General features: G+C 35.8%; 2 protein-coding genes, 1 long non-coding RNA gene, 2 other non-coding genes and 1 pseudogene across 6 annotated transcripts; 4 read left to right on the top strand and 2 right to left on the bottom strand.

Annotated features, from left to right (window-relative positions):
* Nucleotides 1–7,630: 7,630 nt before the first annotated feature.
* On the bottom strand, nucleotides 7,631–15,809 carry LOC132030063 (ATP-dependent Clp protease proteolytic subunit 4, chloroplastic). Its single transcript, XM_059419532.1, is given in 4 exon segments — nucleotides 7,631–7,982; nucleotides 12,211–12,706; nucleotides 15,315–15,645; nucleotides 15,648–15,809. Coding segments are annotated over 3 exon segments (906 nt in total). The 5' UTR covers nucleotides 15,739–15,809; the 3' UTR covers nucleotides 7,631–7,982; nucleotides 12,211–12,222.
* Nucleotides 15,810–36,074: 20,265 nt separating this feature from the next.
* On the top strand, nucleotides 36,075–36,244 carry LOC132032286 (small nucleolar RNA snoR143). Its single transcript, XR_009408426.1, has one exon. It is a non-coding gene; the product is annotated as a small nucleolar RNA snoR143 (small nucleolar RNA).
* A 276-nt stretch (nucleotides 36,245–36,520) lies between these two features.
* Nucleotides 36,521–36,612, top strand: LOC132032226 (small nucleolar RNA SNORD96 family). The gene has a single exon (XR_009408374.1). It is a non-coding gene; the product is annotated as a small nucleolar RNA SNORD96 family (small nucleolar RNA).
* A 2,001-nt stretch (nucleotides 36,613–38,613) lies between these two features.
* LOC132030060 (uncharacterized) lies at nucleotides 38,614–41,272 on the bottom strand. Its single transcript, XR_009407984.1, has 3 exons — nucleotides 41,053–41,272; nucleotides 38,874–38,997; nucleotides 38,614–38,753 (listed from the first exon to the last, which is right to left on the bottom strand). It is a non-coding gene; the product is annotated as an uncharacterized LOC132030060 (long non-coding RNA).
* Nucleotides 41,273–44,782: 3,510 nt separating this feature from the next.
* On the top strand, nucleotides 44,783–48,895 carry LOC132030059 (small ribosomal subunit protein uS11m-like). Of its 2 annotated transcripts, XM_059419531.1 has the most exons (3): nucleotides 44,783–44,893; nucleotides 46,251–46,358; nucleotides 47,923–48,895. In XM_059419531.1, the coding sequence occupies exons 2-3, from the start codon at nucleotides 46,256–46,258 to the stop codon at nucleotides 48,519–48,521; spliced, it is 702 nt and encodes a 233-aa protein (XP_059275514.1). In that variant the 5' UTR covers nucleotides 44,783–44,893; nucleotides 46,251–46,255; the 3' UTR covers nucleotides 48,522–48,895. The 2 variants fall into 2 exon arrangements, with proteins under 2 accessions (XP_059275514.1, XP_059275513.1); XM_059419530.1 differs by lacking the exon at nucleotides 44,783–44,893 and having other exon boundaries at nucleotides 46,215–46,358.
* A 17,490-nt stretch (nucleotides 48,896–66,385) lies between these two features.
* Nucleotides 66,386–72,089, top strand: part of LOC132030058 (anamorsin homolog) — a 7,050-nt pseudogene continuing 1,346 nt past the window's right edge.

Genomic DNA, 72,089 nt, shown 5'->3' with positions numbered 1-72,089 from the left:
TAAGGGTTTGATTTCAACTTGATATTCAGGTCTTCATGCATATACATGAAGACCAAACAAAGATACACATCATCCACCTACATAATAAATTTTTTTCACACTATCATTGTACTTTAATTTTGTTATAACATATTAACTGTCTCATTTCAGTTCACTAAGGGCATGATCTTAGATAGGAAGTTACGAAGGACATGCATCAGGGTAGTAGGCTAGTAGGTAGTTGTGCATGTCACGCTTCGTATTACTCTTGCAGTTTCTTGTCCTTGTACCTCGATTGACATCTGATTTTGTGTAAGTTACGTTATTTTTTTCTTTCTCCAGACTGCTTTGTCATGCTTTATTTAGTATTTTTTCATGCTTCATGACTGTTGCTATTTCTTTTTCTAGTCTAATGTGGTTGTTTTTTTTTTAGCCGAGGGTTTTTCGGAAACATCCTCTCCACCTCCATGGTAGGGGTAAAGTTTGTATACACTCTACCCTCCCCAGATCCCACTTTGCGGGATTACACTGGGTATGTTGTTGTAGATTAACTGTCTTATTTTCAGGATACTAATTACACTTATTATGAATATTTATTTGACGTTCAATATAAAAATTTTGGTACACTACCAGTGTATATGTGCCTAAATTTAAGATGAAATTATGGGGGAAGACGGTCAAGAGACTGAGTGTGAACAATAATTGTTCCAATACATTTCCATGGAAAAAAAAAAAAAAGGAAGATTAAAATGAATAGATTTATGGGGTTCAGTTATCGGAGGACGCATTGAATGATGGAAGACATGAAAATGACTCGTTGGATCTTCCCATCAAACACTACTGGCGGAGGGGATCTAGGATTTAAATTTTAGGGGTTTAGCATTTTAAATTTTTAACACTAAATCATTATATTTCTAAAGTTATGCGTTTATATCTACTATTTATTGTAATTTTAGTAATTTTTTACACATAAATTTATACCCCTGCATCGAAAGTTTGGGGTTCAATTGAACCCCAAGTTATAATGCTCCATCCGCCTCTAGTGCTCCATCCGCCTCTGAGTCTACTGGCTGTTTCATTTCTTAACTTCAAATTAGTTGAACTGTTTTGAACGTTCAATTTTACATCCAGGAATTAAATTTTATGGGTTCAAGCTTAAGACTTTTAGTTTTGAATCCATTATATATGTAAAGTTATGGGTTCATATTCGTAATATTGATTTAAATTTTAATAACTTCTTACACATTAATTTATGCACCGCGTCTAAAGTTAGGGTTCAATTGAATCCCGACTCACAAGTCACAATGATACGCCACTGTCCTCAACACCAGAGGCAGAGTCATGAATTCGGGATTTTAATCTTTTTAAGTTATTGACTTCTAAATTAATAATTTATACATATTAAATGAATTTGCTAAGTTAAATATTGAGTTTAAAGTGTTTGAACCAAAACTGCTGGATCTGCCGAACCCACTTTTTACACTCTAGGTCTGAGCCTCTGACCCCTGCTCAAGTAGGAAAGGAGCATAAGATACTTGCTTATGTTCGGCCGAACCCAGTAACTTTGGTTCAAATCTTGTATTTGTCTTAAAAAATTCATTGAATAAGTATAAATTGTTACTTTCGAACCCAGTAACTTAAACGAATTAGCATCCTGGACCCACAAGCTTCAAATCCTGGCTCCGCCTCTGCTGCCCAACACCCAACTGATTCATTTTCCTACTTAGCTCTATGATTTAACATAATGTGCCAAAATGTAGTTTAAAATGCTTATAATATCACTGTGATATAACTAATTACTGTAGTGTTTGACTAATTTAGTCTAGGTGGAATGGTTTCTAGATACGGCCTTTTCTTACTCTACACTTTTGGAATATTTTTGAAGTGCTTCATAGATGCATAATTGCATACCAATGAAAATTGTGAAAGAGGAAGAAAGGTTTCGTACGTGTCGAAATATTTCCACCATAGATTATTGGTCAAGTCTAATGATCAGTTGTACGCAATTTATTTTTTTAAACTTTTACATGATCCGATATCCATTGTGCATAATTTATTTAAACTGAAATTTAAATAAATTTTACGCTAATCAAGTCACATACCAAAAAAAAAAAAAAAAGGGTAGTGTAGCCTTTCCCTGTAAGGTTCAATCTGGCAACCTACAAAATATGATAAATAACTTGTTATTCGAACTGATTGGTGCATAGATTTATTTCTTTCCCTCGAACTGATTCATAGACATGAAATAGTAGAGCTGCTTGCAAGGTCAAGAGAGATTTTAAGTTACCCCGATCAGTAAAATAATTATGAGCATCTATTTCATCAAAATCGATAATATCCAAAACAAGAAATAAGTAAATTCACATTCTTACTTTCGTGGTCGATGTTCGACCAAAATTTACTTTTTATCTTCTAGCACTCCTTATTGAAAAAGTAAAGTTGATAATAAAATTGTATTATGCCGCTGATTGAATTGAAAAAATTATTCACCTAATCCAACTTCTGAGGAGTATTTATTAAATTTGATGAAATGTCCGTTGAAATGAAATAATAGAATAAATAAATGAGAAGAAACATAAATGTTGTGCCACTTGACAATTCTCATCAGCAATTCATAATGAGAACTACAATAACTGTTTATTAGTATACCTAAATTATTCTTTTACTTAACTCATGATTAAGACATACTCCAAAAAAATATTTATCATTAACTCATTATAATATCGACAATAGAGATATAAAACCCTTGACAAGCAATTTGTCCTTTAAGAAAGAAGAAATAAATAAAAGATGTTTGACTGGACGTCATATGTATGGCTTTTGGAGGAATAAAATTTAGTCCGTGAAATTTCCTCTGATTAATTGTTGGAGGAAAACTCCAAGAGTGCACTTTTGATCTGTTGTTAAAATAATAAGTAGTTGGATTTCAAAATCATTATGTAAGACTCCATTTTTTTTATTGACTATATAACGTTATACAACGTCATCATAAAAAGCGCTTCAAATATTCCCACAACAAGAAGAATATGCCGAATCACTTGCGTAGTGCTTTAATAGATTATAGTTCTTTAATTTTCTATGGAGAAGAAAAAACTGGAAAAAAATGCTTCTATCATCAGTCCTAATATTTTGAGTCAAAAGTTAATTGAATATACATTTGAAGATCGATCAACCGGCAAAAAAGAATTGTTTAGTGTTCCCTGTGGAGTATCTTTTGGAAGGCCGGCAAGCTATTTTCAGTTGGGGTGGTGGGAGTTGTGACTCTTTCAACAGTGACATCTCTTTCACTATTTGCTTCTTAAAAAGAATTTTACGTATCGTGTAAAACTATGTGGACCTCTTAAGTTTTACCATCTAAAGTTGTGCTCGGGTGATTGAAATTCTCTCTCTTTAAATTAGTGTCTTGAATTCAAGGCCTGGAATGAAAAACCTTTCATTAAGATTCGTTTTATCCTAGTTGGCATACATGTTTGAATGTGGAATTAGTCGAGCCGATAGCGGCAATACCTGACACAATGTTGAGTTAGCCGTTAGTGGCGCAATGCCAAATTAGTTGAGCCAATAGGTTTGATTGTGAGGAAAATCAGGTGCGCTTGTATTGATGTATCAAAGTTATTATACAAGTGTGCTCCCTAATTGAAGACCGATTACAATAGAAGAATATTTACAATCTCTTTACTGTCTATCACAGTGAAAGCGGGAGGTTGTTACGCAATGCACGCAAACCTTTAGTTGACGGACGTGAAGGATACGAATGTTTCTAAATATGTTTAGTGCGTTGGATATTGAATAATTTAACGGAGAAGCGGCGAGTGTCGGAGGTCTGCGTCGGTAAAATGGAGGAGAAAGTCTTTAGCTTTAGTGTTGAGTCTAATGTAAAAGATTGCACCCTGTTTTTGTGTAAACTAGTTCTCTCTCGACTCGACAATAAATAAAGAGAGAGAAAAACCATGGAACTGCTGCTTGGCCGACAACGATTTCTTCAAGAACGGAACATGATGGGGATGCGCGGGTCCTTAGTTGAACAAACGCTAAGAAACCATGAATGGGCCAAGCCATAGGTCTCGATATTCCTGACTGTTGAAAATGATTCTTTTTATGACGAACGAATAAGATTCACATCGAGGGGGACGTGGAACCAATCGCATTATAGTCAACCAAATTGTGATCATTTAGAGCATTAGGCAAGTATTTAAGTTGAAAGGTTGTTTGGGTTTGAAAATCCCGCGTTGGCCTTCTGTAGTAACCATGGGGGGCCGTGGCGATGACCGCCACACTTTGTCCCATTGTTTTAACAATAAAATTCATGGAGATAGAAAATGCAAGGTATATGGGGAAATGCCATGGTCCAAGAATTCATAGGACGTTGGGGAGGGACAATTTGGAGAAGGAAATTGAGTTTCATCTAGTGAGATGATGATTTTGTTGGTGGACAAATCATAACACTTATATCATGACCCAAAAAACACACGGGGTGGATGCTTGCTTGTAACTTATGAATAGTCGTAGATGGGAAAAGTGGATAGCATAGACACCCAAACCCGGAATGAGAATAGGAGGGGGTTCGTTGATAGAGAACTTGGGTTGGTGATTTATGCCTAAGGACTTTAGTGGGAAGTATATTGAGGAGGTAGGTGGCCGTTTGGAGAGCATGATGCCAAAAAGTGGGGGGACGGAGGAGTGGACGAGAAACACATGTTGTTAATGGATTTAATTTTTCGTTCGTTTGCCATTTTGAGGGGATGTATGAGCAAGAAAAGAAAATTTATACCATTGGAGGCGCAAAAGATTGAAATTGCCCGTTTGCGAATTCCGCCCGTCACATTGAATGTTTTTAATGTCTCTTTCGAATTGAGTCCGTATTAATGCCTTAAAAGATAGAAAGATAGAATACACTTGGGACTTGTTAGAGATAGGAAAAGTCCAAAGAAAATTACTATAATCATCAAGAAAGAAAACATAATAGCGGTGCCCATTAGAACTTAAAACGAGGAGATGTCCATAAATCGCTATGAATAATGTCAAACGGCATAGTAGTAAACGACAACGAATCGAGAAAATGGCAATTTAACATGTTTCCCCAAAGGACAAGAGGTGCGAAAAGAAGTACGGGCCCTATTACATTCAATTAAGGCATTACTACGAAGAGAACTAAGGATAGCTTTTCCGGATGGCGGGCGGGGAATGCCACAAGCTGGGTGATGCGGCAAGGAAGGTGGATGGTGGAGTGGAGCAAAGTTGGCATTGAGAGGATACAATTCCCCGGTGCTCTCACATCTCGTTAGGCGGCTCTCGAAAACCCGAGGATCAAACTCGGCGAAACATTATTAGAGTGAATTTACGTACGGAAACAAGGTTTTTGATGAGTTTTGGAGCATGCTTAAACATTTCGGAGACGTAATTGAGCATTAGGTGGGGGAAGGGATGTATGACCATAGCCTCGAATTGGAATAGTGCTACCATTACCAACAATGATTCCAACACTATTTCAAATTAAAATAAGACGTGAGATACTATAAAATGTATCGCCCGTGTCCGTAGCACGGTGTCATCCGGTTGAGCTTGGTCGGAGTGTAACAATGACAACTTCTGTCCGGTGAAAACAAAGTGTTATAGCCACGATTATTTTGGGGTTTGGAGAGGAAATTATCAAAGAGCCGCGGGGTTGGAATATATGACAAAAACGTTGATCGGACCGGCGTTATTTGAGAGAATTGCTCGAGCCGAAGTCGGCCATTTTTGTGGTGGTGAATTCGGTTTCAAGGTACGCGCCGTAGTGTTTGTTATCTTGGAAAAGTTGAGCAACTCATTAGCCTTCTCGGCAACATTCGCCAAGGTAAGAATATCACGGTGGCGTATATCCATGAAGGACCACAGCGTTTAAACGGAAGGTTAGCGCCCTTTGTTGCGTACGCGGTGTTCGGTGTCGGTGGGTGGTATGATGTGCTCGAGTACGGAGTGAACGCGGGCTAGGACACAATAGGGTTATTGATTTCCATGTCTAGTGATTGGGATTAAGGATTTCACATTCGTGACGGTTAAATGCATGGAAAGCCTAGGGTTAGGGTTGAAAGAGAAAGAGAGGTGGACGGCTAGGGTTTGGGAAGGAAACCTAGTCGATACCATGTTGAAATTTAGCTTGTATTGATGTATCAAAGTTATTATATACAAAGTAGGTATCCCTAATTAGAATGATACTAGCCTAAATTAACGATTACAATACGAAGAGAATATTTACAATATTTATACTATTACATATATGATATTGAACAATTTAACGGAGAAAGGAAAAAAGAGAAAAGCATTAGCTTTAGTGTTGAGTCTAACTAAAAGATTGTCCTGTTTTTGTGTACTTACTAGTTCTCTCTGAGTCGGGCATAACTGCTCTTAGTTGAACAGAAAACCCCAAAATGACTAGGAAACAGAAAGCATCGTTTGACAATGTAGATATTAATTCATCCACACTTTGTCCCATTTTTTTCTAACAATAAAATTCATGGAACCTTTTCACAAAGTATCATTTGACCCAACACAGGAAGCGTGTTGACTGAGTAGCTTCTCCCCATGAGTTATCTTTACACTTCAATGACAACTTCTGGACAGATGAAAACAAAGTCATATTTTAAGCAAGAATCTATAAAATGTAAGGTTAACAACATGGGGTGTAGTCACTAGTGGGGTTTGGGGGATACATGGTTAACCCTACCGTATTTGAGGTAGAGAAGTTGTTTAGATGTTTAAGAATCTATGAAATGTATGGTTGATACTAGAAAATGATTGGTGAGTGGTGGGGAATATGTATGCATGCCTGGTGATCAGATCCATTGAAATTTAGCAGTTTCAGTACACCTTACAACTACTACTACGCCTAAACTCCATCATGTTGGCCGGCTATATCAATTTTCACTATTCATGTCACCCCATTTAAGCTACTCTAAATTCCATAGGATTAATTTCACCAATAAACACTAAACTTACTCGTTGTAACACTAAAGACACAATATTATTTCGTGCAACACTGTAGTCACTAGCTATTTGTAACACAAAAGTAATGAAACTAGTTTTTGTAACAATAAAGTCGCTAAACTATATGTTAATTGTCCAAAAAACACAAATATGTTAAAATTTGGCGCCAAAAAATGACATGGCATCATTTTTTTTCATTGTATACTTGCCAAGTGAGAAATGAAAATACGGGGGTGGGAGCTATGGGGGCCTGGGCGAGGATAGGATGTGTTTTAAGGGTAGGTAGAAGACAACCACTGTGACGATGTCCTTGTTTTCCTTTCTTCCAATGGGAAAGGGTAGGTAGAAGACAACCACTGTGACGATGTCCTTGTTTTCCTTTCTTCCAATGGGAAAGTCTTTTTCCTTATTTTTATGGAACTTCTTTTTCTAAGAAAATGTTATCCAAAATTTTTGACCAACCAAACATGAAAAAATTAGAAATTATTTTTCCTCCATATACCAAACACACCCTTAGCGACAATTCGAAAACTGTTGAATGAAAATTCAAGTCTAGACATTACTCTTTGCACTCTCATCCTAGTGCAGGAGAAGGAAGAAGATAACAATTTGTCTCAAGATCTTCTGCCAGAATCAAACAGCTAACATTTTCATAAAAGAAATTGCAGCATGATGGGCACAGAGATGAGAAAATGAGAAATACATTAAATGCTGTGACAATAGTATTAAACCCTCCACCACCAGTCCACCACCATCCGCTCTCAATAAAAATAACAAAAAAAGGAGAATAGGAAAGATAGAAACCTATGAAAAAAAACTAGTTACTAAGTAGAAAGTAAAGTGTATAAAAATGCCAACGATGGCTTTAATATCAAATTCAGTACAATTCATTCCAGTTATAGCTGCAAATCCAGAGTTTCCTCAAATGATTCTGCGCTGTAACTCCTAGAAAATTCTACAACAAACAATGCCCAAGATAATGAGGATAATGCTGCACGTTCAGGTATGCACTATTTCTAAGCCAAGTGCTACTGTACCTGATAAAAGACATGCATCAGCTAAAACGGAGGCAGTCTGCAGTAATTAAGCAAATCATAAATCACATTTGTATCGGGAAGTAATAACTCAGGAAACTCATTTCAACAAAGAAGCAGATTGCCAATTCACAAAATGGAACTTTTTGTTATCAATCCTTAAATAATCAGATGAAGTCAAGTATCATTTTGATCACAGATACATATGACACAAACAATTTTTGTTTTGATTGGTAAAAACTGTGGAACTAATTATGTCCGCAGCAATATAAGGTGCAACTCCAGTTCCACAATTGATCCTATCCACAAAGTAGCCCCTTCACTTCCCAAATCCCGTCATTCTTTCTAAGTAAGTCCAACATCCCATCCTATAGAGATCCAATCACGTAAACCCATTTAAAACGAAGTTTAACCCAAAAAGATTTTGTGGATTAAATGATCGATCTCAACCGTATCCAACAATACTATAGGTCAGTCAAATGGCTAACAATGTTAATGAGACTGGGGCCTCAATAATGGAGTGTTGCTGATATTAGAAGTTATAGTATTTCAATTCGCTTTAACTGCGGCGGAAAAGATTTTTTTTAGTTCCGTTGATCAAAAGAGAAAACATCATGTATGCTTAATCATGATCAGAGATGGGACTCAGGGACTGAGCATGCAGAGGTCAGTTGTTAAAGGGATTGAGCAAGCAGAAGAAGAACAACGCTTCAACTCTGGGGCCGGCTATATGGGTTCTTCCTGACCTTGTTCCTTCATTTAAATTCAGCTCAGGCTAATATTATACATATAAAAAACAACAAAAACAGCATACCCATTGTAATTCCACAAGTGGATTCTGGAAAGGATAGAATGTATGCAGATCTTAACCCTACCTTTGTGGGGTAGAGAAGTTGTTTCGGATAAACCATTGGCTCAAAAGAAAAGTTTTCGAAGTAAATACAAATAAAAAGAATAAAACACAAATTACTGGAAGTTCTCTATATTTCCTTCTAGCATAAAAGTTTCCAATAGCGCAAAAAACACTCCAAGCATATGACCAGGGCTGTCAAAATGGTTAAAAAGAAAAAGTAACCATCCAATCCAACTCATTACCCATTAAATATGGGTCGGATTACTGACCATTTAAAAATGGATCAAAATGAATATTATCCATATTATCCACTAAAAAGTGGATATCCATGTGGATTAGTCGATACTATGGATATCCATATTATCAATACCCATTTGTCTTGTCTACTTGTTATTTTTGATGAGTTTCTTGCTTTTTGGGAGTCTAAGCTTCTTTTAACTTTTTAGCTTGTGTTCACCTCACTGTTCCAGAAATAATGGATAATATGGATAATCATATTATCCGTCGGTTAACTCATTGTTTATCTGTGTTAAAAATTGGCGGGTCAAACATTTTATCCATTTTTGTTTCATTCATGTTCAACCCGCCCATATCCGATCCGACTCGCCTGTTTGCCACTCCTACATATGATCTCGCGTACATGTACTAACATGACAAACATATTTCTGTCTAATTTGTATCGCCGATATATATCTTTTGTTTCCATTGTGCTCTATATGTGCACGGATTTCAAGAGATGTGTAAGAATTTAGAGAAAACCTCCTTACTTGACTAACATCAATCCTTTTTTTCTTTTTTCTTTTTTATTGTTCTCTCCTCTTTTTTTTTTTTTTTTTTGGAAGTTTCAAGTATCTTGGGTCTATTATACAGGAAAATGGGGATATCGACGATGATGTTTCACATCGTATTGGTGCAGGGTGGATGAAATGGAGGCTCGCTCCGAGTCTTTGTGTGACAAGAAAGTGCCACCAAAACTTAAAGGCAAGTTCTACAAAGTGGTGGTTAGACCGACTTTTTATTGTACGGGGCGGAGTGTTGGCCCGTCAAGAACTCTCACGTTCAGAAGATGAAAGTCGCGGAAATGCGAATGCTGCGATGGATGTGTGGGCACACTAGGAGGCATAGAATTAAGAATGAAGATATCCGGGATAAGGTAGGAGTGGCATCGGTGGAGAACGAGATGCGGGAAGCGAGGCTGAGATGGTTTGGGCATGTGAAGAGGAGAGACACAGATGCTCCAGTGCGAAAGTGTGAGAGGTTGGCTTTGGGCGGTTTCAGGAGAGGTAGAGGGAGGCCGAAGAAGTATTGGGGAGAGGTGATTAGACAGGACATGGCGCAGTTTCAGCTTACCGAGGACATGACCTTAGATAGGAGGTTGTGGAGGACTCGGATTAGGATAGAAGGCTAGGTTGCTTATCCTTTCATCCTAGTAGTTGTAGTTTTGCTCATTTGTTTATTGCCATTTGATTTCTGCTTATATTTGTTGGGCCTTGTACTTCGATTATCGTATATACCTATGGTAGCTAATGCTCCTTTCTTTCCAGACTGTTCTATCATGACTTTCTCGCTTTTGTTATTCCTCGTTTTCATATTGTTTTTGATATGCTTGTCCCTATCCGACTTTTTGTCTTGTTTTCTCTCTTCGAACCGAGTCTTGGGAAACAGCCTCCCTACCTTTCAAGGTGGGGGTAAGGTCTGCGTACACTCTACCCTCCCCAGACCCCACATTATACTGGGCATGTTGTTGTTGTTTGTTGTATTGTTCTCTCCTTTTTTGACTTTCTCATTTCCTTTCTGGCTTTCTCTATTTTTGGTCTTCCATGGGGACCCATTCTCACAGACACAACTGCTTATGAAATAAAAGTTCAAGGCATACTGTAAACAACATCTTCTTGATCCTTGCAAGAGTCCAAGATTAACTTCTACCTGCAGCATCAGATTCAATAAAAAATATCTCCAGAATTACAGAGGCATGGAAACATCTACACTTCTGTAGAACTTTTTTGAACAACTACAGATATCCATTAGATGTTCATCTAATAGACATGTAAGTTGTAACACATACCATCAGAGTTAAAATTCAACTCAGCCCCTAGCTGATAAACTTGAACCATATTTTGCAATTTTTCCACTTTTTTTATTTTATTTTATTTTTTACAACCGTGGTGTCCGGGCCAGCTCTCGGGCACCTCGACTAATTCCACAGGATACCTGTCACCTCCCACCCGCAACAGGTACCAGATAACTCTGTCTAACAAGGCCAGAACAGATGGGAAGAAATCACCTAGTGTTTTGTCTCTGCTGGGAATTGAACTTGAGACCTTATGCTGGGAATTGAACTTGAGACCTCATGGTTCTCAACCCACTTCATTGACCACTAGGCTACACCCTTTGGTGCATTTTGCAATTTTTCCACATGTAACTGAATATCTTGTAAAAGGCATAGATCTTTGGTATTCCTTAGTCATTTTAGATTGAAAAGGAACAAGTAAAAGATCAGCCTAGCTACATATACTAAAAGTAGGTTCTCCAAACGAGTTCCACCTAGAGTTTAATGTCCCTCTTTCTTTCCTTCGAAATTTAATCCGACTTCCCTGAGTCAACCGAAGAACAGCAACTTTACACAATAATATTTATTTACCATCTAGTTCAAATCTATACTTGGTAAATGGTGATGCAAGAATTACCCTTTTTTTGAAAAATTACCTAATTTTGGCGATTGTAAAATGTTTTCTTTTCTAAAATATTTCTTTTTCTCTTTGATAAAGTAATTTTATTTCATTAAAAAGGATGAAAAAATACAATATAGTAGAGTAGATCACTGCATAGAGTTTGTAGTGTTGGCTCCTCTATTTTTTTATTTGCGTTTTATTTGTTAATTCTAACATTAATACTACTACGCCTCAATTCCAAGCACGTTGGGGTTGGATATATGAACCCTCACTGACCATACAATTCCATTTAAGCTCGTCTTAGACCCATATTACTAATTTTAGCATTCATAAATAAACTTCCTATTATAAGAATGAGCAAGTGAGCAACCTTAACCAATCTGCTACACGTCAACAGAAAATGCCTAAAATTCACTCTATCTTTAGTGCATTTTACTGCAAGAACAGACGTTCATAAAGCAAATTATTAAAGCTAGTTACCTGTATACATAAACATAAATACTCCTTTATCATTAAAGGAAAAAAACATTAAGACTCCTAACAAGAACCATACTCAATCCAATCATTTCTTTAATGTAACCTGACTCAAACATAAAGACACTCTGCTCTCTGGAGTTGATTGCAAGGTAGCTAGTTGCCCATATTTTTTTAATCCACTCATAAGCTAGCAATGTCATGGAACATAGACAGAAAACAAAGAAGGTACCTGTTGCACCAGCTAATATATTTCATCATCAGGGATTTCTGGGTTCAAAAATTTCTTAGGATCCTGGATCATTTCTTGATAATTCAATGTAGATTTAACCCTTTCAGGAACGGGCATAAGTGGAATGATGCTATCTCTATCAATAACACCGTCAATTAGCCCATATTCGACAGCTTCAATAGGGGACATGTAACGATCTCTATCAATATCTTTCATAACTTGTTCATGTGATCGTCCAGTGCAATTGGAAATAATTTTGGTAACATTGTCCTTGTTATGCATTATTTCTCGGGCTTGAATTTCCACATCGATTGCCTGACCGCTTGCACCTCCAAGTGGTTGATGTATCATAATTCGAGTATTAGGCATTGCATAGCGCTTTCCTTTGGTACCACCACCAAGGATTATTGAAGCGGTGGAAGCTGAAATGCCAAGTGCAACTGTGGATACATCGGCCCTCACCAACTGCACAACGTCAAAGATAGCCATTGTTGCGCTGGTAAACAGAAAGAAGTACATCAGAAGAGAGAAAAGGTAAAAGTATTGCTACAGAAGATTCCACATTTTTTATTAACAAAATGACATGAATGCATGGAGACAAGATAAGATAAACATGTGAATGCTGACAGAACTGAAGTTTTCAAATTGAAAAACTAAATTTTGATGCATGGGCCTCGCATGTTCACTCAGCCTTCAGCACGGATGTATCAAAAAGTTGGGCCTGACTCTGAAATCTTTACAATATACAGTGAGTGGAAACCAATTCTATGCAATTACAAATAAAGTTCAATTCGCAGTTATTAACTCAAATGAACAGATCAAATCCAAGAGAGGACAAAGAAATTTAACATGATATGGGGGGACTGGGAGAGCATAGAAACATGATATAGAGGCTATTACACTCAATATTTAAAGATAAGTGCAAAAGGAACAAAAAATGAGGCACTAGATCATCAGTTTTTGACAAAATTAAAGTAAAAAGAAGACAAGTGCAGCCTAGTGGTCAATGAAGTGGGCATGAGGTTTCAGGTTCAACTCCTAGAAGAGACAAAAAAACACGAGGTGATTTCTTCCCATCTGTCCAAGCCATAGTGGACAGAGTTACCTGGTACCTATTATGGTGGAGGTAGCAAGTACCTCGTGGTAGTTAATTAGAAAAGCGTAAATTTTTTACATCAATGATAAGTAGGTTAAAAGAACTGTTTTAAAGAATCAAAACAAGGGAGGTATCGTAAACACACTTCATCAAAAGTAGTATCGTAAACACAAGGGAGATTAGTGTTTTTTTATAAGCCAAAAGGGAGGTTAGTGTTACGAACCAAAACTTGAGAGAGAGGCCTATGAAATTACCCCATCCAACCCCCAATAAGTTCCTTACATGCACCTACATTCATAACAGTTGTTCTTAATTTCCCATATGTCTGAATAATTAATTGTTGTTTCTGCCTTAGGTTGGGTAGTTGAACCATTTTGTCTAAAGTTAAGAACCATTTTGGGAAATTAAGAACTATTAGAAGTCGATAGTAATGCTTGCCATTTAAAAAAACTATTAGAAGTCAATAACATAGAGGAAAAGATTTTTTTGATGACTTTAAGAAAGCAAAAGCAAGCCAACAGGGATCTCCTTTAATAAGGTAAAGATATAAGGGGAGGCAGCAAATATTGAGGCTACTGCATGATTCTCTAGAATAACATTTTTATCAAGTGTAGGCTCTCTACTCTCTAGAACAACATTGGTGCACTTTCAATGAACTCTAGTATCTCGTCAACTATAATTCATGATATCTAGTCAGCTAAATCAGCAAATAATATTTTGTTTTTTCAAAAATAATACCAAGTATTTAATTAAGGCTTAGTCGTGTTAATACACTTACATTACGTCGGATTTTGCTAGGTTTATTTTTAGTTAGGTTAGAGATTTGTAAGTGTAGGATAACTGTGAGACTCGGAGAACATCTGATTTTAGATAATCCCTAATTTTATTGTAATAAAATGAAATGTTCCTAAAATAAAGCGAAATGGATATAGAGGATTCATATATTCAACCTCAACTAGTTTGATACTGAGACATAATAATTGTTGTTGTAGTTCAAGTTTGGGATTATTTCTTTCTTTCTGATCACATTGTGATATTCATATACTTGAAGATGGAAAACAAATACGACATACATGTTCAATTTTGTAAACCTGTATCCAAACTGAATTTAATATTTTAATATTATAATGGCTGCAAACACCTCTACCTCAGGGGGGGGCAGCAAATATTGAGGCGACTGCATGGTTCTCTAGAGTAACATTTTTATATTATCAAAAAACACCTCTAAGATGGAGACACATCGTCTTTCCTCCGAAATGATCATGCAAGCTACAGAACTGTTTCATACATACGGTCTCTATAATATCAGACATTATATAAAGTGGTACATAAATTTTACTGTCATAAGATGAATCTTCAACAGCATATTCAATTAAGACATATTAAAAAAAAAAAAAAAAAAAAGTAGATTGCACCTTCAGGATGCTCACACGCTGCTCATCATCTTCATCAATCACTTATAATTTAAATGTCCAACACGAAGTTTAAACACTCTTTTTCTCTCTTTCCTCCTTTCCATTACATCTTCCACTGAAGGGACAGTGGGACACGACTGTATAGACCAAATCCTAAGAAAATTTGAAAATCAAGCAAGAAAAAACCTTTTTTATTTTATTCTTCACGTCAAGGATTACGTCCGGGATCATGAGAATTTTCAAAATTACATCTGCTGTCAAAAGGAATGCCTATTCAGACAACAACTAATACTACTACAACACTACACCTCAATCCCAAACTAACTATATGAGTCATCCATATACATTCCAGTCCATAGGGCTCATTTCATTCCGGTACCCAATAATTCAGACAAAGGCGTCACACAATACAACTAAAGCTAAGCTTCTCAATTTCACATATAAATTCTAACATAAAAAAAAAAAAATCATAATCCTATGTTCATCTAATCAAAAAAAAAATTGAAAGATTTTAAACAAAGAAACACTACCCAGGATAGTCAATACTAAAAATTACAGAGAATGGGGGCAAATACTGATAATTATAAAGATACCTGAGGGAGCCGCCAGGGCAATTAATAAAGAGCCTAATATCTTTCTTCGAATCCATAGCATCAAGCAACAACAACTGACTAATAATAGAATCAGCAATAAAATCATCAATATTATTACCCAAGAATACTATCCTCTCCCTAAACAACAGCCCCATTGCATCAGCTTCAGCACCCCGCATAGCCGTAGTGGGGGTCTGAGGAGAAGACGCAAGTAACAAAGACAACTTCTCATCATCCTCAAGGGTTTTTGAAGTGGGTTGTTGTTGTTGGTGAGAAGTAGTGAGTGAGGATTTGAGAGATGAAAAGGGGGTTTTGCGAGATGGGTATGGGAAAAAGTGGGTGAGAGTTTGGGAATTGAAGTATGGCGGAGATTGAAGGAAGGGTAATTAGGAGATAGAGAAGTAGAAAGAGTGAGGGAGTCCATTGCTAGAGAAGGAAAATTGGGGTAAGGGGATGAGGAAAGGGAAGTTGCTTTTCAACTGAGTGTGAGCAGAAAAAGAACTGTTTATTATTTCGGGTCGGATAAGGGTTTCGCAACCCAAAAAAAAAAAAAATCAACAAAAAGAAAGAAAATACAATTTTTTGCACAGATTGGCCTTCATACGGACTGGTCTTTAATTTTTTGCCGAATTGCTGATCTTAAGTTGTGTAATGACTAATTCGCTTGGCAGGTGGCATATAGAAATTTTATTTTGTCCGGCATAAGTTTTGTAGAAATGAAGTTATGCCGGATTATTTAATATGTACAGAAGTATACCGGACAAGGCATAATTTCTAGATAACTTTGCCCGACAAGGCAAAGTTTCATTGCGACATTAGGTCATATATCAGAGTTTCTTTTTTTGTTTTTTCAATGTCAAGGATATTTTCGATCATTTTTTTGTTACTTAAAGTATCACGGGGCAAAAATTAAAAACCAACGATATGAGAGGCAAAAATTAAAGACCACCCCAATATAGGGGCATTCGGGCAAATTGTCCAAGAAACTATCATAGAAATAAAGAATGAAATGTTATTTATAGGGTTACATTGAGTAGGATTAAAGAGAGTCATACACATGATATTAACCCTTGAGGAGGTGGGGAAGATATATGTGGGTGGAGAGATCAATAAAGAGGTAGTGAAGGTGTGAATATTACTACACATAACCATAGGAGTTATGAACATTCATAATTAACTAATATAAATATCTATAACATGGAAATTATTGTTTGAAAAAAAATTTAATTTCTCTTGTAAACAATCAATCATTTCATGAGATGAAATCAATTTGACTTGCATTTTTCTCTCGTTCTTCAAATTTTTAAATATAAAACTTGTTCTAACCATATTTTCAAGGTTGATAGATATTTTTAACAACAACAACATTTTTACCTACTACCATTAAATCCCGCGGTTTAATAAATTGTCATTGGATTTAATAAGTGAAAGTAACTTTTAAAAAACTTGTACTTTTGTGTCGTGGGTGGGGGTGGTCCTGTAATTTTATGACATGATTCTTAGTTTAATTATATGTACTAGTGAATTATAAAGAAAATCAAAATATGGCTAAACAACTATTGTTAAATTTTTTTAATTGAAAAGATCAATCATCGATCAATTTGACATCTTCAACTAATACAAAAAAACCATATTTTCAAGGTTTATACCATAAAGACAAGTTGATCAAACTAGTATGAAAATGGAACTAACAAAAGTGAAAAAAAAAAAAAAGTTCAAATAAAGACAAGTATGAAAATGAAACTAACAAAAGCGAAAAAAAATCATGATAAAGCAGTCCGAAAAGAAGGCAGTATCTACCACAGATAAATAAGATAATCGAAGTACAAAAAATAACAGATAATAGTAAGAATCAAAAGACTTTTCAAGGTTGATACCAAATAAGAAAATATCAACTCGACAAATTCAATATCAAACAAAATGACCCTCCTTAATTTTGACCCTCCCATCTCGTATGTCACAAGAATCATATGCCGCTGGTGTGGCAAAACTGCACCATTCAGTCTTAATTTTTTCGTTAGGTATTTCTAGTAAATATTTTAAGTTAAAAATTTGTTTCACACTTTTACAAATTTAATTTTGAAAAAAAAAATGATCACACATTCTCATTACCTTACATTTTAAAAATCTCCTTTTTCATTTTTTATTATTTTTCATGACTATCTTCCCTTCTTTTTCATATGTTTTTCCCTTATTGTTTTCCATCTTAATAATTTTTGCTCATGTAATCCTACTCTTATTTGTATTCATCCCATCATTTTTTTTTTTCGGTCCTCCCGGGGTGAAATGATTTTGTATTCAGAGAATAGATGTGCTTGTTGTGGTTCTGTCTTGATTTGCATTGTCTTAAAAAGATCAATCTTAAGTTGTATGTCTATGTGGTCTTTCCTTTTTATTTTGTCATGCCAGAGGGGTTCAAAGCGACCTTATGATTAAGATCTAGGCTAAGTCAATCGGAATTGCTTACTTATGTCAATGTCAACTAGGTGTTTAGTTGGGATTTAATTTAAAAGATAGTGCTAAGATAACCTTAACCACAGTGGCATTAGTGGTTGTCACTGGAGCATAAGAATGAGGTAATGACCAGTGGAGCCCAAGATCCCTTTTACTGAGAGAAGGATTCAGGCTAAGGCTTGGGGAGGTGATGACCTCACTCTATCCTATTTCCTTTTCAGGACCCCGAGGCTCCTTCTTTGTCACGATCCAAATCATGGATTATGCGGGCCATGACCGGTGGGACACACTTAATTTGATACAACACGCGGAATAACAATATGTTAGGTTTAAATATTTTAACCATATCTATGGGAGTTATATCTAAAGGATTGTGGCGATTAGAGTGATAATTGGGGGATCAATTGATTGCATTGGGGTTATATCGAATCAAAGAATTCAAGCGGAAGCAGTTCTTAAATTTGGGAATCGGTTGAGAGAAATTTATATGGAAAATATGAAAAATTAGGCCTATGAGCTAAGTTAAAGGAAGTTGACAAAGTGAACGATGATATCGGCACAAAGCTTCTTGTGGAGTGTAGAGAGTTATTTTCGATTGATGTTCGGAGTCTAACCGTTTCGAGCATTCGTCAAAGGCATTTGGGTGAGCTATTTGAGATCAGTCTCTCCTTAGATTTATGTTGATTCGAATGTATCCGTTTGAGTCTATTATCTACTTCCAATTGTAAACTCTTAGAAGCTCTTGTCCAGTCTGACCGAGGTTTTGGGAATTTATTATAATGAAAGTACCGCTAAACATAGTCGGAATACAAGGGAAAGCTACATATTTAAGACGAATATAAAAACGAATAAAATAAGAAGGTCCTTCAAAGTAGCTCACCCTAAATGACCGAAAGATGTCACCCTCGTGTATCAGCCACGAGGCGTAGAATTGGGTCGTGACATTCTTTCTCCTGAACTCTATTTCCATGACCATGGGACACACAAAAGTCCCAGTTGGGTTAGGAAATCTTAACCATATCTAGGAAAATCCTATTGAAACACTATCTTTGTTTAAATGGGATGTGTTAGGATATAGGGTCAAAATATACTAGTGCGGGGTAGAATTTAACTATATATTGGTAATCAAGCATTAGATTGAGGTTGATTCAAATAATGATGTTTATGGAGTCATGAGTGTCAATGTCAAGCTATAAACCACTTGAGAGAGCCTTTTAAGACATTTCAAAGAGTGGATTGGGAAGAGCCAAGTCTTTTGTACCTCTTCAAATAAGGAGTGTCAAGTAAGTCATGGGGTGTGTGCTTGCATATAAGTGCATTTGATTTGTATAAACCCGTCATTAGATCAAAGGGAGAGGGTGCGTTTGGTCGTTTTTGTTGAACAAGTCGATAAGGGCAAAAATGGATACGTAATAATTGATTTTCTCTTAACTTGGATTTGATGAAATGAAACCTGGATGGTCAAATTATTATTTCTAAAAGTAAACACTGAAACCCTTGTAACATGTTGATTTGTTTTGAACTCTTCTGTGTCCTCCTCTATCTGTAGAGTCTGTTTTCCATTCTCTGTCTCATACAGTTCTTGCTTAGTGGAGTGAATTGGTTTAAGGTTTGAGGGATTACTCTGTTTCTTTTTCTTGAAAACTGTAAAAGTTTGATGCTCTTTGTCATTACTTTGCTTGTCCAAATTGGTGTGAAATCTTGAGTACTCTGGGTTGCTTGACATTTCGCTTAGGCTTTGAGTAGTTGATAGGTTCAGCTTGAATTATGATATCTGTGTTTTCTTCTTTTTCCTGAACTGATGTATGTTGCACCTTCTCTACTTCTATGCCTTTGATTGAGCCTTTAACTGTCACTTTGGTGTTGCTTTTTCTTTTTGTTTTGTGCTCAGTCTATCAACTGAGTACACATCTTTACTTGCATTGGATTACTCTGTCTAGAATCATGAATAATTTTATGCCTGATAAGAATCCTTGTAGTTTGTCCAAATTAGTTGATTTACTATTGGAGACTGTAGTAAGCTTAAATAAATCATTTGCATCATGTTAGTATAATTAGTTTGAACTAAGCAGCAACCTTAGCCTAGGTTTGGATATTGCTTTAATGACAAAAGAATCAGATAGCACACTTGGAACATGAACTTGGGGTTTATGTCTGAGACCTAAGATTAGATATACATGAAATATGTAGTGTTTGGTAAAGAAGAGGGGGCTGTATACATATGGTATACACCTAATATACACACGTACATCTTAGTTTATCAGGTGTATAGTGGAATAAAATTGGCATTAAAAACCAAGTACAAGGGAGATAGAATTTATTAGACTTGAAATTTATTCCAACTTGGACTTAGCATCAATCTGGGCCTGGCCCATTTCATTTTGTATAAGAATTGGTCCATGCTTACACTTAATTAAATATGGCCCTTCTGGGCCCAATTTTGAAACTGTACGAGTACATATATTGTTTCATTTTATGAATGTACATATATGTGTATATATATGTTTGGTAAGTGCAGTAAATATTTGATAACCGGGTTTCTCCTTTTGTTTCCTCCGCTTCACTGCATTGGCCATTTGGGCCAGGTCAAACCAGCCCAACAGACCAATTCTTTCAAATTTACGATCAAGTCCAAACGAAGAAAGGAAGCTATATCGGAGAAAACGCGCTGAAGGCCCAATCATGGGTGAAAATGGCCAACTAGGGGTTTGGTACGCCCCTAGCCTAACTCTTCTTTTTATTTTTTATTAAAATATGTATTGTATTCATTGTACTTGTAAAAACTTGTATTATAGTGGAATCCTTATGTTATGAACTAGACATCTTAGGATAACGGTGCTTATGCCGTTTAGATGACTTTAGGTCCCCAAGTGATTTTTCAAAACCCGTCGAAACACAACGATTTTCAAATGCAATTAAAATGGTTAAGCTAACGATTTTATGCAAAGTTCGGATAAGAAATGGCAACGATTTTGCAAACCCAGATTTAGTGTAAGGATTTCGAAGCCTAAATGAACAACAAAATAAAACAGTTTTGATACAAGTTCAAAATGGATACAAAAGGTTTCAAAAACCATAAACATTAGATCATTTCTTTAAGATCAGATCAGTTTTACAACAATGTATTTTAGGAAATAAAACCAGTTTTGGATAGAAAACAAAGTGGATCGATTTTGGGCAAGCTCAAGCCAAAATCGATATTTTGGGCCTAAGCCCAACTGAGCTCTTTTACCAGAAAACAAAGGGAAGAAAGAATGACTTTGGGCCAAAAGCCCACTTATTTAAAAATAAAACCGCGTACAATTTTTTGCCACTTTGGCATACTTTCTTCTTAAGTGAAATGTTATGGGCCCAAGCCCAGAAATCAAGACCATTTTACCAAACATAAAAGTTTATAAACAAGCATTAAAACATATCTTTTTTTTTTAGGACTGGATTTATTCAAATAAAATTACGCGCGTTTTTAATACGAGGTTTAAGATAAGATGTTCTAAAACATACTATAAGTTGACCCGAAACAAAGTGTGGATTAAACATGAATAAAAGAGGATATACACTTACTTATATATAACAAAAAAACTAAATATTCTGTATATTTTTCTTTACAAATAAAATATACTATCCTTATACGTAAAAAGAGTTTGTTCTTATCCGGATATTATAAATCCGAACCTAAAGTACCCACATAAGGGGAATATATTCAAATTTTGCCAAAAAACCAAATGATATGCAATAAATGACAAAATTTTAATGCGGAAATTAAACACTTAATAAGCAGTTCATGTAAACAACCACATATTGGAAATTCGAAAGTCAACCATATAGTACGGATTCTTAACACTAGGGTGTCTAACATCTTCCCTAGGGGATCATCAGAATCCTAACCTAGAACTCTGGATTACGAAAGATTTTTCACGGTATTTGAATAAACCCTTCAACCCGGTTTTCCTAATTTTCTAAGAATTAGGTGACGACTCTTTTTCAAAATAAAGTCCGAAAGAGCACCAACAAACTCGTAGTAGCTTTTATGCACCCGCGTAAAAGTGAACCGTAACACTAGAAATTGTCAAATCAAGAATTTGAATGAAGTAAATATACCTTCTTTGTCATCAGTAGGGGCAACAACTTTAAAGAATAGAAACACAAATAGGAAAATTGCAAACCCTAAAATTGTATGCTTTGCCATTATCCTCCAACTTAATACAAGTATTTGGTTAATTTCGCTTCAACAACAAGAGAGATTATCATCAGTAAAATCATCCAATTCAACAACAAAACACCCGTGAAAGAATCCGAAGCAAAACTACATAACAATAGTCATCTTTCATAATCAAGACTAATTATAATCAAGAAACTAAGGTATGATAATGATTCTTTTGCATGGTACGAATTATTATCACAAATTCAAAATTTCATTCTTCAACAAGAAATCAAAAAACAAAATTAAAGCAGAAATTAGACTTTTGTTAGTAGAACGCAGAACATAATTAAGGAGATACGCATACCGAGAAAGATAATAGTTGAGAGAAAGAGAAATGGAGGGGTCGATTGAGTAATAGTGGAAGTATCGATGAACAAGTGAAAATATTTTTGAGTCCAATATAGTAAAGGGATTAGTTAGTTCGTTATAATACAAATACGATGTTACACCTCGTAGCTCCGTATGTTAAAGAATTGCCGTATGTTAGTCATTCTAGTCTTAGACTTGGATTACCCTTGAGGTTATACGACACTAAGCATGCTCATGTTATGTATGTGAAGGGTTAAGTTTATGCTTAGTAAGTATTGGAAGGATTAGAGGTTAAAACGAATCAAAGAGAGCAGGTTATCGGAAGGACACTTTGACGATCCATTTGACGGACCGTAGGATGTTTGACAGCCCATCAAATGGTGGAGCCTCCACCTGAAATGGTCACAGAGAGGTCAATTTTTTGGGCATATTTGACGGTCCATTTGACGGACCGCAGGATGTTTGACGGTCCGTCAAAGTTGCCGGCGGGATTTTAAGTGAAGCTTTATATATTTGTTTTTCCCCATTTGGATCCATTATTTCCCCATTTCAGACCCTAGTGCTCTCCAAAACCTTCTCCCCAAGTTTATGTACTAATACATGCCAAACCCAAGAGGATCAAGAGATTTAAGTGCTAGAAAGCTTACTAGGGTTTGTGAAGCTCAAGAATTCCTTTAGTGTTGAAGTTGGAGGTTTTACTCTAGTGGAGTAATTTGATCCAAGGCTTGTTATTTTGTGATTAAGGTAAGTTTTTACATCTATTGCATGTAGTTAAGGTTGTTTGATTGTTATACAACTTGGTTGAAAAAGGAAAAATGAAAGGAGAGTTCAAATATGAGTTTGAGGATATTTTGAGCTATAATTAACTTGAGTTATAATTTTTGGCATATTATGAATATAATCTTGTTATGAGTGGTAACAATGATGATTAGGAAGTGTTGTATATAAGTGTATATGGAGTTGTGTTGAAATTATTATTATGGGTCGATTATGAAAAGGAGTTTTGGGGTTGAATGGAGCATAACTTGAATAAACTCACTTAATTATGATATTGTTGATAATGTTATTGTTGATTGGGAGTTGCTTTGGAATTTGGTAGACGTATATGGAATAGGGAAAATGCTAACCAATTTTCGCTAGCTCACAAATTATACTAGTTTGAACTTAAGAAGTGTCTTTGAGACCTAATCTTGGTATGAATCCTCTTGAATGTAGATTTTTTGGGCTTTGAAGGAGAACGTTAAGTAGTTAAGAAGATGAAAAGGTATGTAAGGCAAACCCTTCTTTCTAAAGGCATGATTTCCTTATTGTGAATCCATTTAAGATATCTGAAATGTCATATTCCTAGAAACGCTAGAAGTTCATGATTCTCAAAGTTCTCATGATTTTGTTGATCTTGTTCATCGTCGTTGACCTCGTCTTATGACAGTTGATCCTCTAAGTAAAGATATAGTGATGATGATGATGATGATGTCATTTTTATGTGTGTATACTCACACACACACACACACACACACACACACATATATATATATATATATATATATATATATATATATATATATATAGCTATTTTGAGACACCGAGCTTGTCTGGCCGGGTACGATAACTATTGCGCGTACACCACCGGCTTGATTGGGTATGGAGAGGCTTGTTATGGCGGGTATGGATAACAGAACCTATATGGTCGGGTATGGTATCATTGTATGTATATGTATATGTATAGAAGGTTTTCTTTAGAGAAAAAGTTAAGTAAGTATGATGTTATATCCCGTATTTTTGTACATTGGGATATTTTAAGCTAATCGCGACAAGTTAAGGACAAGACTATTTTGGGATATTTTAAGTTAATGCACAAGTTGCTTATAAATTTTATTTGGTATAGAAATATTAATGGAGATTAGAGATTAATTAACCATGATTATATTATTAAGTGGGATTAAAGTTTAATTATTCACTAATTAAGTCACAAATGGCCGTGTGGGCCCCACCCATGGCTTGGCTAAATTTGATTGGCTCAAGCCATGAGTGGGACATGTGTCCAACACATAGGCATGATATATAAGGAAAATTGATGACAAAGCAATTCATTTCATCACCTTCACAACATTAGAAACCTAAGAGATAGAGAGACCCTAATGGCGGCCGAGATTGAGTTTGTGAAAAGTTGATCAAAAAAATATTTTCTCCAATAAATTAACTCTTTAGAAGATGTGTAATAACATGGAATTGATTTTAGGGCAACAAGAACAAGTATAAATTCAAGGCACGAGTTGGAACCAAGTTGAGAAGCCAAGTGTTAAAGGTAAGGTTCAAATCTTGTTGGCATGTATTATGGATGGTTTGTGCGTGTTGTAGTGTGTAGAAATGAATGAAATTTATGGAACCATATGTGTTGGTGTTAGTGTGAATTTGTTTTGTGTAAGAATGATGAACTAAATTTACTTAGTGTTTTTGGTTGTTGTTGTTGTGGATTCTATGATGAAAATGAAGGTTTAGTGGTTCAATTTGGAGTTGTAATTATTTGTGGGCTATTGTAGAAGCTAATATGATGTTAATATAGTTTCTTGCATTTGTATGAATGATGTTGTTAACGTGTGGTTGTTGGTATAGTTCATGAATTTGGAAGAGAGGAATGTGTTGTTGTTGTTCTTGTTGAGTTGAGAAGATTGCGGGTTGTATTGTATGTTGGTTGGGCTGTTTTGAATGTTGTGCGACGAGTAGGAGTGTCAATTTTACGGATCTCTCAAAGGGGTTAACCTAAACACGAGCAACCCACTCTGATACCAATTAATAGAATTGACTCCTAAATAGACACAAGGAGGGGGGCCGGGGGGGGGGGTGGTGAATTGGGTCTGTGACAATTTTCGCCTAATTTAAAACTTTTACTGAATTTTCTGATTTTAAGGAACAGACAAAGACACAACCCCTTAAGTGTGTTCCTTACTTATCCAGACATAAACAACAAAGAAAATATTGCGCAAGAGATATATACGTGGAAAACCATCCAGGCTCGAATGAATTAAAAAGCACGACCTACACCCCTATAGGATTTCAACTTAACTTCAATAAAACACCGAGCAAAGGTGGATTACCCCTGCAATCCAAAGGACCTATCCCTAAGCCCTTTATAATAATCCTAAACTGTTGCTAACCTTTCAAGCTACCTTTAGCTTGAAAACAAAAATAACAAATTTAAAAAGTTTTTAAACCTCAACAAATGCTTCTAAGAAAGTTGATAAGAGATTACAAATCAAACCTATGACATTCACTGTAGTTGACACACAAAAGAGAATCAATTACGACCTATGAGCAGACTACTCAAACGTACATAGCCACTCACCCAACTCTATTTCGTATTTGGAGCTTTTTTGCTTGGAATTCATAGAAACTTTGGTCTTCGAAATATTTGTAAATGCTTGTCCTCTCCGGAAACGTTCTTGTTTGAATGGTCTGGGTTAGCACTTGAACGTATGATCATTGGTGTTGTGTGTGTGTTGATTTGAATGTAAAGGAAATATATATACGTTAGAATACATTTGAATATAATCGTAGTTCTTGACATCTTAATATAGGTTATATATATATATATATAAATATACTATCCCTTCTTTCTTTTGGCATATCCTAGATGTAAGTATGATACGATTGAGCTTCGGGGTAACTCTATTCATAAGTTCCGAGCATGTTTATGATTCTTATTCACCTCTTGATGTTAGAACTCTCATGATAGTCGAGCTATTGCCCTCGAGTCTTTTGTATGATTGGATAGTAAACGATGCACAAAGGTTCTTATTCTTAAAGGATTCTATAATGAATAATGTTCTTAACTTTCATAGGTTGTCTCGTATTGGTTTGATACATGTCTATGATCCCTGAGGCTTTATTTTGATATAGTTCATAATGATGTTCAAAGAGTACTTAATATGGCTATCATCCTGATACTCGAGCGTTGGTTAGTCTACTTATCTATTGAGTCTCAAAAGATGATTTATATATATAGTTACTCACCACCGTTCGTGCATCATTATTACATTCTTCACCGGTCCCTCACTATACGTATATATATATATATTATGGTGTTATGTTATAGTGTTATGGTGTTACGTCTGTTAGCGGTGCTAGAAACGCGAGCTATCTTTGTGATACGGAGTTATCTTCGTGATACGGAGTTATCGTGAGGAGTATCTTGTGTTATGGCGCCAAAGGCGGCGACCATGTTCACCGAGTCCATAACGGGCCTGACATGATATATGATATTAACATGCATGATTTGTGTTACGGTATGGTTATTGTACTTGTTTTTCGTATTCTTATTTTCGGTTATAATCAAGTTTCGTATTTCATGCTTTATATACCTCGCACATATTTCTCGTACCACCCCTTTCTTCGGGCCGTTTCATGCGGGCAGTACGTACGTTCGTTTTGGTGATCCTTGACTTAGGATATCTATTCTGCTATCTTGGAGTGCTCCCTTGTTCCTCGAGCCTATATTTTTGGTACGTATCCTTTTGTTGTATATATATGTGGAGGCCCCGTCCCGTCATTCATGGTCATTCTTCAGGTACGTAGACATACGTGTGGGTTTGTATATAGTTCTTGGTCGATTCCCGTACGTACGACTTGTGTTTTGGGGCGTTCCCATTCATAGTGGTGACCTTGTCCGCTTGCGTATATATATGTGTTTTGGGATGTTGTGTGTGGTGGCGACCTTGTCGGCTTGCGTAGATATATATATATATATATATATATATATATGTTTGGAGTTCGTGTATTATGATAGCCTTCTTATATATCGATGTTATCCGTTAAAATAACTTCGGAAGTTGTCGTGATACGTATATATATCTGTGGTTTTGAGACGACGTCATGCCTTTCTATATATAAGTTCTTTAGTATGTTAATTGAGGTGATTATAGTTAACGGGTGTATATGAGTGCGAGTCCATCTACGGGGTTGGGTCGTGACATATGAGGAGCGTTTCAAGAGGTATAAATGGTCCTTATCTTATATTATCCTTCATGTTTTTATTATGTTACTACTTACGCCTTACATACTCGGTACATTATCCGTACTGACGTCCTTTTGTTTGTCGACGCTGCGTTCATGCCCGCAGGTAGACAGGGAGACAGACTCGACCCTTAGGCTGTTTCATCAGAGAGCTAGAAGGCTCCGTTTATTTCCGTAGTGGTACTATTCTTTTGTGTACATAGGGGCATGGCGAGGTCCTGTCCTGTCTTTATGATATTCCATCATTTTGATATGTGTAAAGGCTCATAGACAGTTGTGTATAGCTAGATATTCCTCACCCTTATCGGCTCATATTTTGTACATCATTTTGATAGCCTTGCCGGCTTGTGTATATATATGGGCATAGTTAGTGATGTTTGTATAAAGGCACCTACTTCCGATGAAAATCATGTTATTTGGCACCTGGTAATTATGAGTTAGCTATGTGGCTCACCTAGATGTGATTATGAGGACATGTTAAGAGGTGCTCATTAGGTTAACTCGGGGGTGCCGTCATGGCTCTACGGTTGGGTCGTGACATCGACCCCCCCCCCCCCCCCCCAAAAAAAAAAAAAAACAAGGAGCGCGGGAGTAGTATTTTCTATTTTTCTTTTCTCTTTTTCTATTGGTGTATAAAAATGTTCTACACTACCGCGATGTAACTTAACCAATTCTGTCATACGTATTATGTTTTTATAAAATTTAAAAATATGTAACTCATATGCGTTGTAAGAATTTATTTGTAGTATAAAAATATCTTTACATAACTAGCATATAAAAGAAGAAATTAGTTTGTATGACTAAGTGTAATTTGAATTTTTTTTAAAAAAAATCACTCTAATCATTTTCATGTGCTTTTGAAGTAATCTTTTATACTTGCTTACGACTTTAACAGAGGAAAGTGACCCAATAAAGATCTCTTGTGTTTTATTTACAGATCTTTTGTGTTATTTTTTAATTATTTTCCGTGAGAAGTGTCATAGAACTAAAATAGCATTTGTGATATTATCAAACCAAATCTTTCATTTCATTTATCGATTTCCTGTGAAAATGATCATGAAACTAAAAAATTATTTTTAAATATACATAAATCGATCTCTCTCGCCCATAGTAAGCGCAAGTTAATAACTTGGAAGAGATGATAAATACCTTTATTATACCTCTTAAAGTTGTCCACATATTCCACTTAGACACCTCAACTTAGGCTTGTTTCGATTGAATACTTACACTCACTAAAATTAGTACCTATTAAACACTTTTTTGATAATCAACAAAAAATATAAAATGTGTGTGATACACTCGCGGTGATGTGACAAAATGACTAATTAAAAGGCGACATGTGGAATTGGGGTCCCAAAATAATTATTAAAAAAAAAAATTTTAAACCTAAACCCTAAACAGTTGTTGCCGCGGCCATCTCAATTCATCTTCATCCACTAACCATTCGCAATTTTAAACCTAAACAATTTAACTCCTCACGTTTTCTTCCTTTTTTCTGGTTTTTAGATCTGTTTTGGCTTTAGGCTTAGAATTTGATACTAATTTTCGGTAGAAGAGAAGGAGTGAGGAGAGAGAGGTATGGTGGTGGTGGCAGATCCATTATTTCTGGTGAAATGAAGGTTGTGGTTGAAGGCTAAGGAGAAAGAACGACAGTGACGATGGTAGATTTGGAAGAAAACAATGAATGGCTCAAGAAAAGGAAAAACAAAAATACGGTCGGCGGTGGCGACGACATTGGCGGTAAAGTAATAACATGAAGAAGCAGAAGAAGAGATTAAAAAAAAAAAAAAGGAAAAATAGGCTAAATAATGTTTTCACACCTATCTTGTGTGCAATACACACATTTTGCCACATCAGCAAAAAGTGTTTAATAGATCTAATTTTTAGTGAGTGTAAGTGTTCAATCGGAACAAGCCTAAGTTGAGGTGTCTAAGTAGAATATGTGAACAACTTTAAGGGGCTACGCATGACTTAAGCCTATCAAGTTTGACTAGATAGATAATGTTATACTCCTTCCGGATAAAAAAATAATGTCCACTAAAGCTATTTGCACACCCATTAAGAAAATACTAACTTGTAAAGAAAAATAGGTAATTCAACTAAACTGCCTCTAATTAAATAAGTATTGGGATTTGATCACATAACACTTAATAGGGGCAAATTTGAAAAAATAAGGTTAATTCTTTCTTGATTTGATAAGTGGACACTCTTTTTGACTAAAAAAAAAAAAGAGGCTAATTGGACACTTTTTTTTATTCGAAGAGAGAAACTTCTTTATCAGTATATCTCATACTCATTCATCCTCTTTCCTACTCACCCACTCCCTTTTCATTTTTTTTTCCCTTTTTGATGTAAGGAGTAAAATTTTGGGAAAATGACATAGGGTAACTACTTAATACTCTTTATTACAAAATATATAGGTAGTTTTCCTTATTTACAAAACTTAAAGATTAATTACAAAACTTGACGAATTTGGGCTCACTACGTTTTTGGGCCTCTATCTTCGCGTATCGGTTTGGGCCTCTATCTATGCCTTTTCCGCTCAAAATTATTGCAGGCCCTTTCTTTCTCCCTTCTTTCTCGTCTTCATGATCATGTGATTTCCCTTTTACCATTCCATCTCCTCTTTTTCATTCGATTTTCACCATATCTAACGTTCCAATGAGTACCCGCAGAAACCCTAGATTTGGGGTATCAAGCCCAAAAATAGGGCCGATTCCAAACTTCGACTTACTCACTCAGACCCCCCCGGAGAAGAAAGGAAGAAACAATCCTGGTAATGTTAGTCCTATAGTAGTTGAAATCAAATCAACTCCCCAAAAAAATACCAAAATGAAGGGGAAAGAGACGTCAACTAGTAAGTCTAAAAATGTCACTGGTGACTCTGATTTCGAAGAAGAAAGTGAGCATCCTAAAGCAAAAGAAAAGTAAGGTTGCGATTGGTGAAATATCAAAGAAGAAGAAAGTCCAGCAAGCCCAAAGATCAAATCAAGCACATAATAATTACTAAAATAACAATTCCCAACTATATTCCGAAATTGTCAAATCAAGAATTTGAATGAAGTAAATATACCTTTTTGGTCATCAATAGGAGCAATAGCTTTCAAGAATAGAAACATAAATAGGAAAATTGCAAACCCTAAAATTGTATGCTTTGCCATTATCCTCCAACTTAATACATGTATTTGGTTAATCTCGCTTTAATACCAAGAGAGATTATCATCTGTAAAATCATCCAATTCAACAGAAAAACACCCGTGAAAGAAACCGAAGCAACACTACATAACAATAGTCATCTTTCATAATCAAGACTAACTATAATCAAGAAACTAAGGTATAATAATGATTCTTTTGCATGGTACGAATTATTATCACAAATTCAAAAATTTCATTCTTCAACAAGAAATCAAAAAACAAAATTAAAGTAGAAATCAGACTTTTGTTAGTAGAACGCAGAACATAATTAAGGAGATACGCATACCGAGAAAGATAGTAGTCGGGAGAAAGAGAAATGGAGGGGTCGATTGAGTAACAGTGGAAGTATCGACGAACAAGTGAAAATATTTTTGAGTCCAATACAGTAAAGCGGTTAGTTAGTTTGTTATAATACAAATACGACCCCCCCCCCCCCACAAAACCAAGGAGCGCGGGAGTAGTATTTTCTATTTTTCTATTGGTGTATAAAAATGTTCTACACTACCGCGATGTAACTTAACCAATTCTATCATACGTATTATGTTTTTATAAAATTTAAAAATATGTAACTCATATGTGTTGTAAGAATTTATTTGTAGTATAAATATATCTTTACATAACTAGCGTACAAAAGAAGAAATTAGTTTGTATGACTAAGTGTAATTTGAATTTAAAAAAAAAAATCACTCTAATCATTTTCATGTGTTTTTGAGTAATATTTTATACTCGCTTACGACTTTAACAGAGGAAAGTGATCCAATAAAGATCTCTTGTGTTTTATTTACAAAGCTCTTGTGTTATTTTTGTCACGACCGTTATTTTTCATACTACTATCGTCTTGCTTTGTGCACATATAATCCCCATAAGACATGTCCTCATATATATATATATATATATAAAAAAGAATAATGTACAAAATATCCATCGAGGGTTTATCGATACGAGTATCTACGAGCCTGAAAACGGAATCATGAAGACGGGACGGGAAAATATATACACAAAAGAATATATTAAATATACATGGAAGCTAATCGGCTCTCGATCGTCTCTCGCGGGGCATGAACACGGCGTCCAAGAAGAAAAGGACGTCGGTACTAGCAATGTGCGAGTATGTAAGGCATGCATCACAAAATAACAAGGGAACAAGAAATAAAATAGAGATAAAAAGATAACCGGTGACTGCTTGCCTTTGCATGCCTACTCGTAAAATATCAGCATGTCATGTATTCTTTGCGGAACGTGCGCCCGATCATATATCATCACATATCAATATATATTGCCGCGGAACTTAAAGTTGTCCATATATTCCGTCGGGATGATATCATAAGATACCGACACCTCAACTATAGCGCCTCACTTTCCCCATGTCCCCCTATATACATATACATATATATACATATATAATATACGTGGCATGCATGAGAAAATAAAGGTGCACGTTATCGGTGACGTAATTAAACAGTACATTTTCATCACCGTTAGGTCTGCTTTAATCAACATAAGCCGAGGCCATATGTTATATAGCACACTCGGACATAAGCCGAGGCCATATGTTATATAGCAGTATATGAATTCATCTAGAACTTTAGGCTTGAAAATCCTCTAGGATTCCAGTTATCGTAAGATTCTTCACGGCATCTGAAATTATTACGGAATCAAAACATAGAAATCATGCCTTGAAAGAAAGGAATTACATACCTTTGTCCTTTAATTATGTGCGTTCTCCCACACGTTAGGATTTGTTGTTAGCTAAACAATTATAAGAACGTGCTTACTGCTAGAAAAATTTAAATTTCGTTTGTTACAAACTTGAAGCATAATCATAAGTTAAAAATATTCTATAGACATTAACGATTTGTAATTTATAAATCATGATCATAGTTCACTAATGTTTCTTCGCATATACTACTCATTCCATGTTCTACATACCATTTAAATATATAATACATTAATTTTAAAATGAGCGTTGGTCAAGCAAAATGACATCGCGGGAATTCATAATGACCATACGGGGTTCTAAAAGCCGTCTTCGAATAAAAGTATCCACGACCTCGGATCTATCTTGGAAAACAAAAAGATAAATCGTCGATGATATATTCTTTATTGTCACCTGTTCGGCCATAGTCGATACACATCCGAGGATCCATCTTTCTTCTTACGAATAAGACGAGGTGCTCCCATGGTGATACGGGTCTTTCAAATCCCTTCTCTTTAATTCTTTCTTAACCGTGCTTTTAATTCTTTCACGGGGGCCGTTACGTAGGGAGGGATATCAGCCCAACATCATTCAATCTCCCGTTACGGTGGAAGACACAATCTTACAATTCCGAAAACTCGTTTACTATTGATCACTAGCTTCCGTGTCATGAAACTAAATGATAAATATAACCACATAAATCTTCCGTCTTGGGTAGAAATAAACTTGCCTCTCGGAGATGCGGTGTTACCCTTCCATTCTAGGGTTTCCATCCTCCGTCCCCTACCCTACAATCTACATTTAAAAAATTTCTCCTCTCCCCACACAAATCAAGGGAACGAAAATAAAAAATCCCCGTCTCCTTTCGGGCAATAGTCGTAAATATCATCATGTTTTTTTTATGCAACATATATCTCACATATCAATATATATTAAACACGACACTAAACTGCACCGGGATGATATCGTATAAAGGTTATGCTATATACATATAATATCATTACATATATAATATAGCTTACCCAAATAAAGGTGCGTTATCGGAGTGACTTCGTAAGCCTCGTTTGGCGTCATCATCGCGTTGCTTTGAAAAGCCATATGTTATAAAATACTGATTATGTTATATAGCACACTGGCATGAAATCATCTAGAACTTTAGGCTTGAAAATCTCTGGGATTGGAGTTATGTAAGATTCGGCATCTCTGAGGAGTAAAGATTTCATGGATGTCATGTATGGAATCAAAACATAGGAATCATGCCTTGAAATTCCTTCTACCTTTGTCGTTTAATTATCTCTCTTCTCCTTTTTTTAGGATTTGTACGTTTAATTAAATAATTATAAGAACGTGCTTACTAAAGCTAGAAAAATTTGGGCAAAGCATTCACTTGTTTATACTACTTCCTGGTATTCTAAATCAACGACGTTCATAACAACAATCACAATATATAAACAACAATCGTGTATCTATATATTCACCATTTGATTCTCCAAAAATCATAGTTCACTATCGTGTTTCTTCGCAAAACATTTCATGTTCTACATACCATTTTATAATGTTTATAATCATAACATTTTTTTTTAATCCGATTTATGACTTGTTTTCTTTTATAAGCCAATCTTCAAATAATATGAAAAGATCATGAAACTCACCTTAGATAGTGTAGAAACAGTAGTCTCTGCAATTATATTTTGGGATTTCTTGACTTAGATGACTTTAATGTGTTTCCCAAATTCTTGTTGGTTTGATCAGTTGATCATCAATTTTCCTTGAATTCTTGTGGATAAAGTGTATGGAATATTCTAGAGGTCTTGAGAGAGATGAAGAGAATGTGGGATGAAATAAATGAAAGAACACTATTTATAAAACTTGTTCGGCTCGTCGGGACTTCCACGGACACTTTTCGTGGAACATTGTGTTTGTCCGTGGGCTGGTCGTGGTTCTGGCCCATAGGTTCCAAAGTTACACGGTCGTGGAAGTGGTTAACGCGTTTCTGAAGTCGTCTTCGATTTCGTTTGATCTCAACCCTTATGGAACCTTCTTAACACTTGTTTAACACTCCATTAACAATCTAAGGGTCGTTATAACTCTTCTCCAAGACGTCCCTAACCTCTCATTATTTCCATACAGGTGCTATAACTTGGTAACAACTTTCCTCTCTTACCTCGAATGTCTTTGGAAATCTTAATTAGGACCATTAGAGACTATTTCTTACTTGTCAAAACATCGTATACGTCATGCCCTTCTTTAGTCTATTCGCTATATGCTTAACGGAAAATTTTCCGAGGTGTAATAATTTTTTAATTATTTTTCGTAAGAAGTGTCATAGAACTAATATTATCAAACCAAATCTTTCATTTCATTTATCGATTTCCTGTGAAAATGATCATGGAACTAAAAAACTATTTGTAAATATACGTAAATTGATCTCTCCAGCCCATAGTAACCGTAGGTTAATAACTTGGAAGAGATGGTAAATACCTTTATTGTAACAAGTTGATTTAAGTCATCCGCAATCCCTTAAAGTTGTCCACATATTTCGCTTATACACCTCAACTTAGGCTTGTTTCGGTTGAACACTTACACTCACTAAAATTTGTACTTATTAAACACTTTTTTGATAATCAACAAAAAATATGAAACTTTATTTTGCAGTATATGCATCGAATGGTGTCCACAACAAAAACCATGTGAAATTATTTTAGAGAAAGTTAAAAGGAATTGTTCGTGACTATGTGCATTCCCAAGTTAATTGACAAACCGTGTGGTGTAAACGTTACAAACTTCAAGCATAATTAAGAGAATTAAGAGAGCGGCTTTTTTGCTTTTTAATATATAATACATTAATTTTAAAATGAGGAAAAAATTCCAAAAAAGGAGGAAAAAGATAAATGATATTCTAATGTGATGATTTTATATATATATAGATATAAATGTGAGAGATTATATTAAAGTTTATATTGGTATTCATGTTAAATTTTCTTTTTTATTGAACTAAAGTTTGATTAATTGATGTTGTATTTTTTAGAAAGGTCTTCTAGTAGCGTATTAATTTTGTTATAAACTATGACTTACTCATTTGGTAAGATTGTATAAGAATTGAGAATATTTTGATAGTTTTCGCAACCTGTGAGGTTTTTATGTTTATAAAAAAAAATACAACTTAAGAAATTCAAATTGCTTGTCCAAACATGGTTTCATCTTATGGTTTCAAACCATGTCCAAATGGCTCCTTAAAGTAGTGCTTAGATCAGTATATGTCTCTGCAAATACAATTTTTTTTTGGGACAGACCCTTTAAAGGATGTCTTTAATTTTTGTCCCTCAAATATATTAATTTTTCTTATTAAAAATTTCTTGGTTAGGTTCGAATCTTCTAAAAATTTTAAAAAAAAAACAATATAGAAAAGGAATGAACTACACTGCGCAAGGTAGAGTTTTGCCTTCAAGTATGGCAAGACAAAACTTTACCTTAAAAAAACTTATACTAAAGGCAAAACTCAGTAGAGAATTAAGATATTTTTTTTTTTTTTTTATTATTTAGTTGAAATTTTATAAATAAAATTTCTACTTTTTGCAAATAATAATTTATTGATAGTCTTGTATTTTTTTTTTTTTTTAAACAAGCAATCAACATCGGATAAAAATTAAAGATGGCCTTTAAATGACCCGTGCAAATATTCCCATTCTAGTATATCAGCCCAAATCCAATAATCTTACAATTAGGCCCATTGGATCACTAAAAAGTAGAAACAAAACTCTATATAAATCTCCGTCTTCCCCTTCTACATTCATCCTTCTAGGGTTTCCATCGTCCGTCCCCTTCCCAAATCTAAAAAATATATGTCCTCGATATTTCTTTTTTGCAACATTTCTAGCATTAAACACGAAAGTAACTGCACCCGTATAAAGGTTATGCTAAAAATTATTGAAATAGCTTAGCCTTGAGCGTTTGTGCAAAGAGAAAATACTGATTTTTAATCAGTGGCGGCCAGACAACCGTTGAGATGAATCCACAGATGAGTTCCCTTTTATGGTACTTGTCTACTAAATTCATCTCACATTTCTCTCTTCTTTTTTAATTATGTTTAATTTATTATGTATTGTGATGGTTCACTTTTTAATTGGGGCGAGTTATCTTGCTATACCTGTATGACCCATTTGTATAAAATCATCACAAAAACAAGCCCTTTTTGTTGATTTTTTAATCCGAAGAGGGTGTTTTCATATCCTATTGCCTTGTTGAGCAGAGTCTCTGCAATTATATCTTGGGATTGGCCATGAGAAATATATTCCCAAACAGGTTCTATCATAAAATTTGTTGTTTTTTGTAATTATTTATTGGCCTGTGATGAAATCTATATTAAAAGAACACCATCTTTCGGGACTGAATGGCCCATAGGCCTTGCTGTTAATTCTGCAATTCTGAGGCCATTTTATAATTGCTTAAATAGCTTTAATTTTACAGGTGCTTAATGGTTTTTAATATTAGGATTATAAGATTTTTGACTTGCAGTTTAGGATCTTATAAAAAATTATAATCTTTGGGGTTTAAAGGAGTTTTGTGCTTATGGACGGTCAAGTGCTGTTTAGATAATTTATCAACAGTACTTAACAATAAACCTAAGCTAAATTTATTAAGCCACCATGTCTTTCAAGCCTTTTCTTGAATTTAACAAGTGAAGACTATCCTATTGTGGCTTATATACTCAGATTTAATTTAATTTGTATTGTTTGGTTGTTATTTAATGTGATGATTTTCATTGAATTGGGGCAAGTTTTATGTGATACTTGTATGACCCAAAGTGGAAAAATCATCACAAAGCAAGCACCTTTTGTTGAGTGGGCAGTTGATTATCTTTTGTTAATTCTGCTGCTTATTCCGAAAGGGGCGATCTCATATCCTATCGCCTTGGGTAGCAGAATCTCTGCAATTACCATTTGGGACAGACCATGAGATGCACATTCTATATATTTTTTTTCATTACATATGGTTTAGTTCGTATCCTAAAAGATGACAAACAATAGAAAAGGAATGAACTACACCTCTAGACTAAACTTAGACTAAGACGAACAGTAGAGAAAGAGAATTTGCATATAAATAAAATTTAGAAAAATAATAATTTATTGATAGACATTTAAACAAGCAATCAACATCGGATACTAGATGGACATAGTCGGTGGCATGGGCATCCAAATCCTCCATCCATGAAATACTTTTGCTGTCTACGACTCTAGTGAACCAATAAGTGATGGCCCGTATATTTTGAATTTAAAAATTGTAGTATGTAATCAGAACTTAAATAATATATCAAGAAGTAAAATGAATTTAGAATCCTTATTTCTTCTATTACTGTACTACTATATAGAAGCATGGGTTAGTCACCTAGAAAAAAAGTGGGCATCATACTAAAAATACTAAGCAATATTAAAAAAACAAGAAGTAGATTTCACCACTAAACTCGTGAAAAAAAGGTGAATCTCATATTAAAAAAATTAAGGCAGTATATCAAAAAAAAAAAGTGAATCCGTTATTATTGATTTAATGACATTGCTTTTTTTAGCATGTGATTCACTTTTTTGTTTTTTTTAAATGCTTGATTTTTTAAATATGGAGTTACCTTTTTTTTTATTTTTTATCATGAGTTTGGAGATGGTGACTTTTTTTTTTTTAATATTGCTTGGTGTTTTTAGTATGCGGCTTATTTTATATATATATATATATATATATATTTCTTGAAAGGTGATTGATGAGTTTGGAGATGGTGACATTTTTTTTTTGATAGTTTTATAGCTTCTTGATATATATATATATATATTTCTTGAAAGGTGATTGATGACGAAGCATGAGTAGTTTTATAGCTTCTTGATTTACTAAATAGGTGTTGCCCGTCTTTGTGTACGGCCCCAACATAATGATACATTAAATATATTGTTGCTACGTAACCAAATAATTCACTAAAATCATGGCGAGTCATTGAATTGTTTTGGTCTTCAAAGATGACTTAAGCAATATAATTCCAGGGTATAGCTTTAACGAAGTGGAAATTTTCGTCTAAGGAAATTATATAGAAGCATGGGTTCGTGTCAGTCACCATAAAAAAAAAAAGAAGGTGAGATCATATTCAAAATACTAAGCAATATTAAATTTTTTTTTTTTTTTTACTATCTTTAAACTCATGAAAAAAAAGTGAATTTCATATTAAAAAAATTAAACAATATAAAAAAAATGTGAATCTGCCATTATTGACTCATTTTTTTTTTTTTTGATAATGCTTGATTTTTTTTTTATTTTTATATGAGTGTGGAGATGGTGATGTTTATTTTTTTTCCAATTTTTTTTTTAATATTTCTTGGTGTTTTTAGTTTCATACTCATCTTATATTTTTTTTTTTTAAAAGGTGACTGATGACGAAACATGGGTAGTTGTATAACTTCTTGATTTACTAGATAGGTGTTGTCCGTGCTGCGTGCGAGCCTAACATAATGACTCATTAAATATATTGATTCTACGTAACCAAATAATTCATTAAAATCATGGGGAGTCATTGAATTGTTTTGGTCTTCAAAGATGACTAAGCAATATAATTTCAGAGTATAGCTTTAACGAAGTGGAAATTTCCTTCTAAGGAAATGTATACTAATAATAGAAACAAAGCACCCAACGCCTTACATTATGTTATGGTCATTTTAACCTGCAAAATACAATTACTAAATGCATCAATCTCCAATACAGCACTTAAGACAAGCTCCAAAGAGCTGGCATTCGTTGCTAGCCTTACTCTCCGTCCGTGTTGATATCTCTACTCCAGCTTGACACTGTAAAAGAAGAAAGATACCCAAATCAATATATATAAATGGTCTCAAATGGCAACAGATCCCAGGCTGACCAGATTGATTGCTATATGTAATTTTATTTGTTATATTTCCTTAAGATTCATTGGCTACATTATAATAAAATCAGCAACATTGAATGTGCTGCTGTATGTATATTATTTCCTTATAATTCAGGCTGAAGCAAAAGTTCATATATATAAACAGTTAAGCAAACCACATACTTTCAAGATACAGCTATAAATTAGTTTGAGTTTTGTTGATTAGCAATATAGAAGTATTCTCTTAATATATTTTAATTGAGTGAACAGGCTATCTATAGATGTCATGTCATTACAGGAAAATGCAGAACCAATGAACCAAAAACACAAATGTAGCTATTTGGTTATTCAAGCACAAAGTCACTGGATAGGAGTTTTGTTGTTAAATCCAACGACACAAAGATGTTATAATACAAAAGGACATGAAAAAGATTTAAACAGAATGTATCAAATTAAGCGCCCGTTTGATTAATTGAATTATGATATACTTATAAGCTCTCTGTACAACACTTGGGACTAATGCGAGCTCGCATTGAATTATTCATCATACCGGAGAAATTTAACTCTGCAAAAGTTTCTCTTTTTTCATTTATCAACTGTCTATAAGTGGCAATTAACAGAAGAGCTTCTCTTGATGGTACCATCTCAATATTGCTCTTTTCTTCTATTTTAGGACTACAACAACCAGGTAAAGAAAGATAGGAATCAATCCATGGATTTTCTAAGCTTGCTTTTAGTAAGGAATATAAGCTTGAAGTTGTACCATATCAATGTCATGTTAAAAAACAAAGATGATGTTGATTACTGAAGGGCATAGAGTCTTGTAGAACTATAGGCCAATTGTTAGAAACCTAAAATATTTAGGACAGACTATTCTAAATGGGGTCTTTGGAGCAACCACTTGATGATATAGAAAAGCAAGAAATGAAGTCTAACTAAGACCACAAGGTTCAAATAACAACATTTTATATCAAGAATACTCACCACTAATCAACCTAAGCAAGGAAATCAATAAAAAAGCTTATTACATGAACTGCAGATTGTATGAAATTTCAGTTTTCTTTTAGAGAAAAGTACCATATTATCTATGAGTATCCCCAGAGTTTCCACATATATTTATTTTTCGGATATCCAGAAAGATGCATTATTTATAGAAGGGAAAAGGGTCAAAAATACTCCTCTACTTTGGAAAAAGGGCTAAAAATATTCTCCGAACTTATTTTGGGTCAAAAATACCCCTCTCATCCTTAAAGTTTTCAAATATATCCCTGTTTTGACGGAAATTATCCCCCAAAATAACTCGAAATCATTTTTTAAACCCGCTCCATCATTTAAACCCGACCCAACTGAATAATAACCCATAAGATCCCCTTATTCTCCCAATTCCCTCAAACTTCAAACCTACATATTGGGGGAATAAGGGGATCTTTTGAGTTATTATTCAGTTGGGACGGGTTTAAAAAATGATTTCGAGTTATTTTGGGGGATAATTTCCGTCAAGACAGGGGTATATTTGAAAACTTTAAGGATGAGAGGGGTATTTTTGATCCAAAATAAGTTCGGAGGATATTTTTAGCCCTTTTTCCAAAGTAGAGGGGTATTTTGGACCCTTTTCCCTTTATAGAATATACAATAACAGAACATACCCATTTTAATTTCACAAGTGGGGTCTGACGAGGGTAGGATGTACGCAGATCTTACCTCTACCTTTGCGGGTAGAGAGGCTGTTTATTGATAGAATATAATGCACCAAATCAAGTGTACGGTGAAATACATATGCTACGTTAGTAGTTTCGTTCGACTCTACAATTCAGATGCATCATGCACTAAAAAACGAAAACAATAGGGAAAAAAAGATCCTTGAACAGCAATATAATACACTAAAATTGACAATTCTTTGATCAAACATCCCAAAAAACTAAAATAACAAAACGATTAAGATCAGCCAAGAGAAGTTAAGAGAAGAAGAATGTTTTAGAAGAACGCATAATTGTTTTACCTTGCCCAAAGTTGAAACTTCAACATAGTCAAGTACTTTCCTCCCGCAAAGTTATGTATTGCTTAATTCCGGCTTCTCCAGAGATGAAGAGCTATGGAGGAAATGAAAGAAAAAACACACACAATAATTATGAGCTAAACTGAATCACAAATCATAAGGAGATTTTAAATACTGATCCACAACAAAAACTCAGAATTATATCTGAAAATACTCTCTAAAACATCTTATTTTGAATTTTAATTCGATTAATTTAAAGGTGTAAAATATTCTATTGTTAATGTATGTAGATTGGACATAAACAATATTTATTATTTTTTATCAAATTTTGATTTGAATAATTTTAATTCAAATTATTAAATTAATTTTACATGTTTAAAACAAAACAAAGTAAAAATTTGATTTTCTATTTAAACGAAGAACTACTATTTTTTAATTTTTGGTAAATATTCTTGGTTTAGCTCATTTTACTTGTCATGTTGTCTTTTGCATGATTTTTTAAGGAAACATCAATTAGAATTATAATTTGACTAATTTACCTTATTAATTATTTGATCTCCATTTAATATTATTTTTTCTTTTATGAGATTAATCTTTTTTTACATTTATTAGAGTAAGAATAAAAATGAAAAAGAATTAAATTATATCTTATTTTAAAATATAAATATTTTAAGTATATTTATTTTAGTAAACATAACAAATAAATGACACTTACCTAATGTTTGGAATAGCTTAAACTATTTAAAATCGTAATATTTCATTAGATCTCAAAGTTAATATAAGAAAATTTTTTTATGGTTTGGCTACTTAATTTTTAAGAAAAGCAAAAAATAAAAATTGATTTTCTTTTACAAAATTTAATTTCATTTTCTAAAAATAAAAAAAACGGGTCGATAAAAAGCTGATTTTTCTTTTAAAAAATTTATTTTTAAAACCATTATTGAAAAAATGGGGATACTTTGGGAATTAATGATTTTTATTGTTTGATTTTTTAATATGGGGTACACGATTTTTTTTACATTATTTTTTTTTAATATCGGGTCCATTTTTTTCTTTTTTTTTTTTTTAATATTGCTTGGTGTTTTTAATATGGGGGGCGGGGTTCATTTTTTCCCTTTTTTTAATGTCTTAAAAGATCTTGATTTTTCATGATGATTCTTGTTTTTAGTATTTTTCAATTTTTTAAGAAAAAATTAAAGTTTTTTATGTTTCTCACTCTCAATTTTTTTTTTTTTTTTTTTAAATGATAATCGATTTTGAAAAAATTAATTACGGGTTTAACCCATACTTCTATATAGTAGTAATAAGTGTGGAAAAGGGACCAAATTAAGTTTTCGGTTTTTTTATGTGATTGATCATTGTGACAAAAAATATTACGGTTTTAAATAGTTTTTATAAATTGTACACACAATGAATGCTTGTACCAAAAGCTATATAATTTGTACACTTTAACCAACTACTTTTTTATTCCACGTGGACATATGTCATAATACTTAATATTTATTCTCTTCTCATGTATAGACGTATGCACTCTAATTTTAATTCTCCGATACATTTATTTTTCCTCCATGCACTTTTACTTGTTCACTTTTGACTTTTCACGTTATTGCTGAATATTTATTCTCTTCTCATGTATAGACATTAGTAGTTAAATTTTAATTCTCCTATTCAAATTTATTTTCTCTGTGTACTTTTACTTGTTCACTTTTGGCTTATCACGTTCTTTAAGAATTAATAAATCCCACGTGGACATATGTCATAGTCATCGCATAAAAATATTTATTTATAACCTCATGTATATATTTGTACTTCAATTTTAATTCTCCGACACATATTTATTTCCTCCGTGCACTTTTACTTGTTCACTTTTGACTTTTCACGTTCTTCCGAATATTTATTCTCTTCTCTCTCTCTCTCTCTATACGCACTTCAATTTTAATTCTCCGATACATATTTATTTCCTTCGTGCACTTTTACTTGTTCACTTTTGAATTTTCACGTTCTTTAATAATTAATAAATGAATTACTTCCTCCGTTCCATATTACTTGGCCACATTATTTGACTTTTCACGTTCTTTAAGAATTAATAAATGAAGTACTCTCTTCGTCCCATGTTACTTGGCCACATTACTAAATATATATGTCTATTTTTCTGTTCTATATTTTTCTTATTATATCTAAACGCCCAAGGTAGACGAACACAACAGCAATAAGTTGTACAAAAAACAACTGAAATTGTACTCTAAGCAGGGTTTAACATGTGTACATTTCAGAAGTTGAACATTAATTCTACCTCTTGTGTGTTTACTTTTTAAGTCCCTATGCAGGTTCGCAGTGTCTTAATTGTCCTTTCATTTCCTTCATTTGGCATATACTCCTCTCGTTTTCAATTTAAGTGTCTACGTTTGACTGCATATGGAGTTTAAGAAATAAAGATAGACTTTCAAATCTTGTGGTTCTAAATTAAAAATGTGTATTATATAATAAAATATCCTTTGAATCTTATGATTATAAACTTGACATGTAGGATATTTGAATTGTCAACTTATTAAATATAAAAAGAGGCGGACATAACCAAAATAAGACAATTTTTTTTATTTATCAACAAACGCCCAAGGTGGACGAACACAACAACAATAAGTTGTACAAAAAGCAACTTAAATTGTACTCTAAGTCGAGACTAACATGTGTACATTTTAGAAGTTTAACATTAATACTACCTCTTGTGTGTTTTCTTTTTAAGTCCCCACGTGTCCGCAGTGTCTCAATTGTCCTTTTATTTCCTTCATTTGGCATATGCTCCCTCTGTCTCAATTTAAGTGTCTACGTTTGACTAGACACGGAGTTTAAGAAATAAATATAGACTTTTGAAGCTTGTGGTTCTAAATTAAAAATGTGTAGAATATAATAAAATATTCTTTGAATCTTGTGATTATAAACTTGACATGTAGGATATTTGAATTGTCAACTTACTAAATATAAATAGAGGCGGACATAACCAAAATAAGACAAATTTTAACAACAATTGAGAAATTAAGGAAAAAAATAAGAGGAAAATTAAAAAAAAATATGGAGACTCACTAAAGAGAATCGCAGTACCCTTTGTAAAATATACAAACCATAAATATTAACTAAATTAAGTAACCAAATTAATCATTTTGGGCCCTGTGTATCGCACGGGCATAGTTTGCTAGTATAATAGAAATGTGCTAAAATGAAATACTATATCGTAACTAGAGATTATAAAATTTTGATAATTATGTTTAATTTTTGGAAATGATAGCATACAGTAAATAAAGAGGGTACTGTAGAAATATGTTTAATAACCTATTTAGCCAAGCTTCTAAAATCAGCTTAATTTGATAAGTGCTTTTAACAAAGTATTTTTGAAAAAAACCAATTTGTATTTGGCCAATTAATTTAAAGAAACATTTTTTAGCATCAATTAGTGTTTGGCCAAACTTTAAAAAGTTTTTCTAAATGTATTTTTTTTTAAAGTGCTTTCCAAAAAAGTATTTTCGGACCGAAGCTATTTTTTTTTTAGCTTTTGGAAAACAGCTTCTGGTACTCTGCAGAAACACTTATTTTCTCCTAAAAACTTGATCAAACACCTCAATTTTTTAAGATAAACATTTATTTGAAAAAATAAGTATCTTTTTAGGGAAAAATAAGTTTAGCCAAACAGGTTTTAAGGCTATCTGGGCCTAAAACATTAATTCCTATATTGGGCCGGATATAACCCAACCCTACTAGATTTCAGCCCTATGATTCAATTCTAGCAGGTTTGCTCCTCTTCTTCTCTTCTCGCACCAAATTCCTTTACTTTCTCCAAGGAAATCAAAGTGTAAGTTCCTCTTTATTTCTCACCACTATTTATCTATTCTTAGATCTTTTTTATCATTTAACCGTTGGAGAAAAAAAAAGGATTTTTTCGAATTAGCTATGAAGTAATCCTCAACTCCCATTTGATAGTTTCCTGTAGTTCTTACTAGCTAATCTGATGTATTTTATTTGCTTACCATGTCATTTAATTGTGTCTTTAATCGTTTTTTTTTGTCAAAATTTAGAAGGTGCTGCTGTTAGCTTATCTGAGTTATTTTACTAATGTAGGAAAAAAAAAAAAAAAAAAAAAAGTAGTGAGCCCTAGACTACCTTTCATTTGCTTTAGTCCTTCTCTGCAAGATTTCAGTGAATAATGTTACGATTTCAAGGTCAATCAGAAGGTCATTTTCCTTCATTTAGTCGACCTAGTTATAAGCAAAATCACAAATAATTGGCTAGTCGACTTATGTAATGTTACTTTCCATTTCTAGTAGGGTTAAGGTCTGGCGTACACTCTAACCTCCCCAGACCCCACATGTGGAATTACACTGGGTATGTTGTTGTTGTTGTTGTGAATATATGAGATCTAATTGATTATTGGCATGTGATAAATGGTTACTCTCGAAAAATAGATGCCAGCAACTCGATTTTCTTCCTTTATTAGAAAATTATTGTAAAATGTAATCATATGTATGATATGTGCGTGTGTATTGATTTTAGATCATACATACAACATGTGGTAAATTGGCAACTCATGAGTTATTCATATTCTCTTATTTATAGGATACTTAGCAAGTTAATGCAAATTTAGTATTAAAATGTAATATTGCATTGATAGTGCTAGACAGATGCTTGGTTCTATGATTCTTCAATGATTCTATAATTTCAAACTTGCTGGTTTAGCCACTTCAAATACAACAACAACAACAAACCAACAACATACCCAGTGTAATCCCAGTGGGGTCTGGAAAGGGTAGAGTGTATGCAAAGCTTACCCCTACCTTGGGAGCTGGAGAGGTTGTTTCCGATAGACCCTCTGCTCGAGGAAGTTTTAGCCACTTCAAATGAATAATTTATATTATTAGTAAAATAATCTTATGTAATTGATGTTGAATTGATATATAAATTATTTTGTACTTGAATCAATTAGAATTAAAACAATCTTGGGATAATCAGTTCATCTATACTTATAACAAGTTTAAGGATATTTCAGTCATTTTAATAGAAAAAGTGCTTATCCAAACACCTCAGCATATTTTTTCCAGCTCCAAACTCATAACTGTTTGTTCATAAAACCACCTCCAGCTTTAAAGCTACTTAAATTTAGCCAATCCAGACGGCCTCTAAATGCTAAGATGAAGTGATTTGCATTGTTACAGGCAAGATGAAGCTTATTCGGAGTGTCTTATGGGCAGCTAATGCTTTCAAATTACGTTCTTCTGATCATCCTCAAGCTTTCAGGACCTTTTCTACACTTCCAAATTTTGGTGGGTACTGTTTATTTTCCTTTTGCTAAATGCTATGCAATTCTCGTCATCAAATTGCACATAGTGTCATACCTACTTGCCATTTTTATGGGAAGTTTGTGTATTTATTTTTGATTGTAGCCTATTTTCGTACAATTTTCTTCCTATGGTTGCAAGTTTAAACTGTTTGCCTTCAATTACGCTCTCAATTTTATAACATATGTTTACTTTTATATGATGCAAAGATTTAATCTTTTGCATGATAGTTGTCAAAGTTATAGGGCAGTGTTACTGAATCTCACTTGAAGAGAGAATGCTTCTCCATCCTGATTTTTTTTTTTTGAAATGATAGTTAGAGGATCAGAGATTGCATGATTTTAGATAAACTATTCATATTTCTCTGATAGTTACGGAGAATTCTCAGAGTTGCTGCAGCCCGAGGAGGATCGAAAGATAGCATAAAGGGGTACATATCACAATTATAATGTAGAATATTGGACTATCAAAATGGAAGGTAGTATTTGGAGGCTTTCCTTGCTTGCGGATTTATGAATTATCTAGCACTTTATGGATAAACTTTGATTCCAATTACCAAGTGAATGGAAGATTTCAACTAAGCACATAACAATTTATTGGATGAAGGTGAAAGATAACATATTTATGATGGAAAGGTTGGAGGACTATACGTATTATAAAGAGAAACAGAAATCTCACAAGGTAGAGACAAAACCAAATTGAGAAGTCATCCATATAGCATTAGGAACAGGTAAAGACACATAAAGATCCTAGCGCTTACCTGCCTTGATTACTTTTAATTTGTATTGCTGCTTTAATAGGTACGCGAGAAATAAAAATAAAGAATAATCCTTTTGTTTCTCTCTCTCTTTTTAAGCACTGCAGAATCATAAGTTCTCTTGTTGGTATCCCACATAGTATTCTTTCAAATCTTGACATAATGGGAACTTGTTGAAATTGGCTCTACGGCATTTTGCGGTATTGTTTTCCCCCATCCTGCTGAATTATTATTCTACTGTTCCTTTTCTTGATAAGGTAAGGTATTTTATTAATAAAGATACTCTGTTACTGTTCCTAGTGTGGGAGAAAGAAAATTCTTCACTAAATGTTTTACTGTGAAACATTATAGTTAATATCTCCAAGGGACTTCTAAGGAGATAGAGCAGAGCTTTGGGATTTTACAATCAGACTCTCCATTACCAACTTCTTGAGTAATAGAAAAGGAACTGGTCCAGCAATGATTGTCCCTTCTTTCTTCTAAATCTGTCCTCCCCAATTCTAATTCTAATTCTAACTCTATCTTCTTATTTCTATCTAGTTTATGATTGTTTGGTTCAATTCCTTGTTTCTTACAATTTGGTTGTTATCAAACCAGTGATTTGTATTAAGTGTTGTTTGAATCTGCTACAATGTCTTATCTAATTCAGTATTTAGGAGATCCAGGAATCTCTTGAACTTTTTTTTCCAAGCTTTTAATATGCATTTGCAGAACAGTATTGTTTATAGCTGGCATACACATGCCCTTGTTTCTTATTTTGAACTTTTGGCTCACTGGATCATTTTGGTGCAGGTATTCAGGGGAAGACTGAAAGCAAAATATACAGTAATCAGCGCTCAATCTTGGGAATGAATGCTTGTTCAACATGTAATGTTGGTGCAAGGTGTTTCATACATTCTGTAAGCCCAAAGGAAGCTGAGATGGGAAACAATTCTAGACCAATGGACTTTGTTAGAGGACTTGCGGAGGACAATACAAGGGGTGTACTAAGTGGTGGTCCACTTTCTAGGTATCATATCGAACAAGATGCTGATATTGTTCATATAAAGGTTCTTCACAACAATGCCTTTGTTACTGTAACAGATTCAAAAGGGAACAAAAAGTTTGGGTCTACTGCAGGTAAGTTAACAGGAAAAGGAGGGAAAGTTGCAAGATATGCTGCCGAGTCAACTGCAGAACATGTTGGGCGTGAAGCAAGAGACCGGGGCTTGAGGTCAGTGGTCATGAAAGTAAATGGCTTTACTTACTTTAAGAAAAAGAAGCAAGCAATTCTAAGCTTCAGAGAGGGCTACACTCATTCTCGTGGAGATAAGAATCCTGTGGTATACATTGAAGACACAACAAGAAAACCCCATAATGGATGCCGCCTCCCAAAGAAGCGTCGCATTTAATTGCTAATCGGATGATCAATGTTTCCTGTTATCTGGAACGTGACGAGTCATTAATCATATATGTTTACAGGGAATGAAATCCTCTGAACAGTTCAATAAACAGTCCCTGCTAGTTTTGGAGCCCTTCAGTTGTCTAGTAAATGGAGCAAGAGTAGACTGCTTCTGCTTATCAATTTACAGAGAGTATTTGATGTACTATTGATAGTAGCAGATAGCAAACACGGCTTTGTTTTGTACAATTAGTGTGAGATTCTTCATTGACATTAAACCTCAACCTCTGAAAAAGTTTCGTGGAAACTGTAGTTTGTGTCAAAAAGCTGTATTATCACTAGATTGTTTCATTTTGCGACTAATCAATTGCTATTTATTTGCCATATTTGTAGTTCAAACTCAACCTCTACTTATGTTTCACTCTCCATTTAGATAAACTGCAAGAGGTGTTTATAGATTTTTTTTATTTTGCGAGTAATCAATTGCTATTTATTTGCCATATTTGTAGCTGAATACCAGTAGTCTACACGAAGAAAGAACAAAAAACACCTGCTTAAAAAACTGTAACATCACTGATTGCGAAACCCAGTTTTTTCCTTAATGATCTCTTGATTGATATCTTTGTACTAATCCAATTAGCAGTAGCTGTGGGCAAATGGTGATTTTTGACAGACTCTTTGTTATTACCATTATGTGCTTTCCTTCAAGTTCAAATCTGTTCGATTTTGAGCATGTAGAACTTACACAACTAACTGAAATATCAACAACATACATATCCATTGAAATTCTACAATATAGGTCCGGGGAAGATAAAGTGTACGCAGCCCTTACCTCTGCCTTGGAACTAACTGAAATATCATGTTTCTATAAAATGTCACTGCAAACCATGAACATAAGGACTGACGGCTTTTGCAAAATTTCCAAGATACTCGGCGTACAAACTTGAATTCAACTTAGAAGTATACTAGCAAACTATGCGCAATGCGATGCGATTTATTGCGCCCAACATGATTAATTTGGTTACTCAATTTAATTAGTCTTTATGGTTTGTATATTTTGCAAAGGATACTGCGATTCTCCTTAGTGAGTCTCCATTTTTTTTTCTTTTCCTCTTATTTTTCCCCTTAATTTCTCAATTATTATTAAAATTTGTCTTATCTTGGTTATGTCCGCCTTTTTTTATATTTAGTAAATTGACAATTCAAATATCCTACATGTCAAGTTTATAATCACAAGATTCAAAAGATATTTTATTATATTATACACATTTTTAATTTAGAACCACAAGATTCAGCAGTCTATCTTTATTTCTTAAATTAGGTGTCTAGTCAAACGTAGACACTTAAATTGAACCAGAGGGAGTATATGCCAAATGAAGGAAATGAAAGGACAATTGAGATACTGCGGACACGTGGGGATTTAAAAAGTAAACACACGAGAGGTAGTATTAATGTTAAACTTCTGAAATGTACACATGTTAGTCTTGGCTTAGAATACAATTTCAGTTGTTTTTTGTACAACTTATTGTTGCCGTGTTGGTCCACCTTGGGCGTTTGTTGCTAAATAAAAAAAATATCTTATTTTGATTATGTCCGCCTCTTTTTATATTTAGTAAGTTGACAATCAAATATCCTGCATGTCAAGTTTATAATCACAAGATTCAAAGGATATTTTATTATATTATACACATTCTTAATTTAGAACCATAAGATTTGAAAGTCTATCTTTATTTCTTAAGCTCCGTGTCTAGTCAAACATCGACACTTAAATTGAGATAGAGGGAGTATATGCCAAATGAAGGAAATGAAAGGACAGTTAAGACACGGACATCGTGGGGACTTAAAAAGTAAACACACAGAGATGAAAATTAATGTTCAACTTTTGAAATGTACATGTTAGATGAACGCGCTGTAGAGTACGATTTTAGTTGCTTTTTGTACAACTCATTGATCTTTGTGTTCGTCCATCTTCGGTGTTTATATATAATAATAATATAATATAAGAAAAAAATATAGAAAAATAGATATATATTTTTAGTAATGTGCCCAAGTAATATAGATATATATATTTTTTAGTAACGTGAAAAGTCAAGTATAGTAATGTGGCAGTAATATGGGGACGAAGGGGAGTACTTCGTTTATTAATTCTTAAAGAACGTGAAAAGTCAAGTATAGTATATGGGACGAAGTCTTCGTTTATTAAGAACGTGAAAAGTATAATGTGGCCAAGTAATATGAGACGGAGGGAGTACTTCATTTTTAATTCTTAAAGAACGTGAAAAGTCAAAAATGAACTAGTAAAAGTGCGAGGAAATAAATATGTGTCGGAGAATTAAAATTGAAGTGCATACGTATACATGAGAAAGAGAATAAATATTCGGCAAGAAGCGTGAAAAGTCAAAAGTGAACAAGTAAAAGTGCGGAAGGAAATAAATATGTGTCGGAGAATTAAAATTGAAGTGCATCGTGTATACATGAGAAGAGAATAAATATTCAGTACTATGACATATGTCCGTGTGGGATTTAATTCTTAAAAAACGTGAAAAGTCAAAAGCGAACAAGTAAAAAGTGCACAAATTTGAAATAAATTTGTGTAGGAGAATTAAAATTGAACTACGCTTACGTCTATGCATGAGAAAGAGAATAAATATTCAAAGAACGTGAAAAGTGAAAAGTGAACAAGTAAAAGTGCACGGAGGAAATAAATGTCGGAGAATTAAAATTGAAGTGCATACGTCTATACATGAGAAGGGAATAAATATTAAGTACTATGACATATGTCCACGTGAGATTAAAAAAAAATACTGGTTAAAGTGTCATGAAGTTATATAGCTTTTGGTACAAGATTCATTGCACGTATAATTTAAAGCTTTTTTGGTAAAGCGATCAATCCGTGTTGATCCTAACTTCCGCACTTGTATATAATAGAAATGAGCGATAGGACATGTTTTATACAGGCTCTAGTAATATAGATGTCAGTCTCAGCAAAAATTCTAATTATGGATAGTCAAAATATTCCAAGAACGGGATCCGAGCTACTGCCCCTATTCCTTGTACTCTACAAGATTGAAGAAGAAAACTAAAATAGAGATTGAAACCTTCTTTCCCAATTGTGAAACCACTGGCAAGAATGGGCCTTTCTTCTCCAAGCATTCCCTAACAGCTTTCTCATCAAGGATAAATCCCTTCTACCTCACTATTTTAATCATGTTTTGAACCTCTTCTAAACTCGTTTCCTTGCAAAATCCATCAACTAAACCTATAAACGTTGCGAGAGCGGGAGAATGTCCAACCTCCAACATCTCCATGCAAAACTCAAGCGCCTTCTCTAATCTCTTTCCATGACATAGCCCCCGAATCAAGATACCATAACTAAACGCATTTGGAAAAATGCCATTACCTTGCATGTTCCGGAAAATCCTGACAGCTTAAAACAGTGGCAGGCACTACTTGAGTTTACTTCAAGCTGGCAAATGATGACCTTATCCTTTTATTCTGGACCAGAATTCAATCTGTAGCCCAAAATAAAAGAAGCTTCAGTCCAACAAAACAATTGTAACCAGTAACATGCAGTGCAATCTTATACCTTTGTGTTATTCTTCACCTACAAAGGGCAAAAAGAATAGAGTAAACAATCACTTGACGATTAACAAGCAGTATATTATCACGATAAAGTAAGTAAACAGATGAAGTTCATGAAAGCATTGTTTTGCACATAAAAATAAATGCAATTCCACAGCTAATTAGGCGCAACATAGATCAGCTAAATAACATGACAGTTAATTAAGGTGTAAATTTCCCAAATGGTTACCCAACTAAAGGAAATTATTTATTCCGTATTAAAGTTACTTGTCTTATTTTCATATTAATAAAGTCACTCAACTGATACCCTATTTTCCACAAAATAACTTTGATCGGAAATACAACTTTCTCTGCCGAAAATCAAATTTGGATGGGTACCACATAATCAATTTTTTTTTGTTGTTGGTTTATGAAAAAATGCTTATTGTTGGAAATAATAATTCAAAATTGTAGGAAACCAAAATTGGTTAGAATTTGATATTTTAATTCATGTCTAATTAGGATTTATAGTCAAATTAGTATAGGAATAGGTTTTCCTATTTTGAGTTAAATTAGGTTTTATACTATTATAAATAGGGCTGCTGCTATTTATTTTATAGGGTGGAGATTGTAGCAAGCATTCGTAGATTCATAATGTAGAGTTTATCAATAAAATATTTTCCCTTCAAATTGGAATCGAGCTTCTACGATCCTGGTAGAAAATCAAGAGCATTTCCGCGCCGCGCTATGACTCATATATGCCGCCCGTCGGCCAATGATGATGATGTTGGCAAACGTCAGTTAATGATATGCATGAAAAACAATCATGTCAGAAGGACTAACAAACTATTGCAAGTTTAAAGAGGTGCAAGAAAATATGCGCAAGAGGAACAAACTATCTTTTCTAGAAGTCGGAGAAGGTGGTTAAAAAAAATTGGGTGTTGATGAGAAAGTGCATCAACAAGTTGAAATGTTGGAGAGAAAGTACTCCAACGATTGTGAAGGTTGAAGAGAAAGTGCTTCAATAATTGAAGGTTGGTGAGAAAGTGCATCAACAAAATTGGAATGTTGGAGAGAAAGTGCTCCAACGATTGTGAAGGTTGAAGAGAAAGTGCTTCAACAATTGAAGGTTGATGAGAAAGTGCATCAACAAAATTGGAATGTTGGAGAGAAAGTTGTATACGGGTGAAACCGAGGACACGGGTACACTCAGTTTCCTGTTGTTATGATTATGCCTCGGTGAAGCTCGACCACCTCACCCGGATCGAAGCTCGAGGCGAACTGCCAGAGGCGATAACGGAAGGATGATCGATCGCCGTTCTGCCGAAGGCCTAAATATCCGCTCACTCGCCGGAAATTTCGACGTCAATCCCGCGACGCAACCTATCACCATTTACTTGCTTTGTTAGAGTTGTACTAGGTTTGAAATTCCTTCATACCCAGACAGCGGGAGGCCACCATTCATGAAGGGGGTTGGCAACACAGAAGAGAGAAAGGATTCATATCAATAATCATAAAATAGCATCTGTTTCCATCTGTTCTTGAGCTTTACTTCGTTTGCGTTTCTTGATAGCTCGTAACAAAAAAGGATACCGACCTCGGCCCCTCAGCCCGAGGTCACGCGAATCCCGCACTTGGTTAGATCCGACTCTTTGTCCATCTAGTGATGAGTGCGAGGAGTGCGAGTGTATAGTGTTTCATGGGCAATGTATGTAAATGGATGGGAATGAATAGAATAAAAAGTCTAGAAATGTGAAAAGTTGAAAGTTGGCAAAACTGCCCAGTGGTCGTGAAGTCCAAATACGGACCGTAAAGTGAAATACGGTCCGTAAACTGGCAGCCGTAAACTGCCATGCAAGGTTTCGAGTTTCTGCCAGCCGAGAGAATGGTTAAAAACGACCTGGTGGACGGACCGTAAAGTGAAATACGGCCCGTAAACCATGATCGTAAATCACCATGCATGCTGCCAAAGTTTCTGTTTCTGCTTAAGGTTAAAGACGACCACGAGGGACGGTCCGTAAAGTGGAATACGGACCGTAAACCTCCATGGACGACCACTGTTCACCTCAAAGACGTATTTTTCAAGTCATTAAATATGAGGACCAAGACTTGTTTTATTTCATTTTCTACATTACACCACTTCTCTCTAGAATCTCTCTCTACATTTATTACACAAGTTTTCAAGGATATTTGAGGATCAACAACATTAAATAAGTGAATCAAGAGTAAAGGAAATCATCAAAGATCATCCAAGTCAAGAAATCCAAATGGAGAAAAACTAGGGTTTTGCTCAAAGAGGAGTATTAGCAACCAAGGCTTGTTCCTAAAACATCTAAGGTAAGATTCATGATATTTATATGTTGTTTAAGGTATTTGGGAGTTGAAATACTTGGTCATTAAAAGAGAATAGCAAAATGGGTTATGAATGATGAATAGTGACGTTTTGAGACATAGTTGGAATTGAATCATGAATGTTGTTGGGTTGTGAGATAAATGTGTTATAAATGGTATTAAGAACATGAACTAGACACTTTAGACAAATGGACAAAGTTGGGTATTATGACCATGAATATGGGTGAATTAGAAGCAAATTGAGAAACCTAGATAACGTGTATAACGTGAATGACTAATGGCCATTGTTATGATATTAATGAAGGTTTAAACGCTATCATTGGAAGGAGTCGTACAAGCATAGAATAGTGCGACAAAAAGGTATGTGAGGCTAACCCTTCTTTCATAAGGCATGGTTCCTGGCTGATTCCCTAATTCCTCTATATGAGTATGTTGTTTCCAAACGATTGATATTCCGAGCTCATAAGCTCACGATCCTTGATATGTATTACGATTGTACTACGCACCTCATGCGACGAGTAAGCCTATAATGATGACGTTAATAATAATGATGGAAAAGATGCCTACGGGCTATTAGACGTATGTGTGCCTATGAAGGGCTATAGTGAAACCTCGAGCCTATGGTGCCGGGTAGAGTATATGTTTAGTATATATATATATATATATATATATGTATGTATGAATATGTATAGAGTATGCATACGACGACGTAACGCGCGCACACATCTACAGAAGGTACGGATAACACTGAGCCTTGGTAGGGCCAGGTACGGATAACACTGAGCCTTGGTAGGGCCAGGTACGGATAACACTGAGCCTTGGTAGGGCCAGGTACGTATAACCTTGAGCCTTGGTTGGCCAATTATGTATATCACACCGAACCTTATGGTCGGGTACGCCTTGTATGTATATATGTGTACGTGTTATGTATATGATATAACTATGTATGTAATTCAAATATGAATGTGATAAGACTATGTATATGAACACGAAAATGAGCACAATTATGGTACGAGTACTATTATGGACTATGGATGATGACCTGCGTGTACATATATATATGAGAAAGGGAAAGTCCCTATGAAAAGCAAGTAAGTGTCATGATGATGGTATTGTCGTCTTCCCTTCTATGTTGCTGCATGTGTTGTCTACTATGCTTCTATATTGATGTTGATCATGCTTTACATACTCAGTACATTCTTCGTACTGACGTCCTTTTGTTTGTGGACGCTGCGTCATGCCCGCAGGTGCACAGGGAGACAGACTTGACCCATAGCTGCTTATTCAGAGGTCGCACAACAGAGCTCCATTTCTTCGGAGCCGTAGCTTTTGGTACTCATTCTTTTGTGTACATAATTATGGGCATAGCGGGGTCCTGTCCCGCTCATATGATATGTCATACTCTTAGAGGCTCGTAGTCACGTGTATGTGGATAGATGTGTCTGGCCTTGTCGGCCTATATTTTTGTATATCATTTTGCTGGCCTCGTCGGCCCATGTACGTTGTTGTGGCACAAACGCCCGTGGCATGATATATGATGATTGTCGTCCAATGGGACTATTATGGTGTATGATTAGAATGCATGAAATGATTATGGCTCACCTAGATGTTATGTAGGTGTATGCGAAGGGGTGTCCGGGTGGGGGTAGCACCGGGTGCCCGTCGCGGTCCCCTAGTCGGGTCGTGACAAAAGTGGTATCAGAGCAGTTCAGTCCTAGGGTGTGTCTACGAGCCGTGTCTAGTAGAGTCTTGGTTATGGGTGTGTTGCGCGCCACACTTATAAACGAGAGGCTGCGGACATTTTAGGAATGAATGACCTTCTTTCTTTATAAGAATCGTGCGATAGAGCTATGATGTAAGGAATTCTCGTTCCTTAATCGTGTGTTATGTATTTCAGAAATGCCTATAAAGAGAAAGGCTACAGTGGCCCAGAAGGGCAAGACAGCGGCAGAAAAGCGGGCCGAGAGAGCGCCGCAAACAGTTGTAGAGGAAAGTGAGTCCCAGGATGCGGCTCAATCTCGCCCCCTCTCAGACAGTACCTATTTCAGATAAGGGCGAGGGAGCCTCAGCCCGAGCTCCCGCTCCTTCACCGGATGCTTTGCCAAGATGTGAAAGAGGCCACACATTTGCTTACACTGGTTGCGGCCCGCACTCGGAGGCAAAGTTCGGGGCATGGTGATAGGGGGTCACGTGCAAGGGCCCGTGATTTCATTACTTTAAACCCTCCGGAATTCTCCGGGTCAAAGCCGGAGGAGGACCCTCGGACTTCATTGATGGTATGTTGAGGACGCTCCGATTGATACATGCTTAGACACCGAGTCGGTGGAGCTAGCGTCATATAGATTGAGAGGTGTCTCGATCCAGTGGTATACGGTTTGGATGGCTTCACGGGAGCCAATGCACCTCCCCCAGTATGGCAAGAGTTTGTTGATGCCTTCCTCCGTCATTATATGCCTCCGGAAGTTCGGCGAGCTAGAGCCGACAAATTCTTAAATTTGAGGCAAGGTGGTATGAGTGCTACAGAGTATAGTCTCCGCTTCAATTCCTTGGCTAGGTATGCTTCGGCCATGGTAGCGGATATGGGTGATCGAGTATACCGGTTTGTGAAAGGCCTAGGGCCACATTTGATGGATAAATGCTTGACTGCGTCCCTACAGGATGGCATGGATATTGCACGCATTCAGGCACATGCTCAGGAATTAGAGGAACACCTCCAGCAGCGGAGAAATGAGCGTGAGCAGGATAGGGGCCATAGCAAAAGAGCTAGATCGTCGGGTTCGACGGGTGAGTTCAGAGGTGGACACAGGCAGCAGTTCCCCAGACATTCGGGCTATTCCATGACCAGTGCACCTCCACGATCTTTGGGCCAGAGATTTGATAGATCTGCTCGTTCAGGGCCGAGTCCGAGTTATTCAGGACCCCAATTCGGAGATGATTCAGGCCAGTCAAGGCCACCGGTACCACGATGTTCCCAGTGTGGGAAGATGCATTGGGGTCGATGCCGTTTGGGTTCAAATGGTTGCTACTCATGTGGTCAGCCAGGCCATGTTATGCGTGAGTGCCCCTCAGTCCATGGTAGAGGTATGACCCAGCCTATAGGGTCGGCAACTGGATCTTCAGCACCTGTGCGCCCTACGGGGCCAGTTCACACGCGCCACCGGCCATGGTAGAGGCAAGAGGCGAGCTTCCACTTCCGGCCGGTCCTCGCACCGTATTTATGCATTGGCCGGACGCCAAGATCTTGAGTCCTCTCCCCGACGTTGTCACGTGTATATTATCGGTATTCTCTCATGATGTATATGCTTTGATTGATCCGGCTCCACCTTGTCTTATGTTACTCCATATATTGCGGGTCGATTTATAGTTGAGCCGGAATCGATCAAACCTTTTGAGGTGTCTACACCTGTTGGTGAATCGGTACTAGCTAGCCGAGTATATAGAGATTGTATGGTTGTGATATGTGACCGTCGTACTATAGCCGACTTGCATGAACTAGAGATGGTAGATTTTGATGTCATTATGGGCATGGATTGGTTGGCTTCTTGTTATGCCAACGTTGATTGTAGAATGAAAATGGTCCGTTTCCAATTTCCGGGAGAACCAGTTTTGGAATGGAAAGGAAATACGGCATCACCAAAAGGTAGGTTTATTTCCTATCTAAAGGCAAGGAAGATGATCACGAAAGGGTGCATTTATCATTTAGTGAGAGTTCAAGATGTAGAGGCTGAATCGCCGACTCTCCAGTCAGTTCCAGTGGTGAACGAGTTTCCGGATGTATTCCCGGAAGAGCTCCCAGGCCTTCCTCCCGAGCGGGAGATCGACTTTGCAATCGATGTGTTGCCAGACACTAAGCCCATATCTATTCCTCCCTATAGAATGGCACCCGCAGAATTGAAAGAGTTGAAGGAGCAATTAAAAGACTTGCTTGAAAAAGGCTTTATCAGACCTAGTTCATCCCCGTGGGGAGCACCCGTGCTGTTTGTCCGCAAGAAAGATGGCTCTCTAAGAATGTGCATTGATTATCGGCAATTGAATAAAGTGACAATTAAGAACAAGTATCCTCTCCCGAGGATCGATGATTTATTCGATCAGTTGCAAGGTGCCAAATGGTTCTCAAAGATTGATTTAAGGTCCGGATATCACCAGGTAAGAGTGAGGGAGAAAGATATCCCTAAGACAGCTTTCAGAACGAGATATGGCCATTTCGAATTCCGAGTAATGTCGTTTGGGCTAACTAACGCACCGGCAGTGTTTATGGATTTAATGAATAATGTATTCAGGCCTTTTCTGGATCTATTCGTGATTGTATTCATCGACGATATTCTGGTGTATTCTAGATCCGAGGCCGAGCATGCGGATCATTTGCGCATTGTCTTAGGAGTTCTTCGAACTCGAGAGTTGTATGCTAAATTTTCTAAATGTGAGTTTTGGTTGAACTCACATCATTTCGGGCCATGTTGTTTACTGATGGTATTCGCGTGGATAGCCAAAAGATCGAGGCCGTAAAAACTTGGCCAAGGCCCACAACTCCTACGGAGGTTCGTAGCTTTCGGGCTTAGCAGGTTATTACAGGAGGTTCGTTGAGGGTTTCTCTTCTATATCTGCACCCCTCACAAAATTGACCCGTAAGTCGGCTAAGTTTCAATGGACAAGATGCTTGTGAACGTAGTTTTCAAGAGTTGAAAGATAGATTGACTTCCGCCCCGCTTGACACTTCCGGAGGGATTGGAGGGATATGTCGTATATTGTGATGCTTCGGGCGTTGGGCTAGGTTGTGTATTAATGCAAAGCATGGTAAGGTGATTGCGTATGCTTCAAGGCGATTACGGAAACATGAAATTTAACTATCCAACCCATGATTTAGAATTGGCCGCGGTGGTCCATGCATTAAAGATATGGCGACATTACTTATATGGTGTCCACGTGGATATTTATACGGATCATAAGAGCCTTCAAGACATTTTCAAGTAAAAGAGTTGAATCTGCGGCAACGACGATGGTTGGAGTTGCTAAAAGATTATGATGTTGATATCTTGTATCACCCTGGAAAGGCTAACGTTGTGGCTGATGCTCTTAGCCGCAGATCTATGGGGAGTTTATGTGATGTACGACCAGAAAAGAAAGGAATGGCCCGTGAGCTTCAGCGATTAGCTAGCCTAGGAGTCCGAGTAGTGGACTCAGGTAGCGGCGGAGCGACTATTCAGAATTCAACAGTTTCATCGCTAGTAGCGGAAGTAAAAGAGCGACAATATGAGGATCCCATGCTACCGCAAAGTATGGAGACGCGCTTGCTCAGAAAGAGGGATCATCATTTGGCATTTCGGAGACGGAGCTCTCCGATATCGGGGTAGACTATGTGTTCCCGATGTGGCAGATCTACGCCACCAAATATTGAGGGAAGTTCATTGTTCCCGTTATTCTATCCACCCCGGAACGACGAAAATGTATCATGATCTTAAGTCTATATATTGGTGGAATGGGATGAAGAAAGATGTAGCAGAATTCGTAGCCAAATGCCCCAACTGTCAACAAGTGAAAATAGAGCACCAAAAGCCGGGCGGATTGTTACAAGCTATAGAAATCCCAACGTGGAAGTGGGAAGTGATTAATATGGACTTCATTATAGGCTTACCCCGTACTCGACGCAAGTTTGATTCTATATGGGTAATTGTTGATAGACTCACCAAGTCGCCCCATTTCTTTACCCGTCGAACGACGTATGTGGCGGAGGGACTATGCAAGGCTTTACCTTAAAGAGGTAGTGAGACTCCACGGTGTTCCAATATCGATTATCTCGTATACGCAGAGGAACTCGCTTACGGCAAATTTCTCGGACATCTTTTCAAGAGGGTTTAGGGACCCGAGTGAGCCTTAGCACGCATTTCACCCACGGACCGATGGGCAAGCGGAACGCACCATCCATACTCTTGAAGATATGTTACGGGCATGTATGATAGATTTTGGAGGAAATTGGGATGATCATTTGCCACTCATTGAATTTGCTTACAATAATAGTTATCATTCTAGCATTCAAATGGCACCGTATGAAGCTTTATATGGCCGGAAATGTAGATCCCCAATTGGGTGGTTTGAAATTGGAGAAGCTAAATTAATGGGGCCGTACTTGGTCCAACAAAGCCGTGGAAAAAGTCAAGCTCATAAGAGATCGATTGCTAGCGGCTCAAAGTCGTCAAAAGTCCTATGCGGATAATCGCCGAAGAGACTTGGAGTTCGAGGTAAAAGATTGGGTGTTCTTGAAAGTGTCGCCAATGAAGGGCGTCATGAGATTTGGCAAAAAGGGGAAGCTTAGTCCCCGGTATATAGGGCCTTATGAGATTGTGCGCAAAGTGGGCAAGGTAGCCTATGAGTTAGATCTACCTCCAATTTGGAGTCAGTCCATCCAGTTTTCCATGTCTCGATGCTTCGAAAGTGTGTTGGAGATCCTACGAGGATCGTCCCGATAAACGATGTTCAAGTGACAGAGAAGTTAGCTTATGATGAAATGCCCATTGCCATATTAGATAGGCAAGTACGAAGGCTTAGAAATAAAAAGGTAGCCTCAGTTAAAGTTCTGTGGAGAAATAACAATCGAGAGGAAATGACATGGGAAGCGGAAGAAAACATGCAATCCAAGTACCCGCATCTATTTCAGCCTTTGGAAGAGGGCCAAGATGAAACATCAAGATCACAAGGTACGTATACTTTCTTTTTATGCTTTTGGGTCGTGTGTGGCCAATTCGTGATGCTATTATGTTGTAGCCCTGTGTGGCATCGATATTTTGGGCTGCTGTGACAGGTTGGTAGTGCTATATTATAGGGGAAACTCTGGCGAAATTTTTATTGAAATCCCCAAGACTTCAACATTCGAGGACGAATGTTCCCAAGGGGGGTAGAATGTTACACCTCGGAAAATTTCCCGTTGGTACGCAAGTGGACGAACTAGTGATGAGTGCGATGAGTGCGAGTGTATAGTGTTTCATGGGCAATGTATGTAAATGGATGGGAATGAATAGAATAAAAAGTCTAGAAATGTGAAAAGTTGAAAGTTGGCAAAACTGCCCAGTAGTCGTGAAGTCCAAATACGGACCGTAAAGTGGAATACGGTCCGTAAACTGGCAGTCGTAAACTGCCATGCAAGGCTTCGAGTTTCTGCCAGCCGAGAGAATGGTTAAAAACGACCTGGTGGACGGACCGTAAAGTGAAATACGGCCCGTAAACCATGGTCGTAAATCACCATGCATGCTGCCAAAGTTTCGTTTCTCGTTTAAGGTTAAAGACGACCACGAGGGACGGTCCGTAAAGTGGAATACGGACCGTAAACCTCCATGGACGACCACTGTTCACCTCAGCACAGATTTTTCAAGTCATTAAATATGAGGACCAAGACTTGTTTTATTTCATTTTCTACATTACACCACTTCTCTCTAGAATCTCTCTCTACATTTATTACACAAGTTTTCAAGGATATTTGAGGATCAACAACATTAAATAAGTGAATCAAGAGTAAAGGAAATCATCAAAGATCATCCAAGTCAAGAAATCCAAATGGAGAAAAACTAGGGTTTTGCTCAAAGAGGAGTATTAGCAACCAAGGCTTGTTCCTAAAACATCTAAGGTAAGATTCATGATATTTATATGTTGTTTAAGGTATTTGGGAGTTGAAATACTTGGTCATTAAAAGAGAATAGCAAAATGGGTTATGAATGATGAATAGTGACGTTTTGAGACATAGTTGGAATTGAATCATGAATGTTGTTGGGTTGTGAGATAAATGTGTTATAAATGGTATTAAGAACATGAACTAGACACTTTAGACAAATGGACAAAGTTGGGTATTATGACCATGAATATGGGTGAATTAGAAGCAAATTGAGAAACCTAGATAACGTGTTTAATGTGAATGACTAATGGCCATTGTTATGATATTAATGAAGGTTTAAACGCTATCATTGGAAGGAGTCGTACAAGCATAGAATAGTGCGACAAAAAGGTATGTGAGGCTAACCCTTCTTTCATAAGGCATGGTTCTTGGCCGATTTCCTAATTCCTCTATATGAGTATGTTGTTTCCAAATGATTGATATTCCGAGCTCATAAGCTCACGATCCTTGATATATACTACGATTGTACTACGCACCTCATGCGACGAGTAAGCCTATAATGATGACGTTAATAATAATGATGGAAAAGATGCCTACGGGCTATTAGGCGTATGTGTGCCTATGAAGGGCTATAATGAAACCTCGAGCCTATGGTGCCGGGTTTAGTATATGTTTATATATATATATATATGTATGAATATGTATATAGTATGCATACGACGACGTAACGCGCGCGCTCCGCGAAGGTACAGATAACACTGAGCCTTGGTAGGGCTAGGTACGGATAACACTGAGCCTTGGTAGGGCCAGGTACGGATAACACTGAGCCTTGGTAGGGCCAGGTACGTATAACCTTGAGCCTTGGTTGGCCAATTATGTATAACACACCGAACCTTATGGTCGGGTACGCCTTGTATGTATATATGTGTACGTGTTATGTATATGATATAACTGTGTTATGTAATTTGAATATGAATGTGATAAGACTATGTATATGAACACGAATATGAGCACAATTATGGTACGAGTACTATTATGGACTATGGATGATGACATGTGTGTACAAATATATATGAGAAAGGGAAAGTCCCTATGAAAAGCAAGTAAGTGTCATGATGATGGTATTGTCGTCTTCCCTTCTATGTTGCTGCATATGTGGTCTACTATGCTTCTATATTGATGTTGATCATGCTTTACATACTCAGTACATTCTTCGTACTGACGTCCTTTTGTTTGTGGACGCTGCGTCATGCCCGCAGGTGCACAGGGAGACAGACTTGACCCATAGCTGCTTATTCGTAGGTCGCACAACGAGCTCCATTTCTTCGGAGCCGTAGCTTTTGGTACTCATTCTTTTGTGTACATAATTATGGGCATAGCGGGGTCCGTCCCGCTCATATGATATGTCATACTCTTAGAGGCTCGTAGTCACGTGTATGGTGGATAGATGTGTCGGCCTTGTCGGCCTATTTTTTTTTGTATATCATTCTTGCCGGCCTCGTCGGCCCATGTACGTTGTTGTGGCACGTACGCCCGTGATATGATATATGATGATTGTCGTCCAATAGGACTATTATGGTGTATGATTAGAATGCATGAAATGATTATGGCTCACCTAGATGTTATGTAAATGTATGCGAAGGGGTGCCGGGAGAGGGCGAACGATAAGAAGGTGGAGAGACTATAATTCGAGGGTCGATCAATCACGGGCTCCTTGGAGGTGTTGGAAAAGGCCGGATTCGAAAAGTTCGTTCAATACCCGTCCAAGCGCGGCGCCGATGAAAATCCCCAAAAGGTTTCGCACGCCCGATATCCCGTACACCCGGACGACGGACCGAATGAGCATGTAACTACATATACGCGTACGTATCGGGGCAACGATGCGGCCGACGATGAACGAAAATCGGTGCTACTTAAGAAATTCGGAGAAACCCTTGTCAGGGAGCCCATTTGGTATCATAACTTGCCCGAGCACTCGATCGATTCATTTGCCATGCTCGTCGATGCTTTCGTTAAGGCCCGTACGGGGAGCTATCAAGGTCAAAACCCGAAAGTCGCAGCTATTCAACGTCGAAGCAACGAGACGACGAGACCCTCCGCGAGTTCGTGGCTCGATTTCAAATGGAGCGCATGGACTTGCCACCGGGCCATTCACGCCCATTGAGCCGTCCAACTCTGCGGCTCGGTCGAGAGCTCGATCACCTCAACGTGAACCGAAACAAAACTTGATAGAGTGCCCGCAATCGCCCGGGTCGATGTGCACAATGTATATCGGCCGAAAATAAGAGTCGAAGACGATAAGATTTTGGTCGCTTCGTTGTCGTGGGGTCGGCCAAGTGGAACCCGATCGTACGAGGAGAGCAGGATCGAGATTCAGTATCATCCTCAATTTTTTCAATTCGTTTTTTATGATATTAGAAGCGATTCCATTTACACTAATTCATATTCTCAAAAGCAACAAAACATAAAACTAACAAATTAAAATCAAAATCAAAAACAAACAAAAGATACACAAGAATGTAAAACCGTAACCATAATATAGGATTACTAGGTGCTATATACATACGAAGAAGAATAATTAAGAAAACATATAAAGGACGTACACTAATCCTAAAGACACATCCTAGTCACCTTTCTTTGTTAAGGATATTTAATTTTCAATTGAAGTGGAAAATTAGGGATACAAAAGCAAAAGAGGCTTATTACAATTGGGTTTTTTTTTGGGCCTAAACTTAATGGGTCGGGACTATTTTAATTTTTTTGGGTAATGTATAAATTTGGGATTTCTGCGGTTCGGTTTCATCAAAGTTTGGTTTGGCTATTTCGGTTTCGGTTTTTTGAAGGTGAACACCAAACACCGAACGAAACTAGTTCGGTTCTGTTCTTTCGGTTTCGGTTTCTTGAAGTTCGATTGGGTTCGGTTCGGTTTTTCAGTTTTCGGTATTTATGCCCAGCCCTAATGACATCCCTGTATATACACTCGCCTGTCATGTGAATCGTTTTCTAAAACAATATTTTATGCCTTTTCAAATTTACTAACTTTTTGTATCATCTTTTTCGGATCAAATTTGTAACAATGCTTGGTTGGATCTCCTATAGGCAATTTCCTTTTTATTTTGACAAATGGAGTTCCAAGTAAAGCTTTTACTAAGTTGGCCCAAAAAAGAAGGATACACAATATATATAAATAGTCGTTGCAACTGAAAAAATATAAAATAAACACGTAATTAGAACTATATTATTTTGACTAATTTTTTAATGGAGCTCGAACCAATTTTTTCTTTTAAATATTTGACCAAATATGATACAGTATTGAAATAAATAGTCATTACATGTTCTAAATGTAAAAAACATAAGTATAGTCACAACTCTGTTGTTTTAGCTATAATTTTTCTATTTGGATAAACATAATAGAACCCTGATCAAGTTTATTTTACTGATTTGGCTCATGAAAAGAAAATTACAGAGTTGAAATGAAATTTATTGTATCTCAAGAAGAAATAACAAGAAATACATAGTTGGTACTTCATTATTTTGACTATTTTTGATTTAGCAAATATGGAGTTCGAGGCAAGTCTTATTTATTTATTAACATTAACAAATGCGACCAAAAAAAAAAAAATACACATTTGAAACAAAAAGTCGTTGCATCAATAGACGAAATTTTTAAAAGCTACAAAAATGGGATAAGATAAACATTGTGTATTAAGATAATAAGAGAAACACACAATTGTAACAAACGGATTATTGTACATGACTATGTGGAAATTAACTATCGAAAATACAACATCTGGAAGATGATTTTTTGAAAATTTTATGCTCCACACGCTTAAAAGTGATTTTATATTATCCCAACTTCGTAGCTTTTTAAAATTTCTCTACATTGTCAATGCTTTTTAACAGCAAACTCCAAGACTAATTAATTGCCTATTTGATCAAATTTTTGGGAGGCTAAAAGTGCTCTTTTTTTTCTTTCAAAAAGTTCTTATTTAAAAAAATGAGGTGTTTGGCGAAGGCTTTTGGGTTAAAAATAAGTGTTTTAACGAATGTCAAGCTTTTCGGAAAATTTAAAAAAATAGTTTTTCCCCAAAACACTTTTAAAAGCTTAGCTAAACATTAATTGCTATTCAAAATTATTTTTTTAATTAATTGCCAAAGCACAAACTACTTCTCACCAAAAGTCCTTTTCTTAAGAGCACTTTTAGCAAAATTATTTTTCAAAATAAACTAATTTTAGAAGTTTGGTCAAGACATACCTAAAGGGGGGAACTAAGCCAAGTTTAGAGTGTTTTTAGGAATTCCGTTTTTTTTTTTTTTTTTTTTTTTTTTTTTTTTTTTTAAATTTTTATTGAAAAAACGTACTATAGGCTATTTGGTAATTGGGATTAAAGAAATCCTCAAATTAAAAACGTGAGAAAGCTGAAAGAAATTCGAAAAATTTTCTTCAATTGTCTGCTCGCTGGTCATGCCTGTCACCGTAAGTTCCCTTCTCTCTCCATTTCTTTTTTTTTCCTCAAAATTAGAAAGTTGCTATCTGTTCGTACGAAATAATATATAATCTAGGAAGAAATATTTGTTTGTCAGTATATATAAACTACTAGGAAGAAATGTTTACCTATCAATGTATTATGTACTGTAAGAGTTAACCTTTCCCAAATTTCCATAAATTAGAATTATATTTATTTGAATCAAGTAAACGAGTTAAGTTGGTGTAAGTTTGTAACCTGCTTCTATCCTTTCATTTTTTAAGGGAAGGTTCAAATTAAGGGAAAAAGAAGAAAAGTGTAATACAAAATCATCAAATATTTGCATCTTTTGAATAAATAAACTTGCTCCAAGCTAAACAACAGTTTAATTGAACTAATTTTTTTTATGACAAGGACCGGCAGCCGCTACCCTTCGGCGCCCACAGCTCATGTGCAATACCGCAAACCACATAGGAGAGAACCTGCACCAGGCAAGCCCGTGCCCACGAGCTCGATCAGAAAGCAAATTCCTGCTATCATAATTCCTGCTATCATAGGCAGAGGTTTTCGAACCCGAAAACTCCATTGTAAATGCATGCTCACAACCAATCGACTACCCTTAGGGTAAATTGACTAATTTCCATAAAAAAAAAATTAGATGGTTAATTTCTTGATCTAACAGAGATATCCATCATCTCTTTAGGTACTGAATGCAACTTATGAGCACCAAGCTAAGGAATCCACGTTTAATTAGGTACAAAATATAGATTCTTGGTCTTTCCTAGTTAACTCGTTAAGTATTAACATTATTACCTTTATTTGTAGTTATATTAACAGAATACAGATTCTTAGTTATATGTATTCACTTTTAGAAGTGAATACATATTCTTGATCGTGTGAAGTGCTTTACATCAAACTTCACTTGTGTTTCTTTGCGTGCATATGACTATGAGATTGTTGTTCTAACTAAACTTTTATTAGTATATTGAAGAAGTATTTTTCTAAAGTACCAAAATCAAGTTTGGCCTCTCGTAATCAGTGGCGAAGCCAGGATTTTAACAAAGGGGATTCAAAAATATAAAGAAGCAGACAAATGAATAAGTCAAGGGGGTTCAACATCTACTATATATACATAAAAAATAATTTTCACCTTGTATATACAAAGGTAATTTTTTTTTCGGAGTTCTGATGAACCCCCTTGGCCTCATCGTTCCGCCCTAAGCGTAATCAACCGAACCGCGCCTTTTAAAACACTGAAAGAAAGTCTATCAAACAAAACATGTTTTGCTCCTCGCTTCCGAGATTAAGCCTTTTTTAAGCACGCCTTTGACAACACTAGCATAAAGTTGTAAAAGTGTAGAGGGAATTGAATCAGTTTCATACTTTGAGTTTTCAATAGGTAGAGCCGCAATTTGCTCATCTTGCTAACACGCCCTTCTGAGGTGTAAATGTTGCAAACTCATTCTATCTTTTAATTTTGAGAATGTATGATTGCTTTTCTCTAAATTTGGGTTTTCATTCTTTTGTAGGACGGCCAAGTTGGAGACGGTAGTATACTGGTGCTTGCCGAGGATGTTATGGTACCAGTTAGTGTGGTATACACTGCAATCAGTGTCTTAAAGAAAGAGGGAGCTGAGAAGTTGGGACCCTATGATTGTTACTCAAGCTTCAACCCAGAGTAAATTCTCTCCCTTATGTCCGCTGAACTGATACTTCTCTAGTCTGCTTATGCTGTGACCATGTGTGACTTGTTTTGCTTACTGTGTCAATATTCTGCCCGCTTTACTGTCAGCAGTCGGATTTTTATCTCTTCATTTTTGGGATGTGCTAATATACATGATGATACTGTTTGCTAGTCTATATGGTTTTTTGACGTTCTTGTCTTCTTCCTTCTTAAGTTCGTTGTTATGTTTATACCTATCAAAGAAAAAGTTTGTTGCTATGGCTATATGCCTATATCTATCAAAAAGAAAGACTGCTGCAATGCCTTTTTTAGGTTTCATTTGCGGAAGAGTTTTATTTAAAAATCTGTGTTTGGTCTTAGTTGATTAAATAGACAAGGTCAGAATATTTTATGAAGTGGGCTAGGCTGATTGGGCAGTGGTGAAAACTGTAGACTACTAAATAGACACTATTAAAGGGTAATTTAGCAAACATTGTTTCCAAATTTTCAATAGCATAATGATAAATAAGCCTTCAATCATCTTCTCGACTCTCAAGTGGTTGGCTGGCCTGTTGTCCCTCCAGTACATCAAAGGACTAGCAGTGTTTGCTTTAGGCACGCTTATGCCCTGAAGCGAAGTAAAGCTCAGGTAGAGCGCTTCACTTATCTCAGATGGTGCTGTAGTGGAGGCAACGAGGACATGTGTCTGTTGTCCAGGGGCTCTCTCTTTAAGAGGATAGCAGTAAACATTAGGATAGTGGTAAAGTGATATATTAATTGCTACGAAATGTTATGATTTCTAACTTTTTTTTTTTTTTGTGATTAGGAGTAAGAGATTATAGATTTAGTTCCTTATCAAAAGAAAAAAAGGTAGGAAATTATTCACCAGGAAGGAAATATTTTGTTTATATCTTAATAAAAAGATTTAAACTGTTTTTGAACTTGATTGATAAATTTTTACTTCATATTTTGGTTAATTCAAGTTTTTTTCAAAGCTTTGGTCCAAATAATTAAAGTTTGTTTCTATATTATTTTACTTCTTGTATTATATTCACATACATATCTTTGGTGTTTCTTGTATTTGCTAAAAGCCTGTGCTTTAATTGGGTCTGTGCTCAAAGCCCTAGGGATCGTGATGCTTTTTTTTCAGGCTTTTGGTTCTTGGCAAGTCTGAGGACTAGTGTTTGAGTTGTGTGTGATCTCATGAGCAACCTGGTACACTAGAATGGAGTGTAGAGCCAATTATTGAGAAATCCTTTTGTCCAGAGACTGATTAGAATGTCAGAGTTGCGATATAAGAATTGTGTGTTTTTATATGACGTAAATTCTTTTCTTCGTGTGGATCAAATGTCTGAATCTTTTTTTGAGAAGTAAATGACAGTGGATCAAGTATCCGAACTGAGGGGGAAATATCAATTATCTGGCTCCAAAATCCCAATGATAGCAATTTAAAGCATTTGGGAAATTCTGGTGGGCAGTTTTTGGAGATAAAGAGGGGACTTAAGGAAGCTGTTTGAATAATTGGAAGAGAAAATTGTGTGGACAGAAGGACTTTGCAAGAATGGAGAAGGAACTAAAGATGTTGCAGTCCAATTTAAATGAAAAAAGATATAGAGTGGGTACTTTTATGGTTTTCTGGTTTGTATTTTCTAGAATTAATTGTACAACGGCTACAGCCCTTGAATGCCTCATGTAATAGGTTACTAACGCAGAAACAGAAGAAAATAGCTCTTCTTCACTGTACTTATGTATAAAAGTATGAGCTCGGTATGTAAGATAGAGGAGGGGGGTGTGTGGAGAAATTGGTTAGGTAAGAGAGGGACCTTGTGTCCTTCCTATTCTTCTTTTTCCTTTTTTGCGCCAACTCTACTTAAGAGCCCGTTTGGATTGGCTTATAAGTTGGTCAAACCAGTTTATAAGCCATTTTTAACTTATTTGAGTGTTTGGCAAAAATAGAAAACAGCTTAAATTAAGTTAAAAAATGCTTAAAATAAGCCAAAACCAAAAAGTTGCTCAACCCCAACCTATTTTTTTTTTTTTTGGCTTAAAAGTCATTTTGGTTTGACCAACAACTTTATCCTTTTATCCCTTATATTTTCTATTAATTCCAATACTACCCTTACTTCTAAAAACCCTTTAAGCACTTTTATCCAAACACATAACTGCTTATTTATAAAATAACTTTCAGCACTTAAAAGTACTTTAAGCACTTATGCTTAAAAGCCATTTTTTTTCCAGCTAATCCAAACAGGCTCTAAGTATCTTCTACCTCTGTTTGATGTGCTTGCCCCTTGGCTAGACGCCCATCATAATGTACTCTTTTTACTGCTGTTAACATCTAGTTATTACAGGTCTGACATCAGCGGAGTTTGCATCTACGGATTTTGTTGCTCTCATCTGTAGGTCCCTAGAGTTTCCTAGTGATAAATTATGTGCGGACATCTCAAGAGTGTTGAAGCCAGGTGGAACAGTCCTACTTAGCCTAAGTTCTCAATCAGTCTCGAAGGTGAGTGAATTGTCACTTTATGCATAGTTCTTACGTGAAGAATTTTTATGGGGTGTGAATTGTCCTTTGCATCTGAATTGCAGGCAAACTTCACCCATGAGCGAAATTTATTATTGGCTGGATTATCTGATGCACAGTCATCTGAAACTGGCCACTCTATCGTGGTTAGTATATCTTCCACGTGCCTTGTATTTTGCTTATTGTCTTCCTCCGCGTCATCCCCACTTCAATATTACTTTACCTTTTATCATTTCAGATTCGGATACCTCCTATTTTTTTTTTCATAAATAAAGTTGTCGTAAGATTCTTAATTGCTATTTCATGGCATTAACGTTATTCCTGGCTTTATTGTTATTGTTGTGAAAATAATGCTACTCTAGCCTCTAGGCACTGATGGTACAGTTTTGATGTTTATGCAGTTTTCAACTGCAACCCAAGCATTGAAGTTAGTCTATTAGGCTTGGTTAAATATTCTATGCTGGTGTCATAGGGATATGGGTGAAATTTATAGAATCCCTATTATTACAAAACCTTCACTTGTTGTAAATGATAAATTGAGCAGTTGAATCGAATCAAATGGGTGCAAATGAAGTGGAATGGATATAGAGGATTCACAAAGCCGACCCCGATTAGCTTGGGATAGGGACATGGATGTTGTTGTAAAAAAGCCCTGAAGTTATTGGTCTTGACCTAAGTTACTCGGACTCTTCGAAAGTGTTGCCGCACCCATGTCAGATCCTCCACAAATACACTACTTTTGAAGGATCCGACACGCACCCGACAACATTTTAGGTGAGTCCAAGTAACTTAGGTCTTGACTTAAAAAAGTCGTGTGGCTAATTTAATCTGTGAACAGACCACAGCAAAGAAACCTTCATGGAAGGTTGGCTTATCCTTTTCTATCAAGAAAGTCACAAAATGTTTACCGAAAGTTCAGATCGATGATGATTCAGATCTCATTGATGAGGATAGCCTTCTCAATGAAGAAGATCTGAAGAAATCACAATTGCCAAGTGGTAAGATAAGTGCACTAAGGTTGTTTACCTCTGACATTATTGATTTTTCAGTATTAAACTCAGTATGTTGCACATTTGCCGGTGCAGTTGGTGAACTTTGAAAAACAAGGAAAGCATGCAAAAATTGTACGTGCGGACGGGCTGAAGCTGAGACAAAAGTGCAACTTGGACCAACTGCTGAACAACTGAACAATCCTCAGTCTGCATGTGGCAGCGTATGGTTTCTATTATATCAATTTGCGTCATATATAGTAGGTTACTCTTGTCGTCCAAAATTACTTGGCATAATTTTCTTTCTCCCCAAACACTTCATTCTTTGAATGGGGAAGTTTCTCTTTCCATGGAATCAAATGATGTTGACTTGTTGCAATTCTATAAAACTAATGTAGTAATCATTCTTTAATTGGTGGGAAA

This window comes from Lycium ferocissimum, chromosome 9 (genome assembly GCF_029784015.1).
Source record: "Lycium ferocissimum isolate CSIRO_LF1 chromosome 9, AGI_CSIRO_Lferr_CH_V1, whole genome shotgun sequence".
NCBI classification, from domain to species: domain Eukaryota; kingdom Viridiplantae; phylum Streptophyta; class Magnoliopsida; order Solanales; family Solanaceae; genus Lycium; species Lycium ferocissimum.
This window is presented reverse-complemented; position numbering and strand designations above follow the sequence as displayed.

What these genes read in the sequence shown, in the direction of transcription:
- LOC132030059 (XM_059419531.1), top strand. Translation starts at nt 46,256, where the DNA reads ATGAAGCTTATTCGGAGTGTCTTATGGGCAGCTAATGCTTTCAAATTA. An exon ending in TTCTACACTTCCAAATTTTG is followed by an intron (nt 46,359 to 47,922) that starts GTGGGTACTGTT and finishes ATTTTGGTGCAG; the next exon opens with GTATTCAGGGGAAGACTGAA.